Here is a 72089-nt window from a genome sequence, read left to right as displayed (position 1 = left end):
GTCGGCAGCTCGCTCTGGTGGCAGAAATGATCGTTCGATGGTCTATAGACCTCGATGTAATTTTTATTATATTTGAGGTGTTTTGTACTTCCAGTGATCATTTTCAAGATTTGTTTTATAATCAATTAGTCATACAGTACACATTTGCGGCTAGTTTGCCATGGAGACCGCGTGTGTGTGGTTGCACATCAAGCTAGTTCCCTACTGCTCAGCTATGAATAATCGACTACGAAAAAATAGCGCCAAAGAAAAAAATTGGTGTAGTATTATAGTACACATTTGCATAACGAGAAAGCTATTCTCCTACCGACTGGCAGTTAGCGACAGATATGTACGATCGCTCCCGCCAATTTTTTTTCTTCGATCTTTCTTTACAATCGCTCCCGCGCTCGCTCGCTTTTTTCCCTTCGATCTTTCTATCTGATCCTATCGCTCCTGCCCGCCTTTTTTTATTTTGTTTCCTTCAGCGCTAAAAGAATATAAGTGCTACGTGTAGGATTTGAACCTAGCACCTGTTGTTTTATACACATCATCCTTACCATTACAACAACTAGCACTGGTTGTTCTCTATCAAAAGATAACGAGGTATTTGTACCTTTTTACTACTATATGAGAAAGGAAATGAAAAAAAGTTCTTGTTCTTTTTCTTTGGATTTCTCCAATAACTCACGTACAATCATCATGATATCTAGTTTCATGAGTCTCAAGTTGATAACACCCTATTAATTTTCGTGCGGGGGTGGGGGTGAGGAGGGAGTTGATGAAACATCCATTCGGTAACTTTTTGTGTGAACAGCATGGTAACTCACACATCATAGACTTGATAACTCGCATATCACAGATCTGATAACTTATATAACTTAGTCCTGATAACTTTGGCGTAGGGGTGGGTGTTGATGAAACATCCCCCGGGAACTTTTGGTGTGAATAGCATGATAACTCATACATCGGAGACCTGATAACTTATGCAACCCGGTCTTGATAACTTTTGGCCAATAGAGGTGATGAAATATACTCCGATAACTTTTATGTGGATATATGTATGTCATTTACAACCCCGGCGTATTGAGGCTGCTTGAAGGCCTCGCTCGCCCGAAGTGATTTATAAAAATTCTTCTTTCTATCACGGTAACTCACACATTGCTGACCTGATAACTTATGTGCATAGGTCTTGCCAAATTGGGTGACCGGGTGGAGGAGGCATGATACGTCTCCAACGTATCTATAATTTTTGATTGTTCCATACTATTATATTACCCCTTTTGGATGTTTACGGGCTTTATTTTACACATTTATATCATTTTTGAGACTAACCTACTAACCGGAGGTCCAGCCCGTATTGCTATTTTTTTGCCTATTTCAGTATTTTGAAAAAAAGGAATATCAAACGGAGTCCAAACGGAATGAAACCTTCGGGGGCGTGATTTTTGGAACGAACGTGATCCAGAGGGCTTGGAGTGCAAGTCAAGAAGCAGCCGAGGCGGCCACGAGATAGGAGGGCGTGTGACCCTCCCTTGTAGGGCGCGCCCCCTGTCTCGTGGGCCCCTCAGGCGGCTACCGACGTACTTCTTCCTCCTATATGTACCTACGTACCCCGAAAACATCCGGGAGGCAGACGAAACACAATTTCCACGACCGTAACCTTTTGTATCCGCGAGATCCCATCTTGGAGCCTTCGTCGGCACTCTGCCGGAGGGGGAATCGACCACGGAGGGCTTCTACATCAACATCCTTGCCCCTCCGATGAGTTGTGAGTAGTTTACCACAGACCTACGGGTCCATAGTTATTAGCTAGATGGCTTCTTCTCTCTTTTTGGATCTCAATACAATGTTCTCCCCCTCTCTTGTGGAGATATATTTGATGTAATCTTTTTTTGCTGTGTGTTTGTCGAGATCCGATGAATTGTGGGTTTATGATCAAGTTTATCTATGAATAATATTTGAATCTTTTCTGAATTTTTTTATGTATAATTGAGTTATCTTTGCAAGTCTCTTCTAATTATCAGTTTGGTTTGGCCTACTAGATTGATCTTTCTTGCCATGGGAGAAGTGCTTAGCTTTGGGTTCAATCTTGCGGTGTCCTTACCCAGTGACAGAAAGGGTTGCAAGGCACGTATTGTATTATTGCCATCGAGGATAACAAGATGAGGTTTATATCATATTGCTTGAGTTTATCCCTCTACATCATGTCATCTTGCTTAGTGTGTTACTCTGTTCTTATGAACTTAATACTCTAGATGCAGGCAGGAGTCGGTCGATGCGTGGAGTAATAGTAGTAGATGCAGGCAGGAGTCGGTCTACTTGTTATGGACGTGATGCCTATATACATGATCATGCCTAGATAATCTCATAATTATTCGCTTTTCTATCAATTGCTCGACAGTAATTTGTTCACCCACCATAATACTTATGCTATTTTGAGAGAAGCCTCTAGTGAAACCTATGGCCCCCGGGTCTATCTCTTATCATATTTGCTTCCAATCTACTTTTATTTGCATCTTTACTTTTTGCATCTATATTATAAAATATCAAAAATATATTTATCTTATCTTACTATCTTTATTAGATCTTACTTTTGCAAGTGGCCGTGAAGGGATTGACAACCTCTTTATCGCGTTGGTTGCGATTTCTCAATTTGTTTGTGTAGGTGCGTGGGACTTTTGAGGAGCCTCCTACTGGATTGATACATTGGTTCTCAAAAACTGAGGGAAATACTTACGCTACTAGTGTTGCATCATCCTTTCCTCTTCGAGGAAAACCAACGCAAGCTCAAGACGTAGCAAGAAGGATTTCTGGCGCCGTTGTCGGGGAGGACTTCGCTCAAGTCAAGACATACCAAGTACCCATCACAAACTCATCTCCCTCGCATTTACATTATTTGCCATTTGCCTCTCGTTTTCCTCTCCCCCACTTCACCTTTGCCATTTTATTCGCCCTCTCTTTCCCAATCTCCTCCTCTCTTTCTGCTTGCCTTTTCTGTTTGCTTATGTGTTGGATTACTTGTTGCCATGGCGCAAGATAATACCAAATTATGTGATTTATCGAATACCAATAATAATGATTTCCTTAGTACTCCGATTGCTCCTCTTAATGATGTTGAGTCTTGTGAAATCAATGCTGCTTTGCTGAATCTTGTTATGAAAGATCAATTCGCCGACCTTCCTAGTGAAGATGCCGCTACTCATCTAAACAACTTTGTTGATTTGCGTGATATGCAAAAGAAAGATATAGATAACAATATTGTCAAATTGAAGTTATTTCTGTTTTCACTTAGAGATCGTGCTAAAGTTTGGTTTTCGTCTTTGCCTAAAAATAGTATTTATTCTTGGAACAAGTGCAAAGATGTTTTTATCTCTAAATATTTTCCTCCCGCTAAGATCATCACTCTTAGGAACGATATTATGAATTTTAAACAACTTGATCATGAGCATGTTGCCCAATCTTGGGAAAGAATGAAATTGATGCTTCGCAATTGCCCTACTCATGGTTTGAATTTATGGATGATCATACAAAAATTTTATGCCGGTTTGAACTTTGCTTCTAGAAATCTCTTAGATTCTTCCGCGGGAGGCACGTTTATAGAAATCACGTTAGGAGATGCTACAAAACTTCTTGATAATATTATGGCTAATTATTCTCAATGGCACACCGAAAGATCTTCTAGTAAAAAAGTGCATGCTATAAAAGAAATCAATGTTTTGAGTGGAAAGATGGATGACCTTATGAAATTGTTTGCTACTAAAAACACTCCTCTTGATCCCAATGATATGCCTTTGTCTTCCTTGATTGAGAATAATAATGAATCTAAGGATGTGAATTTTTTTGGTAGGAATAGTTTTGGAAACAATGCTTATAGAGGAAACTTTAATGCTAGACCGTTCCCTAGTAATTCCTCTAATAATTATGGAAATTCCTACAATAATTCTTATGATAATTTCAATAAGATGCCCTCTGATTTTAAGAATAATGTGAAAGATTTTATGATTTCTCAAAAGAATTTTAATGCTTTGCTTGAAGAAAAATTGCTCAAAGTTGACGATTTGGCTAGGAATGTTGATAGACTTTCGCTTGATGTTGATTCTCTTAAATTTAGATCTTCTCCTCCTAAGCATGATATCAATGAGTCTCTCAAAGTAATGAGAATTTCCATTGATGAGTGTAAGGAAAGAACCGCTAGATTGCGTGCTAAAAAAGATAGCTTTATAAAAGCATGTTCTTCTAGTTTTCATGAAAATAATGATAAGGATCTTAAAGTTATTGATGCGTATCCTATTAGATCTATGTTTTGCAATATGAATCTTGATGATTATGGGACTGATGATGAATCAACTTTGCCTAGAAGGCGTCCCAAAAATTCGGAGTCTTTAGATCTTGATGCTAAATTTGGTAAAAGTGAGATTGGAGAAGTCACAACTTTAAATAGCATTAAACCCACTATCTCGGATTTCAAGGAATTTGATTATAATAATTATTCTTTAAAAGTTTGTATTTCCTTGTTGCTATCCGTTGTTAATTCTCCTCATGCTTATAGTCAAAACAAAGCTTTACCAAACACAATATTGATGCCTTGATGCAATCTTATGATGAAAAACTTAATTTGGAAGTTTCTATACCTAGAAAACTTAATGATGAGTGTGAACCTACTATAAAGATTAGAATTAAAGATCTTGAGTGTTTTGCTTTGTGTGATTTGGGTGCTAGTGTTTTCATGATTTCGAAAACTTTATGTGATATTCTAGGCTTCCATGATCTTGATGATTGCTCGTTAAATTTGCACCTTGTGGATTCCACCATTAAAAAGCCAATGGGAAGGATCAATGATGTTCGTAGTGTTGCAGATAAAAATTTGGTGCCCATGGATTTTATCGTTCTTGATATAGATTGCAATCTTTCTTGCCCTATTATTCTTGGTAGACGTTTCTTTAGAACGATTGACGCGATTATTGATATGAAGGAAGGGAATATTTGATTCCAATTTCCATTAAAGAAAGGCATGGAGCACTTTTCAAGAAAGAAAGTCAAATTACCTTATGAATCTATTATGCGGGCTACTTATGAATCAAGTGCCAAAGATGGCACTCGTTAGATCTATCTTTGCTTTTATGCCTAGCTAGGGGCGTTAAACGATAGCGCTAGTTGGGAGGCAACCCAATTTTTCTTTATGTACTTTGTTTTTGTTCCTGTTTAGTAATAAATTTTTCTTCTATTTTCTGTTTAGATGTGTTTTTATCTTTTAGTTAGTGTTTGTGCCAAGTAGAACCTATAGGATAAATTATGATGATAGTTGATTTGATTCTGCTGAAAACAGAAACTTTACGCTCACGAGAAAAAATTCAATAAATCACAGAAACGTGCTTTTGCTTTGATTATTTTTGCTGATGATCAATAAACAAATTGTCCAGTACTTCCTATTTTGGTAGGATTTTTAGAGTTCCATAAGTTTGCGTTAGTTACAGATTGCTACAGACTGTTTTGTTTTTGACAGATTCTGTTTTTGTGTGTTGTTTGCTTATTTTGATGCATCTATGGCTAGTAAAATAGTTTATAAACCATAGAGAAGTTGGAATACAGTATTTTTAACACTAAAATAAATAAAGAATGAGTTCATTTAGTACCTTATGTGGTGGTTTTGTTTTCTTTCACTAACGGAGCTTATAAGATTTCCTGTTGAGTTTTGTGTTGTGAAGTTTTCAAGTTTTGGGTAAAGCTTTTATGGACTATGGTATAAGGAGTGGTAAGAGCCTAAGCTTGGGGATGCCTAAGGCACCCCAAGATATTCAAGGATAGCCAAAAGCCTAAGCTTGGGGATGCCCCGGGAAGGCATCCCCTCTTTCATCTTCGTTCATTGGTAACTTTACTTGGAGCTATATTTTTATTCGCCACATGATATGTGTTTTGCTTGGAGCGTCATGTATTATATTAGTCTTTACTTTTTAGTTTACCACAATCATCCTTGCTGTACACACCTTTTTGGAGAAGCCTATTTGATTAGAATTTGCTAGAATACTCTATGTGCTTCACTTATATCTTTTGAGCTTGATAGTTTTTGCTCTAGTACTTCACTTATATCTTTTAGAGCAAGGCGGTGGCTTGATTTTATAGAAATTGCTAGTCTTTCTTACTTCACTTATATTATTTCGAGAGTCTTTTAGAACAGCATGGTATTTGCTTTGGTTATAAATTTGGTCCTAGAATGATGAGCATCCAAGTTGAGTATAATAAAAACTATCATAGAAATTGAATTGGATGCTATGATCAATTTGTTGCTTGATAATTGTTTTGAGATATAAAGGTAGTAATGTTAGGGTCATGCTAGTGGATAATTATGAAATTGAGAAATATTTTTGTTGAAGTTGGCAAGTCCCGTAGCATGCACGTATGGTAAAAGTTGTGTGACAAATTTATTGCATGAGGTGCTCTTTTCATTGTCTTCCTTATGAGTGGCAGTCGGGGACGACAGATGGTCTTTTTCTACCAATCTATCCCTCTTGGGGCATGCGTAGTAGTACTTTGCTTTGAGGGCTAAGTAGACTTTTGCAATAAGTATATTTGTGAGTCCATGGATATACGCACACTCATCCTTCCACTTTGCTAACTTTTCTTATTACCGCGCAACTCTCGTCGGTATTGAACCCATTATTACCTTCCTCAAAACAGCCACCATATACCTATTATGGCATTTCCATAGCCATTCCGAGATATATTGCCATGTAACTTTCCACCGTTCCGTTTATTATGACACGTTTCATCATTGTCATATTGCTCTTTGCATGATCATGTAGTTGACATCGTATTTGTGGCAAGGCCACCTCCATAATTTTCATACATGTCACTCTTGATTCATTGCATATCCCGGTACACCGCCGGAGACATTCACATAGAGTCATATCTTGTTCTAGCTTTGAGTTGTAATTCTTGAGTTGTAAATCCATAAAAATGTGATGATCTTCATTATTAGAGCATTGTCCTAGCGAGGAAAGGATGACGAAGACTATGATTCCCCCACAAGTCGGGATGAGACTTTAGACTTTACAAAAAAAACGCCAAAAAAAGGAGAGGCCAAAGAAAAAAAAGGAGAATAAGAAAGAAAAAATAATGAGAGAAAAAGAGAAAAGGGATAATGCTACTATCTCTTTTTCCACACTTGTGCTTCAAAGTAGCACCATGATCTTCATGATAGAGTCTCATATGTTGTCACTTTCATATACTAGTGAGAATTTTTCATTATAGAACTTGGCTTGTATATTCCAATGATGGGCTTCCTCAAAATGCCCTAGGTCTTCGTAAGCAAGCAAGTTGGATGCACACCTACTTAGTTTTTTTTTGTTGAGCTTTCATATATTTATAGCTCTAGTGCATCCGTTGCATGGCAATCTCTACTCACTCACATTGATATCTATTGTTGGGCATCTCCATAGCCCGTTGATACGCCTAGTCGATGTGAGATTATCTTCTTCCTTTTTGTCCTAACAACCACCACCATTTACCACCATAGTGCTATGTCCATGGCTTGCGCTCATGTATTGTGTAAGAGTTGAAAAAGCTGAAGAGTGTTAAAAAGTATGAAACAATTGCTCGGCTCGTCATCGGGGTTGTACATGATGGGAGTATTTTGTGTAATGAAAATGAAGCATGGCCTAACTATATGATTTTGTAGGGATAAGCTTTCTTTGGCTATGATATTTTGATAGGACATGATTATTTGTTAGTATACTTTAAAATATTATTATTTTTATGTTTTATAAGCTTTTATCTTGAATCATTTGGATCTGAACATTCATGTCACATTAAAGAAAATTACATTGAGAATTATGCTAGATAGCATTCCACATCAAAAATTTCTGTTTAATCATTTACCTACTCGAGGACGAGCAGGAATTAAGCTTGGGGATGCTTGATACGTCTTCAGCGTATCTATAATTTTTGATTGTTCCATGCTATTATATTACCCCTTTTGGATGTTTACAGGCTTTATTTTACATATTTATATCATTTTTGGGACTAACCTACTAACCGGAGGCCCAACACGTATTGTTATTTTTTTTGCCTATTTCAGTATTTCGAAGAAAAGGAATATCAAACGGAGTCCAAATGGAATGAAACCTTCAGGAGCATGATTTTTGGAACGAACGTGATCCAGAGGGCTTGAAGTGCAAGTCAAAAAGTAGCCGAGGCGGCCACGAGATAGGAAGGTGCCCCCCTTGCAGGGCGCGCCCCCTGTCTCATGGGCCCCTCGGGCGGCCACCGACGTACTTCTTCCTCCTATATATACCTACGTACCCTGAAAACATCCGGGAGACAGACGAAACATAATTTCCACCACCGTAACCTTCTGTATCCGCGAGATCCCATCTTGGAGCCTTCGTCGGCACTCTGCCGGAAGGGGAATCGACCACGGAGGGCTTCTACATCAGCATTCTTGCCCCTTCGATGAGTTGTGAGTAGTTTACCACAGACCTACGGGTCCATAGTTATTAGCTAGATGGCTTCTTCTCTCTTTTTGGATCTCAATACAATGTTCTCCCCCTCTCTTGTGAAGATCTATTTGGTGTAATCTCTTTTTGCGGTGTGTTTGTCGAGATCCGATGAATTGTGGGTTTATGATCAAGTTTATGTATGAATAATATTTGAATCTTTTCTGAATTCTTTTATGTATGATTGAGTTATCTTTGCAAGTCTCTTCGAATTATCAGTTTGGTTTGGCCTACTAGATTGATCTTTCTTGCCATGGGAGAAGTGCTTAGCTTTGGGTTCAATCTTGCGGTGTCCTTATCCAGTGACAGAAAGGGTTGCAAGGCACGTATTGTGTTGTTGCCATCGAGGATAACAAGATGGGGTTTATATCATATTGCTTGAGTTTATCCCTCTACATCATGTCATCTTGTTTAATGCATTACTCTGTTTTTATGAACTTAATACTCTAGATGCAGGTAGGAGTCGGTCGATGTGTGGAGTAATAGTAGTAGATGCAGACAGGAGTCGGTCTACTTGTTATGGATGTGATGCCTATATAGATGATCTTGCCTAGATAATTTTATAATTATTCGCTTTTCTATCAATTGCTCGACAGTAATTTGTTCACTCACCGTAATACTTATGCTATTTTGAGAGAAGCCTCTTGTGAAACCTATGGCCCCCGGGTCTATCTCTTATCATATTTGCTTCCAATCTATTTTTATTTGTATCTTTACTTTTTGCATCTATATTATAAAATACCAAAAATATATTTATCTTATCTTACTATCTTTATTAGATCTCACTTTTGCAAGTGGCCATAAAGGGATTGACAACCCCTTTATCGCGTTGGTTGCGAGTTCTTAGATTATTTCTGTAGGTGCGTGGGACTTTTGAGGAGTCTCCTACTGGATTGATACCTTGGTTCTCAAAAACTAAGAAAAATACTTACGCTACTATTGCTGCATCACCCTCTCCTCTTCGAGGAAAACCAACGCAAGCTCAAGACGTAGCAAGGCACGTTGATGAAATACCCCTTGGTTATTTTTTATGCGAATAGCTTGATAACTCACACATCGCAGGCCTGATAATTTTGGGAGAAAAAGATGTTGGAAACAAATCTTGATGCTAGTAGTTTCCATATTGTAGTTTCGACCTTGTAGTTTTATAGCCTAAAAAATCATCATAAAGCTGATAATTGAACTCAAGACTTCAATATTGAGATCTTAACACACTAGTCAACTCACCCACTACTTGGCTCCAGACAAGTTCAAATAAAATACCACTTTTTTTACCATTTGAGGTGAACAAATTGTTAAAATATACCCCCGGTAGCTTTCTGTGTAAATAAGATGATAACTTACGTACAATTAACCTGATAACTTACATATAAACGCATTGATAACTTTTCACCTTGGGCGAAAAGTTTTAGAAATATGCCCTGATAACCTAGTGCAAATAGCATGGTAACTTACGCACCAGACAACCAGTAACTTACATACAACATATTTGATAACTCTTTACCCATGTGAAAAACGTTACTGAAACATGTCCCGGTAACTTTTTGTTGTCGAAACATACCCCAGTGTGAAGTTACCACTACCCCATGCTAAAGTTATCATGCTTCTCATCGTATAGTCATTAATCTTCTCATATTATAGTTATCAGGCTTATCATAGTATAGTTATCATGTTGCTCCAGTCATAGTTATCACGCTGGTCATGTCAAAGTTACCAAGCAAACAATTATTATCACCGATATGACAGAAAAAAGAAAGGTTAAAATAACCTTGTTGGTTATTGGATTCAAACTCTAATGAATAGACCTGGATTCAAGTCCCCTTTCCAGCGTGCGGGTCACGAGAGGAAGCTGGGTTACGGTCGTGCGGATCTGTCGCTAACGACCAGTCGATTGGTCGTTAGCACAGTCCTTTGCATAACTATAATCAACTATCCATACATATGCGGGGCTTTCAAACTTTACAAATTTTGACTAAGTTTATGAAGAAAACTATTTATATTTATAATACAAAATATATACGATATGAAAGTACATCTTGTGATGTATCTAAGGACATGTATTTGGTATCCTAGATGTATATATTTTCCTCTATAAATTTAGTCAAGGTTTATAAAGTTTAACTTTATACGCGCTACATTGTGAAATGGAGGGAGTGGAATATGACGAAGGATTATATGTATCTAGACAAATCTCACATTCATCATCAAGACTGCTACATATATATACACACTCATTTCAACAGCCGCGGCTCTATGATGAGATCACATCACGGTATACATATAAACGAACCCCACCATAAAGAAAATAGTAAGAATACAAATGCTAAATCATTTACGCTCCGTTTGGATGTTTACATTCAGGCCTAGTATTGGGTATTGGCATTTGTCTGGGCCTAATATCCCGAGTGCCACCGTTTGGTTGGTCTTGGCATTCAATCGTGGCATTCGGGCTCGATATTGAGCGGTCCGTCCCTAACGCAAAAAACAGCTAGCCCAATTCGGAGGCTGTGTGCTCGACATCGCTAGGCATTGGGATAGTGTGCTTATCTGTTCGCTAACGAAACCAACCCAGCTCGTACCTCCCGTCTCGACGAACGGCGGCGGCGCCCATCCTGCCCCCCTCCACACCGAGCCCCGGCGGCCGGCGTGCCTGCACCCCAAGATCCGGTGGCCGCCGCCACCCTCCTGCCTCGTCTCCACCCCAAGATCCAGCGGCCGACGCCACCTTCCCGCCCCGCCAGAGCTCTCTAGTAGCCGCGCCACGTTCCTGCCCCGCCAGAGCTCTCCAGCGACCGGCGCCGCCCTCCTACCCCGCCTCCACCATGATCTCCGGCGACCGGCGTGCCTCCACCACGAGCTTTGCCGCTCAGCGCATGTGTGTTGCTGACCGGCTCCTTCCTCTCTTCGTAGAGCTCTGTCAAGCGTCATGCCTCCTCTTTGCTCGATCTCCCGGCAAAGTCTCATACAACTCAATGCCTCACATTGACAACCCAAACAACATTTGGCATTCGACCTCAATATCAAGTCTGTGTTCCGAATATCTAAGCATCCAAACAAAAATATTGGCATTCAATCTCAATACCAATATAGTGTGATATTGATATTCAACCCAATACAATGCCAAGGCTCCCAATGCATACATCCAAACATAGCGTTAGCAAGGACCAGTAGCAGTAGCAACCACACATGCATACGTATTTAGCATCGCAAACACACTCACTTTCACGACTATTTTGTCTAGTAATCATCAGAGCCGGTCTTGCCTGCTCGAGTGGCATACCCATCGGCGCCGGACTTGCTGTAGCCACCACTGTACTCGTCGGCGCCGGCCTTCTTGTAGCCATCGTAGTCGTCATCAGTGCTGGACTTGTTGTAGCCACTGCCGTCGTAGTCATCAGTGTTGGGGGTGTTCTTGCCGCTGCTGTAGTCCTCCTCGATGCTTGATTTGTTGTACGCGGAGGAGTCCTCGGTGCTTGGTTTCTTGTAACCGCCTTCGCCATAGACGGCATCAGCACTGGAGTTCTTGTAGCCACCATCATAGTCGTCTGTGCTAGACTTGTTGTGGCCGCCACTAAAATCTTCGGTGCTGTACTTCTTGTAGTCGCCACCGGCAGTGTAGTCGTCGGCACCAGTTTTGTTGTAGCTGCCACCGCCAGTGTAGTCATCAGTGCTAGATTTGTTCAAGCCGCCAGTGAAATTGTCAGTGCTGGACTTGTTGTAGCCGCCACTGCTACTGTAGTCGTCCGTGTCGGTGTTCTTGTACCCACCATCATTGTTGTCGTTGCTGGATTTGTTGAAACCGCCGGTACCATGGCTGTATTCATCGCTGCTGCGGCCATAGTCTTCCTTGCTGGTCTTGTTGTACTCGCCTTCGTCACTGCCTGTGCCTGACCTTCCGTAGCTGCTGCGATCATACTCACCTGCCATCTCAAAATAAAGAGAAATGTATCACACAGAACACAAGTAGCTGCTTGGTTGCACTGTGGTACTAAGAAGCAATACGGTAGGAGGTATTTATAGCAGTAACTAGCTACACTAAAGCAGTTGGAAAAATAAATTATTGCGTCCAAACAAGGCTCCATCAATCGAAAATATGTGGCTAATATCATGCACACTTAATGACTGAAAGCACTTCTTCTGTTCTCTGGTGGAGATCTTTTCGCAATTTTTGTAACCAAGGGACAAGTGGAACCGCAGAGACATGTGCCCACAAAAACAAAAATTAATCCACAAAATATATCCTTCAATGATTCAAAATTTCCAATGCACGCCATATTATTTCAGTTAATGTAAACATACATAAAAAATATCACTTCCCTTGTTGAAAGGATGGGTCCTAGATCAAGTTCATTCATATACAAAACTGAAGCAGGTCTATGCACTACAACTGTCAACTGTGAAATTTTAACTGTTCTAAAGGGGAAAACAAGCCATACATAGCACACCCATATTGTGAGAAGAGAACACCGCGAAAATAAAAGCTCATTCCCAACACATGGTTTGCAGCATCAGCACTACATCTATAGAAAACTCGTATAAAATTAAGATGCAGGTATAGACCATTAGCTCAGCATCAAATAAGTGCCTACACAAATCAATCATGAATTCAGTATACACGCAGCGCATCGTCAATACCATGCGATACAGAATATTCTTCAACTAGAAAATGTTGACACGTAAGATCTTTCTTTGGGAGAGAGAGATACGATAGAGAGGAGAAATTCCTGAATTATCAGCAACACCCGCTTTAAGCAGAAAGGTGTCTGACAGGAATAGACACACCGGCTCATTAATGGAGGACAGTTTAACTTCCCACTGGTTAGATCAGTGGAAGCAATGCTGCAAGCAATGGAAGATGCCAAAGCATATTCCGACAATTATTCTGATGGGCATCCATTAAACCTGCTACCGTGCTACAGCAGAGCCATCTCAGTAATCAATTTTTCTGTGTTTGTGGCTGGGGTTGAATCTAAATTTCTGATTATTTATGCCGTTCAGTTTATCACTAAAACATATGTCTAAGCCAAACCTGTTACTTGAAACAATGAAGTTAACTAATTGGTACTGAAACATATAGAAGCTTGAGGCTCTAGAGATAAGTTACAAGTTACTGTCACCTGCTACGAAGAAATTAGTTGGCATGATAATGAGCAGGCATAAAGTATCAGAATGACCAGCCACTCATGTGCTTACACATTTCTACAGTGTGCTTAGGAGAAGGGACATCCCTGCAGGAAAGATTAAAGTAGGCTTAAAAAGTAATCAACTAACAATACAGAAGTAGGGACAAAATCACTTATCATAATGAGATTGAAAAAAATGAGAAAAGGAACATATTTGGTTTACTGGACAAACAATCCACAATTTCTGTCCATCTGCAAGGATGCAGGCGGCACAAGGCAACTTTGCAGGGTGAACTCGTTTCATCCAATTGTGTAGTTCAAACATACCAATAAACTGTCACCATGCCATTCATGTCTAGAACAATTTTCTTTTCATCTGAGGAATATATTTACAAGGAGCATCCTCCATTTAACAGTTTTGCTGCCAAAAAGACTTAAATAATTATATTATTGATAAAAGAGGCAAACATGTCGTTTTCTGTTCATTGAACCAAGACATACTTGAACTTGTCACCAAAAATAAGGTAAATTGTTTCTCACAAAAATTATTGTAGAAAATATCTTCAATTATTGCTAGATGACACGACTCTGCACTGCGCTGCCAACAACATGCAACTTGTGTGATCTATGAAATGAGAGTATCCCCTCCCTGCCCTTCCCCCAGCCACCAATAACTGACACCAACTAAAGAGTAGAAATATAATAGCTTTGTTTGCACCTTTACTTAAGGTGAAGATCTTCATGGCCCAGTTTGATGGCGATTCTTCCATGGCTGATAAACAAAAAGAATTTGCATCTAAACCAGAAAGCATGTGAATACTTTTGCATAATGGGAGAGGTTACCAATAGAATGGTCCAGGGATCAACCATAGAATGTTAGCGTGACAGAGTGCTAGAACAGACTTCGAGACAACAGTGCTACATGATTATACAGAAGCATGAATCTTAAGTGAAACCACTGCCACCGAAGCATGTCAGAGACTTTTCCAATAAATCTCATTGCCATTAACTTTGTTCATCAGAATAAACAGAATTGACAAACTGTGCTTACATCCAAAGAAAATATTCATTTAATCCTGCAACCATCTTGAAAGTAAGCTCCACAACCATCGATAATGACGATGGAGCACATCAGACATCAACTTCATTGTGCAAGATTGATACCTTCAAGCAGATCTTTAGCATGATTTGCCAAATAATGTTGTGGACCATAGCATATATTTGCAAGATATTTGCAAAAGGTGATGCAGCAAATAGCTAAGTTGAGAATACACCCCTTCTGCTCTTCAGTTAAAATTTCTAGACCATCTGTACAAGAAAGGTTGGCAGAATCTACCTCAGAAAGATGGAGAGACTGAAATATTGCTGTCCCAAGCCAACTGAAGTCTATAGGGTTTTTTATCTTTTCCAGGCAGGGTGAGCTTTGCACAAGAAATGGCCAGCACTGCAATGATAGCGATAACATGCGCTTGCCAAATTCCTCACAAGTTGATCTGAATTGATGGTACTGCATGGAATCACGTGTTCCTGAACTTGCTGAACATGAAGCAGAGCTAAACTTAGCTTGGGATACATTTTTCCGTCTCTCTCCCTTTACACATTCAACAAAATCTAACATGGACCGTCCAGCGCTTAACAAAAAATGCGCCAGTGAGGTCATAAAGGAACGTTCAGATAAGAACAGATGGTGCGTAGCTCCTGCAAGAAGAAATGAATAAGCTACTGCAGCTTTGGTCATTTTGAAAGAAACGGCACTGTTTTCTCCTTTAAAGCCATCGGTATTGAATTCTAGGGCACGAAAGCGGTAAGCGGAGGCGAGCGTCATATAAGCTCTAAGACATATATGATGAAGAGGATGCAGTATATGTCTTTTCCGTGAAAGTTCCACTTGCTGCAAATCACCCATCAAGTTTTCAGAAAGCAAACTTTCAATCATAGCACAGCAGGCTTTGGGATCATCACCCAATGAATATTCCGAGATTGCTTGTTGTAAGATATCATCAAAACCCTCAACTGCTCGAGATATAAAAGCATTCTCTGGCGAATTCAAGTTCCTGAAGTCACACTGATAAGTGTACCATGTCAGCTCGCAGAAGGTATAAGTTAAGCATAAACTGTCAGGAACCTGCAACATAAGCAACTATCTAAAAAGGGTTGCTAGTTAATGTATATGCCACTGATACTAGCTACTGGTCAATTTATAGTTTTTTGTAAGTTGTGCTGGGATGAGAGATATCTGAGGGAAGTTCAAAGATGTAAGTTGGGCCACACTGATAGAGATAACACACCAAGATTTACAAACATACAAGCCATAGGAATTTAAAGGAGTCTGAAAATATGAGTGGCTAGAAAGAACTTCATAGCAGAGTATTTGACTGAAAGGAATATGGCACAATACTAGAAGTGCATAAAGTTAGTACATGGTAAATTGCAAGCAAATGATGACAATATTTTCTCCGGGGTTCGGCTCTTACATTTAGAATAAAATCCACATATGATTCTGGTGATGCAGTACAGCGCTCACAAGAACAAATAAACTTATACTTTGACCAAAGATCTGAATGCCTTGCTTCCTGTAAAGGGAAGTTCTAACTTATGAGTGTGACAAAGTAGGGAAATAAAAGTAACTCCTACTTTATTTGATGTGCAAACAGTTAGAAAACCAAAAAAGAAACAACACACCTGAACTTCCGTAGTTCTTGAACGCATGTTATTCTAGTTCGAAATTTTGTTCCTAAATATGTCATTTTACCATTTCGGGATAACTTTACACCAGATTTTGCCTTGCATACCCTTCCCTTTGGCTATTTCAAATGCCATTTATTATTTTAGACTAGAGTAACAGACAACTTCGAAAGGTAATAACCGGCCTAATAAAGAGGGGGGTCATGCAGTCTTTGACTCTTTTCCACATGCAACTTGTTAGAAGTGCAAACTCCTAAGTCGTCATGCATTCAAGAATGGAGGGACTGTAATATCCTAAAGAATATTGACCTACTATATGGATGGCACGGAAAACATTGTCTACCACAACAACTTAACCAAGATAGTCAGTGTGCAGAAAAAAAGATCCAAGATATAACACAGCTACACCAATACATCTAAATGGAAACATATAATATGCAAATCCATCCTGAAGTAAGTGTGCATTCAGATGAAAGACATATCCGGTGCTCCCAAGGCTTGTAGGGCTAGCATGATCCCAAGCCATGGGAGCACAACCAAACTAAAAAAGGGCAGCCCGGTGCACGTAGCTCCCGCTTGCGCAGGGTCCCGGAAAGGGTCTGTTATGACCGGCATATTAGGGGCTTAGCCCAGTGGGTTGTGGCCCAAGTTATCTTATTGTTATTAGGGGCTTAGCCCAATTATCTTATCATTATTAGGATCGTTTGCTTAGGAGTCAAGTAAACCTCTCTATATAAGGAGAGATGTATCACTCTAATGAAGCAAAGAAGCAATCATTATTTGCTCGGCTTCCCTTAGGGAGCCGGGAGACCTAACCCTAGCCACCTCTTGCGCCGCCGCCGCCTCTTCCTCTCGCGCACGACGGCGCCGCCGCCGCCGGCGTCCGCGAGCTTCACCACGTCCAGCCCCCTCCTTCCCCTACAACCTACGCCCTAGACCCGGTAGGGTCCCAGCTCCTACCAATTTGGTATCAGGTAGCTTGGGTCCGATCATGTCTGCTCCACCACCTACCCCGCCGCTGCCCACCGCGCCGTTGTCCACCGCCGCCCTCTCCACAGCGCCGCTCTCCACCGCGAGCGCTTTCCACCGCGCCGATCGACTCCACCGCGGGGGCCTCCACCGGCCAGTCGCCGCCCCTCCACGCGCCGCAGGCCGCCGTCTACTCCCCGGCGGAGATCACCGGCATCCTTAATGACCTCGTCATCGCCGTCCAGGGTATCCACCTCTACCTCGCCGGGCCTTACGGGCAGCCGCCGGCTGCCCGCGACAGGTCCGGCCGCGCTGCCCTGGTACGCGGCCCCCACCGCGCCGATCGGGCCTCTACACCACCACTGGCCCGGTCAGCCGCCGCTCGCCGTCACCCCCCACTGGCCACAGTGGCCGGCCCCGGCCATCGCCGCGCCCCCGACGCCTCCCGGGTCCGGGCAGCCGCAGCTCCAGCTGCCGGGCCCATCGACGGCCGCTGCCGTGCCTCCCTGGCCACAGTGGCCGGCCCCGACCCTCGCTGCACCGACCACACCACCCGGGTCCGTGCCGCCGCAGCCGCAGCTGCCAGCCCCGCCACCGCCCAGCACGGGGCCCGGGTCACCCACGCAGACCGGCGTCCTGATCCAGCACGTGCGCTTCCCACCGTCGCCGTCCCCCATACCGGCCTGGCTGACCGGATCATCGCCGCCACCCGTCTACACGTCGGCGGGAGAACCGCCAGCGCCCACTCTTCAGTTCGGCGACCCCTCCGGCTCGGCGGGGCACTTCTCGGGCCGCGGTCATGCTGACCGGGCGCCCCACTCCTCGCTGCTTCGCACCTCCGAGCCAGTCGGCCACGGCGCTCCGACTCAGACACCGCCGCGGTTTGCCAAACTGGACTTCGCCACCTATGACGGCACGGAGGACCCCCTCAACTGGCTCAACCAGTGCGAGCAGTTCTTTCGCGGGCAACGCACCCTCGCCTCGGAGCGTACCTGGCTCGCCTCCTACCACCTCCGCGGCGCAGCACAGACCTGGTACTACGCCCTCGAGCAGGACGAGGGCAGCATGCCCCCTTGGGAGCGCTTCCGCGAAGCTCTGCCTCCTTCGTTTTGGGCCACCGATCCGCGGGAGCCGCCTGGCAGAGCTAGGCCGCCTTCCCTTCACCTCCACGGTTCAGGACTTCGCCGACCGTTTCCAGGCCCTGGCATGCCACGCGTCGGGCGTGACAGCGTAGCAGCAGGCCGACCTCTTCGTCGGTGGACTTCTGGATCACATCCGTGTGGACGTGGAGCTTCGGGGACCCCAGGATCTCCAGACGGCCATGTACTACGCCCGCGCGTTCGAGCGCCGCGCGGTGGCCATCCAGCAGGCATCACCGTCCCGGGCCGCTGGGCCGCTACCCTGGCTGGAGGTTCCCGCGCAGGGTCGGCCTGCTCAGGCTTCCGCGGCACCCCTCGCTGCGACCGCGGCGCGCCCGTTCCGCCGGCTCACCTCGGCCGAGCTACTCGAGCGTCGCCGCCAAGGGTTGTGCTTCAACTGCGACGAGCCCTACACGCCCGGCCACGTCTGCCCGCGACTCTTCTACCTGGAGGCTGCAGACTACATTCCGGAGGACGCCGTCGCCGCCGACCTGGCCGCCCCAGCTGTCGCGAAGGTGTTTGACGCTGGTTGATCACCTCGAGGAGTTCAGCAAGCGCTTCCCCACCTTACAGCTCGAGGACGAGCTGTTTGTGCAGGCGGGGAGAAGTGTTATGACCGGCATATTAGGGGCTTAGCCCAGTGGGTTGTGGCCCAAGTTATCTTATTGTTATTAGGGGCTTAGCCCAATTATCTTATCGTTATTAGGATCGTTTGCTTAGGAGTCAAGTAAACCTCTCTATATAAGGAGAGGAGATGTATCAATCTAATCAAGCAAGAAGCAATCATTATTTGCTCGGCTTCCCTTAGGGAGCCGGGAGACCTAACCCTAGCCGCCTCTTGCGCCGCCGCCGCCTCTCCCTCTCGCGCACGACGGCGCCTTGCCGCCGGCGACCGCGAGCTTCGCCACGTCCAGCCCCCTCCTTCCCCTACAACCTACGCCCTAGACCCGGTAGGGTCCCAGCTCCTACCAGGGTCCGACCACTTTGGGTCTATAGTAAGCAGCCTTTCCCTACATTTCTGCAGGAGGCTGTTTCCAGGACTCAAACCCGTGACCTCATGGGAGCACAAACTGTCTTAAAAAATTCAGAAACATCGGGTGGATTGATACAATGTGTATTTAGTATGCCATGAAATTTCAAAATGCAAATTCCACACCTCCACTAAGAAAAGCAGAAGAGAAATGCTATTCACAGGAGATGTTGCTATTCATGGCAGAATTTGTCTTTTTTCTTCTTTCTTGATAAGTTGATATGTAGATTGGGTTTGAACATGCAATTGTGTAGCATGACAGGTGTATATTGTGTTAATCGACTTAATTAGTTTTAGAATTTTGGGAGCTTTTTGGTTGTGCTCTTGTGGCTTAGGAGCACTGGACATGTTCTTCATTCAGATTTACCTTTTGCATATGGTAGGACTAAATAGTGATCAGAACATCTACCGACAGCAGCAGCTCAACAGAAAGTTAGAAGCTATAATACTGAACTGCATTACAATATCTATGTACTTCTGTTTTGGATGAAAATGGACAAAGGGTGGCCCTGTTTTTCAGCAAGAAACAGAGTTTCGCCAAGTGCATAAAGAGTTATATTAAGCATGGTTATCTAAACTTAAGGGAAATTTTGATGTAAATAATAATACTAAGGGAACCACTATAGCCCATTATTACAGTTCATGGAACAATTGAGCCTTCATGTGATTCTGCACAACCAATAATATATTAAGATAACTGACCTACTTGCATTGGAAACTCATGCAAACTAGGATTTACAAGAAAACAGTACCCTGGTCTGGAGAAGATCAATGTATGTTATGCAAACTTCATCCCCCTTGTTGATTGGCTTTATGCAACGGACAACAACTCTTGGGCCATATTTGCCAAGTGCTAAAGAGAGTCAGGGTAAAGGTTCAGAATGTTGCCTCACGTTGCAGAATAAATGAACATGAAAGAAGTACCATGAGTAGAACCCTCTTCAAATTGCAAAGTATGCCACTGCAACCAATGAAAAGCCAAATAACTTGCTCTAAATTCAGAAATATTTGATATTCAAAGTAGTTGATTGACTGTAAGAATAGTGGATGCAAAAGTTCAGAATACATCAAACAAAACAATAAATTGATTTCCTTTACCGCATCTGGAGCAACCCCTTTGCTAGCAGGGACTGCACGGTATTCTGATTTGTCTGAAACATAATCTTCATTGGGTGGAGCCAACTCAAAACGATAAGAAGCGTTCGGAAAGCAACTATGATTGAACCATGAGAAACTAGGCCCATAAACTGCAATCCCCAGATCCCACTCTTCAGTAATCTGCACCTCAACGCTGTTGATCATCACTGCCCATAATGCCATTATCTCTACTATCAGGCCATTGGAGAAAACAACAGAAGTTTGCTTCCTCATTTTTCTGGCAGACGACATCAGCATGCTTCCCTTCAGTATCCTCTCGGCAACCTCCCCGCCTTCCTCCAGAACTTCATGAATACCAATTGTTGAAAGCCCACCAATTCTGCTGGACCGGTTGATTGAATCTGATGAGACCAGACCATGCATCTCGAGAAAATAAAGAAGTCGAAGAGAAGCACGGACATCGCTTGTGCCTTCAGTGATGTAGGATGGAGATGCTTTCTTGAGGTGGTCGGCGAAGAAACAACATTCACCAGAAGACGAATGCATTTCATGATCCGAGCTTAAGCAGTCTGAGCAGCAGTACTGAACGGAGCAGCAGAGGATACAAGACATGGCACATGGAGGTTGCAATGGCAACTTCCTGAAACACGAGGAGCAATGGGAGTGGAGGAACATGTCATGCAGGGCGGTGGCATAAGGTGCGATCGCCCGTGTCAGGTCCTCCGACATACCTATAGATTCCCGGGCTCTCATCTCCATCGCCATGGGTCCTGTCCTCCTGTTGCGAGGTTCAGTTTCGCACAAAACGGAAAACATGAGTTAGACTAGATTATCCAATGCTCAGCAGAACTGAACTAAGCTTTCGCCGCACCATGATTTATCAGCTATGCTCCCTTTATGATACATCCTGTATGCTCTTTGGCTCCGGTTGGTTAGAAACTACACCAAGACTTCTTAACAAATAAACCTATTTTTTCCACTAGAGTATCATCTGCCTAACCAGTTCATTTGGGGGCAAAATAGAAGAGCAGGAGCACTGAAGATACATACTACAATTGAGTGTTCTCAAGACAACTGAAATCAGGACCTGAAAAATCTAGCGGCTGCAGAGATGCGAAGCAATGCGTAGGGCACCAAACCCTCGCTGAAAAAGACAGCTGCGAAGGTGAGGCTTACTTAGTTTGGAGCCGAGATAGCTGCCGAACAACGAAGTCGCAAGCCTGCGGGTGAGGTAGGAAAGCGCGGTGACAACCACGGACGGGACGAGAGGCGGCGGCACGGCGGCGTGTTGCCCCGGCGACGGAGAAGACGAGAGTGCGTTGTTTGTAGGTGCTGTTGTTGGGCTGATGGCTTATTGGAACTTATTTGAGGCTTTGAGCCCTTCTAAACTGGGCCGGATGTATTGAGCCCTTCTAAACTGGGCTTGATGTACTGTGAGCGATCTTAGGGCCCGTGGTGCACGCGATTCCAAGTGTGTCGTTGCTTGCTTGCCTCTCTCAAACTTTAAAAGTAAACATTTGGACGTTTAGTACGCCCCACTATGGTGATTGTTTGATTCGCATGATCTGAATCATTAGGATCTTTTTCATAGGATTCATTTCACTCGATTTTGAAGGAAAATTTCCATCCGCTTGAACTTCTTGAATGAATTGTTTTGTTTTGTATGTTCTATCAAACACATTTCATCCAAATTCTTGTAGTTTTATAGTCCTACATGTAGGGTACGAGAGCGAAATGCCAAATGAAGACCGAATTTGAAAACTTTAAAATTCAAACATTGCAGCTTCAAAAAAATCTGAAAAAAATACACATATAACTAGAGACATAATGTGCATCTGTGTAAATTTTTAGATCGAGGTCCGTTAAAATGAGAGCTACACAAAAATAATTGTGGAATTTTAGCATATGTACTATTCATCCTCAAATTCCATGATTTTTTTTGTATGGCTCACAATTCAAGGTATTTCATCTTGAAAATATGTACACGTACACATTACATCCTTGTATGCATGCGTATTTTTCCAGATTTTTTTGAAACTGAAAAGCTTGAAAAAAAATCAAAATTAAGGCCTCCATGGAGCTCGGTCTCCAAAATGCCCTACTCGTACAAGTGGACATGACACTATATTCGTAGGTTTTGAGAATCCTACAAATCAAAGTGGCCCTAGAAATTAAAAGAAGTAAACATATAACAACATAAGAAGAACTTGAAATTGTCCCTCTAGAAATGAAAAATGGATTTTTTTTTAGACAAACAAATAACCATACTTAGATTGTACTCTCTCACTAGTTCACGTATCGTGTACCCTCGAAATTTTCTACGTATCACCAACATGAACTTTTAGTATGATATATATTGAATGACTATTTCTCAGTTGACCTACAAATAGTTATTTCTCTACCAACATTCATAACGTGAATCTCAATGTTACTTCCTTGCAAAAAAATTAATTTTCTTGCAGAAATAATAATATTAAATGGTTCTTAGCGTCGACTTAGAAATTGACAGATAGAAAAACTGACAACATATTTATAAGAACTCACCAGAATTATAATATTATGAAATACATTCTGATACACGTCTACAAATATGATATTTTAAGTATCTAAAAGTTAAAGACTGCCATGTTTCAAATCATCAGTTTTGTTCTCTAATATCTTTGGTCGGTGCAGAGGAAGAACGCGGCAGGACTGTTACAGTTCACGACGACACAAGCTCAAAACATGACCGGCAGCAACATTTTGCAAACTTATCAACTTATATCAAATTGACGCCACTAAACTGAACTTGCATTTTTGCTCAAACATGTTTCCTGCGAGAAATGACACTCGATGGTTTCTAACTGCAGAGAACAATAGTGTAACCCAAGAAAATGGGGTAAAATCTAAGAGATTCTAGCAACTTAAATCACCCGTCACTGGTTAAAGTAAGGGCAAGGACAACACAGGTCAGCGTGAAAATAATTGTAGCTGCAGCAAAGGCCAGGATGGCTCTCTGTGAAAAGCCAGGCTTGTCATGGCCTGCTAGCTCAACCTCCTTCAGCAGATCCCGGATCTCATTGACGTCTGCGTCCTTTGCTGCATGAATTAGCCTGCTCTGAACCTCTTCAAGCTTAGCAAGCCTTCTAGCTCGGCTGGCATCTCTAGCAGACCAGATGAACCGTGTCATCCTCCACAAGAGGATTCCGACGTAGATTGCCGCGACGCAGTCCACGGTGTAATGATGCCGTTCTCGTATCTCCCTTTGTGCACTGTGCAGGACGAGAAACCATATTGCAACAGAAATCCAGCCTCCATAAGCTTCCTATATGCGTGTGAAACAGATTGAAAATGAGTTAAGATTCATCAATTACATGCGACTGGTTAAACAATATCCAAGAAAATGGAATATAGATGGTGGCTCCAGATAATGGAAATTCAGATTCAGTACAGCGGGCCTTTTCAGACTATGGTGCTGTAACGCAGAAAAGTAAAATGAATTACGTACCGTCCACGCCATGGCAGTAAGAACAGCGACAAGCATGTGCCCACTATACATAAGATCATTGCAACCTCCACTGGCTTTTTTCAACAGATGGTACCATGCAGGCCCCTCTCCGGGGGTTGGCCTCAAAATGTCTACTAAGAAACTCATCCGACCCCAGTCAGGACTGTACTCATCAGGGTAAGCTTGAACATCAGCTGTATTTTTTAAAGGACAATTCAGTTTTCAAATCCCAGAAAAATGCATACTTCAATTAGGTGATATAAGACAAATACACTAACCATAAGCCATATCATTGTCTATGACCGCACGAATAGCATGTGAATCAGAAGCATATGGAACGTAATATTTTTGCGCCCAGGGATGAGGGTGCCCAGGTATTTGATAACGGCCTGCAGCGCACCAAGGTCTCGCAGATGGAAGAATTGTACCAACAAAAGTTGCCGTCCGAAGCAACCGTCCGACTGCCATGGTGAACATATATCTTGTGGCTATTCCAAGACCAGGAGCCTTGATGCAATCAAACAGCACTGAGAACCCCAACATCATAAATAACATCAAATAATGGTGAAGAGTGATAACATGAGCTCTCAATAGACCAACAACACTTCCAGGAAGCTTCTCATTCAAAGCTAGAAGCACCCATTGGCCAGTGTCAGGAAGTGGAGCAGCAGATCTGTTAAAACAATAAAAAGGGTTTAGTTTACAGTTAAGAGTTAACTGTGTGAGAATTCAGGATTCATGCATGTATTTATCTGGGCAAGGAAATGAGTGCACGCAAATGATAAATAACTATAAAAAGTTAAAGTTCGTAAGTACTGCAACTCTTTTCTTGACAATGAGAGCCAAAGTATGACCGAACCATGATCTTTTTACAGAGGTCAAGTTGACAAAAGATCACAAAGGCAGTTACAATTAGCTAAAAGCCATGACCAAATAAACCTAGTGCAGTCCCATCTTGCCACCTAATGAGGCATGATATGAACTTCTCGATGTTTTGTCAATGAGCACAATGGGGGCATATTTAGGGAAGGTTAGCTCATTTGTGTAAACCAGATTGAGAGAGGAAACATCAATGCTCAGTAATCAGACAGGAATACACTGGCCCAAGCATGAAGCAATGCTTATGCCTTTCTTAGCCGCTTAACTTCTAGATGCCCCTTTGTTCAGATCATTGATACCTTGCTTAAACTGGACTCTTTGAAACACTAATCACCATAAAATCTTTTGCTTATTTTGAACAAGAAATAATGTGGACTTCTTTCTTCATTGCAAGGCTGCAAAGGAATATTTTAAAACTCCAAAAATAGCATGGAGTAACAAGAGTCAAACAAGGTATGTACCTCTAGCAATGACCAATAATCCACAGAAATATGATTGAAATAAAACTTGACAGACGGAGAGGCTACACAAGATGCATTTGCCACGCAACATTCACCAAAATTACATACAACAACAAGAAGCCATAGCAACAATTAATCAACAAGGTTCACTTAACGCACTTGTCATGCTAAATATACTGTCATCTCCATGAATCTCTACTACGCCACTGGTTTTGAGCACCATAATAAACATGATAAATACGCAACATTTTCTAGGTTTGGTCTACCTACAAAATAAATTTCTTCAAGATCCCCCAAACTGCAGTCTCTGAAATGTTTCACAGACCTCTCCAAGATAACAATTATATGTCATGACAAGTCTAATTCTCCGCCTGTCAAGCTTAGGCACTATCCACACCCAACAATCAAACCCCTACTCCAAGACGCACGCCTTTCTGATACAAACTAATCGATTGTTTGGCAGTTCAAAAAGTAATACTCCAAGATCATACCATCCTGACACAAACCGCACACTAGAAACATCTGAAAAGCATATCATTAAGCATCATAAACCAAAACAAGCACCAAAATAGCAACACAAACCAAATCTCTCCGAGATCCATGGTAATTCGCGTCCAAACAGCTGAAAAGATAAAGCATGTGCCAAGGAGGAAGCTCCCTCCTCAGTTCCCAAAGATACTAACCCGTGCCACTGGAGCCCCATCAGGACGGAGACGAAGCGGACGGAGATCATCTCGATGAGGAAGGCGCTGAGCATGAAGACGATGGAACCGAGGAAGGGAAGCACCGCCCGTAGCTCGACATCCCAGTGGCGGTAGAACGGTGCGCGCGCGGCGGCGGCGAGCGCCAGCGCCGCCCAGAGCACCGGCTGCAGCCGGTTGTGCCATGTCGGCGAGAGGTACCGCAGGTAGTCAATCCCCACGTACAACGCCGCCGCGAAGCTCAGCCCGCAAAATCCGAGGAGCCGTCGGGAGACCGCCTGCGGCGGCTTCCGCCTCGGCGCCTTCGCCCTCGCCATGGCCGTGAGAGCTTAGGTTTGGTCACCTGGTCATGGGCTGATGTCAGCGAAGGCCGTCGAGATCGGGACACTCTTGTGGGCACAGACTTGGTTGCAGTCTTGCAGAGCAGCAGACCGGTTCAGATGAGAGATGAGAAGATGTATCACACCTCCATCGGGGAAGCCCTCGGGGCACCTCTTTTTGCTAGAGAAATTTCCAAATGCCCCTCAAATCACTCCTCGGTTTCTTTTTCTTTTTTTTTTGCGAGAAAATTTTCGATTTATTCATTTTCAATCATGGCAGTACAACGAATACCAGAAATAATAGAAATTACATCCAGATCCGTAGACCACCTAGCGACAACTACCAGCACTGAAGCGAGCTGAAGGCGCGCCGCCGTCATCGCCCCTCCATCGCCGGAGTCGGGCACAACTTGTTGTAGTAGACAGTCGGGAAGTCGTCGTGCTAAGGCCCCGTAGGACCAGTGCACCAGAACAGCAACCGCCGCAGATGAAGAATAACGTAGATCAAAAAATCTAATCCGAAGACACACGAACGTAGATAAACAACGACGAGATCCGAGCAAATCCACCAAAGATAGATCCGCCAAAGACACACCTCCACACACCCACCAACGATGCTAGATGCATCGCCGGAACGGGGGCTAGGCTGGGAGACCTTTATTCCATCTTCAGGGAGGTGTCGCCGTCTCGTCTTCCTGAGCAAGACACAAACCCTAGCAAAACTGAAAGAAACGATTAGAAACGGAGCCCTCCGGCCGACCCTTACCGAGATCCACTGCGCCCCCATGGCCCTAAGGCCATCGGAGAGGAGGCGGACCTGCGGCTAACTCCTCGGTTTCTTTGTCATCAATTATTCTAAGTTTTGATTTACATACTCCATGTCAACTACTCCTCCATTCCATAATATAAAAACGTTTTTGACAGTGATATTATGAATGAAAAAATTTCACTTGCACGTCACTAAATTTGTCGCGGTTCGTGATCGTCTTTTGCAAGGCCCGAAATATGTTCATCGAAGTGGCTTAAGTGACGCACATACAGTTTGGTATTCGTATTTCACTTAGCTGTTATAAGGTTGACGTGTCCAACCACCACATGGGCAACAACTGTGTGAACAACGTGGCGTGGCATTTTGAGGAAAAAACATCATGGGCCCCACCCTGCGCATCAGCCAAGCCCGTGAGGTCGTGGGATCAAATATCCATGGCCGAGGGATGTTTTTATTTCTCTCGTCCATATGACAGATGGCCCAAGGTGTTTTTTGTGTGCAAAGAGTCACATCATATCCACACGGTTGTCGCCCATGTGGCAGTTGGACCGGTTAACCGCATTCCAGCTAAGCGAAATACAAATATCAAATCGTCTGAGTGACAGTACGCGAGCCACTTAAACCACTTCAGAGACCATATTTTGGGTACTGCAAGTGACGTGCCCAAAGTGAATTATGCAACAAGTTTTGTGGCCGCAAATGATTTTTTCTCTTGTGGACATGAGGGATAAAAAATAACCCCATTTTTGTCCGGCTAGGTGCTAAAACATTGTCGAGTTCTTCCTTCTAATGAGTTACTAGAGACAATGATTGTATCCGGATTTAGGCCACCACGAAGGTGTAATACCCTACTTCCTGCTTTGTGGTTGATGTATTGATGTGTGTGGTTGGTTACAAGATGACCTATCAGTTCTCTCTCTGTCTCTTGTTTCAAGTGGTCTACCTCTTCTGCGGATCGAAAATCAGATGATCTATGCATGGACTCGGTCCTTCCCTTATATGGTACTTGCTGGTATCACAGTGGTGTTACACTACACGGGGTACACTATCTGGAAGGCGCAACTTACGCGGCCCACGCTGGTCCGTCAGAATGTCATAGGGATAGTGGATGACAGCTGAGGGCAGTTTCTTGGAGAAAAGAGTTGCCTTACCGCCATATGTTCATCGGGCCCCAGTGGCCAAAGGCAGGGAGTTGGTGTGGATGCACCGGCCTTGGTGCATCCAAAGTTAAAAACCATTGGGCACCCCGATCATGTTGTGGAGGGCGGAATTCCAGCAGGCTTGGGGACCACGTTTCCGGTATTGCTGACAATAGCCTGATGACCCACAAGTATAGGGGATTAATCATAGTCTTTCTGACAAGTAAGAATGTCGAACCCAACGAGGAGCAGAAGGAAATGACAAGCGGTTTTTAGTAAGGTATTCTCTGCAAGTGTTGTAAGTAGTGATAATACATAGTTTTGTAGCAAGGTGATTCATAACAAGTAACAACAGTAACAAGAGTGCAGCAAAGTGGCCCAATCCTTTTTTGTAGCAAAGTACAAGCCGAAAGTACTTCTTATAATGAATAAGCGTTCTCAAGGACACATGGGAATTCTCGTCTAGTCACGTTCATCATGTTTAGTTGATTCATGTTCACTACTTTGATAATTTGATATGTGGGTGGACCAGTGCTAGGGTGTTGTTATTACTTAAACAAGCAACCCTCTTATGATTACCCCCTCACGCAAGCATCTGCAACTACAGAAGAAGAATCAAGATAAATCTAACCGTAGCATAATGAAACATATGGATCCAGATCAGCCCATTACGAAAAAAACTCATAAACTAGGGTTTAAACTTCTGTCACTCTCGCAGCCCATCATCTACTTATTACTCCCCAATGCCTTCCCCTAGGCCCAAACATGGTGAAGTGTCATGTAGTCGACGTTCACACGATACCATTAGAGGAAGAACAACATACACATCATCAAAATATTGAATGAATACCAACTTCACATGATTACTTATAACAAGACTTCTCCCATGTCCTCAAGAACAAATAAAACTACTCACAAATCATGTTCATGTTCAAGATCTGAGGAGTATTGAATATTATTAAGGATCTAAACATATGATCTTCCACCAAATAAACCAACTAGCATCTCCCATGGAAGTGTTCCCGGTGGAATCGCTCCGCCGAAGAGCAAAAGTGCTCCTGCCCAGGTTCAGCCTCGAGACGGCGGCTCTTCCTCCCGAAAGTATTCTTCTATTTTTTTCTAGGGAAATGGCTTCATATAGCAGAAGGGAGCACCGGAGGGCTGCTGTGGGCCCCATAAGACATCAGGGCATGCCCTGGGGGGGAGGGGTGTCATGTTTTCTTGTGGACAACAGGTGGGCCCCCTCCAGTAGATCTTCATTCCAGTATTTTTTATATATTCAATAAAAATCTCCATAAAGTTTGAGGTCATTTGGAGTTCCGTAGAATAGCTATCCTTGTTGTAGCTCTTTTAGGCCTAGAATTCCAGCTACTGGCAACCTCCCTCTTCATATAGATCTTGCAAATTAAGAGAGAAAAAACATTAGAATTGCATCATAAAGTGAAATAATGACCAAAACCACTATAAATAATAGTAGAAAAACATGATGCAACATGGACGTGTCATAGCCCCTGACCCTGGTAGTAGGTGATGGCTTTGAAGAGGGTGAGGCTTGATACGTGCTAATTCTTGAGCTTCCATTGGTTTTTCCCTTGAAGAGGAAAGGGTGATGCAATAAAGTAGAGATAAGTATTTCCCTCAGTTAGAGAACCAAGGTATCAATCCAGTAAGAGACAATGCACAAATCACCAATACCTGCACAAACAATCAAACAACTTGCACCCAACGCGATAAAGGGTTGTCAATCCCTTCATGGTCACTTGCAAAAGTGAGATCTAATAGAGATAGATGAAACTAAACAAAAGATAAAATAATTTTTTTTGGTATTTTTTGGTTTATCAGAAAGTAAAAGATTGCAAAATAGTAGATCAAAAACTTATATGATGGAAAATAGACCCGGGGGCCATAGGTTTCACTAGAGGCTTCTCTCAAGATAGCAAATAATACAGTGGGGGAACAAATTACTGTCAAGCAATTGATAGAAAATTGCAAAGTTATGACAATATCTAAGGCAATGATTATGAAATATAGGCATCATGTTCGTGTCAAGTAGACCAAAATGATTCTGCATCTACTACTATTACTCCACACATCAACCGACTCCTGCCTGCATGATGTAAGATGACATGATGTAGAGGAATAAACTCAAGCAATATGATGTAAAACCCATCTTTTTATCGTCGATGGCAACAATACAATACGTGCCTTGCTACCCCTACTGTCACTGGGAAAGGACACCGCAAGATTGAACCCAAAGCTAAGCACTTCTCCCATTGCAAGAAAAACCAATCTAGTTGGCCAAACTAAACCGATAGTTCAAAGAGAATTACAAAGATATCAAATCATTCATATAAGAATTCAGAGAAGATTCAAATAATATTCATAGATAAGCTGATCATAAATCCACAATTCATCAGATCTCCACAAACACACTGGAAAAGAATATTACATCGGATAGATCTCCAAGAACATCAAGGTGACACATGGTATTAAGAATCAAAGAGAGAGAGAAGCCATCTAGCTACTAGCTATGAACCCGTTGGTTTGAGGTAAACTACTCACGCTTCATCGGAAGGGCAATAGAGTTGATGTAGAAGCCCTTCCTGATCGTATCCCCCTCCGACATGATGTCGGAAAAGGCCCCTAGATGGGATCTCACGGGAATAGAAGGTTGCGGTAGTGGAAAATTGTTTTCGTGGATGCTTCTGGTGGTTTGGGGATATATGTGAATATATAGGATGAAGAAGTAGGTCGATGGAGTCATGTGGGGCCCACAAGGCAGGGGGCGCGCCCTACCCCCTTGTCGCCGCCTCCTGGCTCTTCTGACTTGAACTCCAAGTCTCCGGGTGTCTTTTGGTCCAAAAAAATTATCGCGAAAGTTTTATTCCGTTTGGAATCCATTTGGTATTCCTTCTCTGCAAAGCTCAAAAAACAAGAAAAAAAACAGAAACTGGCAGTGGGCTTATATTACCTGTTTTGGGTGTTTTATATGCATTAATATGCTATTTTATATTATTTTCTGGGACTAACCTATTAACCTAGAGCTTATATTATCTGTTTTGGATGTTTTATATGAACTAATATGCTATTTTATATTATTTTTGGGGCTAGCCTATTAACCTAGAGCCCAATGCCAGTTCATGTTTTTTCCTTATTTTTGAGTTTTACAGAAAAGGGATATCAAACGGAGTCCAAACGAGGTGAAAATTTACGGTGATTTTTTATGGACCAGAAGAGAACCCCGAAGCATCGGAGTTGGGCTAGAAGAGTCTTGAGGTGACCACAAGCCTAGGGGACGCCCCCCCTAGGGCGCGCCCCTGGCTTGTGGCCCCCTCGAGAACTCCCTTGATTTGTTTCCGACACCAAAAATTCCTATAAATATAGAAACCTTCGAAAATAAACCTAGATCAGAAGTTCCACCGCCGCAAGCCTCTGTAGCCATGAAAAAACAATCGAGAGCCCGTTTCGCATCCTATCGGAGGGGGAAACCATCACCGGTGGCCATCTTCATCATCCCGGCGGTCTCCATGATGAGGAGGGAGTAGTTCATCCTCGGGGCTGAGGGTATGTACCAGTAGCTATGTGTTTGATCTCTCTCTCATGGTCTTGATTTGGCGGGATCTTGATGTACCGCGAGCTTTTTTTTACTATAGTTGGATCATATGGTGTTTCTCCCCCTCTACCTTCTTGTGATGAATTGAGATTTACCTTTGAGGTTTCACTATTATCAGATTGAATATTATTATGGATTTGAGAACACTTGATGTATGTCTTGCGTGGGATACCCATGGTGACAATGGGGTGTTCTATTGATTCACTTGATGTATTTTTTGGCACTCAACTCGCGGATTCCCGAGGTGACATTGGGGTAATCTATGCATAGGGGTTGATGCACGTTTTCGTCCTTGTTTCTCCAATAGGAATCTTGGGGCACTCTTTGAGGTTTTTGTGTTGGATTGAATATTATGAATCTGAAGTTGTTTGATGCATATTGTATAATTGACCCACGGATACTTGTGGTGACATTGGAGTATCTAGGTGACATTAGGGTTGATTGATGTATATCATATGGTATTATTTTACTACGAACTCTAGGGCTATTTGTGACACTTATAGGAATAGCTCAATGGGTTGATGGGAAAGAATAACTTTGAGGTGGTTTCGTACCCTACAAGAAATTTCATCTTAATGTTCTCCGTGATAAGAACTTTGAAGTGACTCTCTGTCGCATGTTGAGGGATTGCCATATGACTTAATTATGTTATCATTGTTGAGAGAACTTGCACTAGTTAAAGTATGAACCCTAGGCCTTGTTTCCAAGCATTGCAATACCGTTTTTGCTCACTTTTGTTACTTGCTACCTTGCTGTTTTTATATTTTCAGATTACAAAAACCTATATCTACTATCCATATTACACTTGAATCACCATCTCTTCGCCGAACTAGTGCACCTATACAATACCATGTATTGGGTGTCTTGGGGATGCAAGAGACTCTTTGTTATTTGGTTGCATGGTTGTTTGAGAGAGACCATCTTCATCCTACGCCTCCCACAAATTGATAAACCTTAGGTCATCCACTTGAGGGAAATTTTCTACTGTCGTACAAAACTCTACGCTTGGAGGCCCAACACAGATCTAAAAGAAGAAGGTTGTGTAGTAGACATCAAGGCTGGTGGGAGGGCCTCTCTTTGATGGATTGACGCGGGCACCAACCCATTGCCATGGAAGAAGAGGCCGTCGGTGTCAAAACCGGCGGATCTTGGGTAGGGGGTCCCGAACTGTGCGTCTAAGGCTAATGGTAACAGGAGGCAGGGGACACGATGTTTACCCAGGTTCGGGCCCTCTCTCTGGAGGTAATACCCTACTTCCTGCTTGATTGACCTTGATGATATGAATATTACAAGAGTTGATCTACCACGAGATCGTAGAGGCTAACCCTAGAAGCTAGCCTATGATTATGATTGTTCTTCTGGTCCTACGGACCAAACCCTCCGGTTTATATAGACACCGGAGGGGGCTAGGGTTACACAAAGTCAGTTACAGAGAAGGGAATCTACATATCTGAATCGCCAATCTTGCCTTCCACGCAAAGGAGAGTCCCACCCGAACACGGAACAAAATCTTCTATCTTGTATCTTCATAGTCCAACAGTCCGGCTAAAGCATATAGCCCGGCTGTCCGGGGACCCCTTAATCCAGGACTCCCTCAGTAGCCCCTGAACCAGGCTTCAATGACGATGAGTCCGGCACGCAGATTGTCTTCGGCATTGCAAGGCAGGTTCCTTCTCCGAATACTCCAAATTAGATCTTTGAACACAAGAATCGTGTCCGGCTCTGCAAAATAATTTCCACATACCACCGTAGAGAGAAAAATATTCCACGAATCTAATCTGCTGACAATTTCTTCACAGCGTGACACCACGACATGGCCCAGTCATAATTCAAACCATTTTCCCAACCTACTACTACACGTTTTGCGAGGCGGTTTTATTGGCACGTCTTGTCAAAGCAGAGATCGTGTCCCCTTATCACGGGATTCTCATCAATATGGACGTGGGCAACCCAACCGTTAGGATTCCTTGGGAATAGGCAAGTTTCAAAGGCCACGCGGGGTACGCTTGATATTCATCCTCTTTATAAAGAGACCAAGGCCTGTCTTTTTTTCCACGCTTAATCCTCTCCTTCTCCCACCTCGAGTTCCAACACCCAAGGCTTAGCCCAAACACTCCAATCTTCCGACCATGTCCGAATCCAGCCTTCAAGGCCGGTGGATGGCCTCCTCCGTCACAGAGGAGGATGTCAAGAAGCTTAGGGGGGCAAGGTACTTGGATGGCCTCCTCCGTCACAGAGGAGGACGCCAAGAAGCTTAGGGGGGCAAGGTACTTGACCACGGAAATCCTCCACAAGCTTCCTGCTCAAGGGCAGGTTATCCCTACTCCAAAATCCAATGAGGGTGTTGTATTTATCTCCCACTTCCTTCAAGGGCTAGGCCTCAGTCTTCATCCCTTTGTTAGAGGGCTCATGTTCTATTACGGACTAGATTTTCACGATCTAGCTCAGGATTCCTTCATCCACATCTCGTCATTCATCGTTGTGTGTGAGGCCTTCCTCCGCATTACTCCACACTTCGGCTTATGGCTCAAGACCATCAATGTGACGCCGAAGATGATCGACGGGAAACACGCGGAGTGTGGAGGGGCTAAAATAAGCAAGTGTGCCAATGCTTTATGGCCAAAGGGTTCCTTCCCGGAAGCTTCTGACCTATGGTAGCAGGAGTGGTTTTATATTACAGCACCCCGAGGTAGAAAGTGGGTGGCTGCTCCTGCCTTTCGATCCGGTCCTCCGCCATAGCTTGCATCGTGGGCTAACAAGGGGCTAGATTGGGGATCACTCGATGATGTGCGGACACTGCAGAGCCGCATTCAAGATCTCATCAGTAAGGACATCAGTCTTGCCAAATCCAAGTAATGCTAGTTCGTTGGGTCCTGCCATGCCAACAATGACCTCTCCGTATGTGGGAGTTCAATCCGGAAGGACCGTGAACCGTTCAACACTTCTTCGGCACGACGCTCGAAGGGATGTATAAATCATTCTTCGGATCATGAATAAAGTGTTCGGATACTACAGAGGATGCATGCCTCGATTGCAACCATCCGAATACTCCGGTAAGTGCCCCACAACCGAACATGTTGCCGTTGTATTTATCGTAACATTATTCTGAAAAACTGTCCTTGGCCAGGGCTGGATAAAAAAGGTGGAGAGGATCAGGTGCTCGGCCCCTCTTCCCGAAGACTCAGCGGATTCGGTATTAACCAGGATGATGGCACGTGCACCTTATCAAGTGCCATCAGGGGAAGACAAAGAGAAGAGTGGGGAGGTCAAAAGTGGCCTTCTTACCGGAGGTACGTTGCTCACCGTATCCGGGGAGATTGGAACTCCCGTGTCGGAGGTTGAACAGGGAGGAGAATCTAGTATTCCCTCCCCCCATGGGAAGAAAAGGGCCGCCCCGAAGACTTGAAGGCAGAGGCCTCCAAGCGAGGGAAGAAATCCCTATCAGGGGGGCCTGATCGGGGGGCTAACGTTGCCGCACAGCACCCTCAAGGGGGCCAGCCGTTAGCTGAGACGTAAGTGAACAAAGGTGCTTTGTAAGCATACCCGTTCTTTTCCTGTTTTATGATAGTAGCATCTGAAACATGTGTTTTGCAGTACGACCTATATCTTTTCGCAACAATCTTCGTCCTCGGGGGATCTGCTTCTAGAGATGATGGAGAGCGAGACGCCTCCTCATACTTCCCCACCTCATAAGGCGAACGACCCCGAGGTGTCGTCCCGGAGGATATCTCCCGATCCGCAAAGGAGGACAAGGCCAGAAGGTGACTCTTCGGCCGCCCGAGGTCCGGGGTGTTCGGCTCCTAGAGAGACCGAATACAAAAGCCCTGGACTATCTGACACACAACCGGATAGGTTGACAGGTCTTCTGCGGCAAGCGCCTATTTCAGAGGAGCACCGGTACCTTAATGGGTATGGTGATTAAGAGAATCTCGTCCGTGAAAAGCGGACTAAATGAAGCCTTCATGAGCCTACTAAGAGGCTTTGAGGTACATAATGCAGCATTTTTTGTACCGTAAACGCAATGTGCACTGTGTATAGATAGTAGCCCCCGAGACTCTGGTTGCCACCCGAACGGGCTGATCAGAGGATCAAAATAGAGATAATCTCAGGTAATAATTTTTCCAATTTTATACACAGGCAGCTGCAGCCCCGGCGGCTGCCCGGGCTGCCGAATTTGCCGAACTGAAGCAAAAACATGATGTGGTGGATGAAGTCATCATGCTTGTGAATAAGCATCTTGACAAGGCGCAAGGTATGTCTTTTGGGCGGTCAGTAAGTATAAATGTGAGCACAATGCTAGAATTTTATAATATGCTTTAACTGCAGATGGTGCTGCCGCCGTGGAGACTCTTCGGGCTGAGCTTGCACGTGCCAAGGAGCAAGCCAGGATAAGCAACACGGCTACCAAAAAGGCAGCTAGTGAATTAAAAGCCGAACAAGCTGCTCATCAACGAAGTGAGGAGAAAATAGCCAACATGGCTCTTGAGCTAAAGGATGCCACTGGCCGCTATGAGATTCTCGAAAGAGAGAACCAAGCAAAAATGGCGGACCTAGAGAAGGCCTTACAAGCAGCAAAGGAAACTCGATCTGAGATCAGAGCGGCTTGGGAGGAGCTCCGACAAGCCGGCGATTTCGCGACTGGGAAGCCCTTTTTATTGCGAACTAAATTCGGCGATCCGAAGTATGCCCCTCTTGATCAAGCATGGAGTTATCCGGACGCATACTTGGACTTATCGAAGAGTGCTACTGATGCGATGCAGCTTTTCGAAGACCAAGAAGATCATGAGGCAGAAAGACTGTTCTGGTCGCAATTCAGCATGCCAAGGCGTCCGCTGCTGTTGAACGAGCAGATGGACGAATGGGCAGAGCTCCATAGGATATCCGGACTTGCCATGAAGGTTGTCGTGGATCGGCTGTGGCCTGGGGAACCAAGTCCGGATAGTTATTTTGGTTTAGTGCAACGACTTGTTCGTGTGGTGACACATATCGACGCTGTCAAGCGATCGACGTGCATAGAAGGTGCGCGGATGGCCTTTGCCCGTGTGAAAACATACTGGGCGAAGATGGAGGCCACCCATATTGCGACTAGGGGTCCACCCGAGGGCCGTGACCTGCCCGAGCACTATTTTGACGAAGTCTTAGAAGGTGCCCGCTTGATAGAGGGTCAGTTCTCGGAAAGTATCATGTTCAAATAGCATGCATGCGGATTGTACTTATGATAATAAAGGCTTTATTTATACTTTGCCCACAAAGTGTTTTAGTGCCTCCTGTGCGGCCGTTTATGTATACATGTGTATAACCTGAAAGTTTGCAGTCGTCGGCTTCAGCCCCCTCCCGTATAACACGGGGGTGTTCGGAAAAGCACTTAATCACACTTTTAATCCAACGTCTTGGTCCGTTAAGGAGGTGATAGTGCGGCGAACTAGGCAATCGGACTATAGAGCTTTAACACTTTCACTTAGCCATAGGAGTTTGACAGTGGGGCTACTATATAGCCCCTGGTATGTCCGCGTTTGTCCGAATACGGTGCGTTTACATACTTGACCGAGAAACCGGTCCTTCGTTAATGCGGAGGAATCGCGAAGATTCGACTGAGTCATTGAGTGGTTGACCAGCTCTCGCCTTATCATGATAGTCAGTTTTCGGCTTTCTCTACTGAGGTGCTCATCCGGATGAACCAGGCACAATCGCAGTAGTTCTCCCCGTGCCACCTTACCCAATAGAGCGGAATGTAAGGTAGCAAAACATGGGAGCCGGGAAAACCCAACATTTGACCAAAGACATGATTCGGAGCTAATGCATATAAGGCCAAACTCGCGACGCCGAACACCCTCGAAGGTATTCAAACTTTACAATATATACCGGGCTGAATACAGCCCCTGGTAATGCACCCTTCGTTTCAAGGTACGTGCGGCAATCTGGCGTGACGGAAGAGCGCTTGTGGTGAGAGCATAGATCTCAAAAACACACTGTCTGCTGCTTTGTAACGTCTATTAAAGTACGGCGAATCATAAGTTCGCCGGTAACGCTGGTATCCCTCTTGGTCATTTTAAATGTCAGGAGGGTATGAAACAACAAGAGATAGCAAAAAAGGTTTACAGAGGGTCTTAATCTAAAAAGAAACCTTTGAACAGGGCCCTGCTGCACGTCTGCGCCTTTATCTCCGTTGTGTCGTATCCTTGAGGGGTATAGTATGGTGGCCATCTGTAAAAAGAAAAAACCAGGTGAAAGAATCTGGTGTGGACGTAAGTAAAGTTGGTTTGTTTGAATGAACCGCTAAATGTAGTTTCCTGAGTCCGAATAGGGTCCAGCCGAACTATGGACTTCTTACGTGTGGGCAGCCCCCAGCGCCGCACAGGGGATTTGAGTGTATACTTATATATACGGGGAGACAAGTATAGTCTTCTTATGGGCTGTTCTTATGGGGGCATAGCCGCTAATTAAGCTCAGGTTTATCTGAGCTGCCACACCTAGGTGTGTACTGAACACATTTAGGCGTGTCCGCGGTCTTGAAGACCGATGAGTTGCTCCGGTTGAAAAGGCCACTTAGTGCTTCGGCTGCTAGAGCCGCCACGTATTCTTCTGTACGAAGAGAATGCTCCGTGTTTCCGCTGACCGTAATAACGCCGCGTGGACCGGGCATCTTGAGTTTGAGGTAAGCGTAATGCGGGACTGCGTTGAAACAGGCGATGGTCGTTCTTCCGAGTAGGGCATGATAACCACTTCGGAACGAGGCGATGTCGAAGATTAGCTCTTCGCTTCAAAAGTTATCGGGAGAACCAAATACGACGTCCAGTGTTAGAGAGCCCGTGCAGCGGGCCTCTATGCCTGGTATTACTCCTTTAAAGGTAGTGCTACATTGGTTGATTCTTGACGGGTCTATCCCCATCTTGCGAATAGTGTCCTGATATATCAGATTGAGACTACTACCGCCGTCCATAAGGACTCGGGTGAGATGGTATCTATTGACTATTGGGTCGAGCACTAAGGCAGCCGAACCCCCGTGACGGATACTAGTCGGATGATCCCTGCAATCAAATGTGATCGGACAGGCCGACCATGGGTTGAATTTAGGGGCGACAGGCTCTACAGCATATACATCTCGGAGTGCGTGTTTGCGCTCCCTCTTTGGGATATGAGTGATATAAATCATGTTCACCGTTTTGACCTCCGGCGGAAATTTTTTCTGTCCCACTGTGTTCGGTTGGCGAGATTCATCCTCATCTTCACTTTGCGGTCCCTTCCCCTTATGTTCGGCGTTGAGCTTGCCAGCCTGCTTGAAGACCCAACATTCTCTGTTGGTGTGGTTAGCTGGCTTATCGGGGGTGCCATGAATCTGGCAGGACCTGTCTAGAATTTTATCTAGGCTAGATGGACCTTCTCTGCTGCCTTTAAATGGCTTTTTCCGTTGACCAGGTTTAGATCCTCTGAATCTGGCGTTTACCACTGTATTGTCTGGGCTATCTTCATTGTTTTGACGTTTGTTTTTATTGCGTCGTGGTTTTCCATTGCCATCCCTGATTTCGGATGTGCCGGGATCACTGGTGCTGCTACAGGCCAACCAGCTGTCCTCGCCCGCACAAAAGCGGGTCATTAGAGTAGTTAGGGCTGCCATTGTTCTTGGCTTTTCCTGGCCGAGGTGTCTGGCCAGCCATTCATCCGATACGCTATGTTTGAAAGCCGCTAAGGCTTCAGCGTCTGAACAATCGACGATTTGGTTCTTCTTGGTGAGAAATCTATTCCAAAGCTTGCGGGCTGACTCTCCGGGTTGTTGGGTTATGTGACTTCGATCGTCTGCATCCGGAGGTCGGACATAGGTCCCTTGAAAATTTTCCCTGAAAGCATCCTCGAGCTCCTCCCAGCTTCCGATAGAATTTTCGGGGAGGCTTTTCAGCCAGTGTCGAGCTAGTCCTTTGAGCTTGAGGGGTAAGTATTTGATGGCGTGGAGATCATCTCTGCAAGCCATATGGATGTGAAGAATAAAGTCTTCTATCCAGACTGCAGGGTCTGTCATTCCGTCGTATGCCTTGATATTTACGGGTTTAAACCCTGCTGGAAATTCATGATCCAACACCTCATCTGTGAAGCACAGGGGGTGTGCAGCGCCCCTATATTTGGTTATGTCGTGGCGTGAGTCCGACGGTTGTAGTGTTTGGTGTTGGTTCCGAACTGGTGAGCGACCGGCATATTTGGGTCGATGGTCGTGATCCTGTGCGGGAGCATGTTCTCTAGATCCATAGATGGACCTTGTTCTACCAGCCCTTTTGTCCAGGTCTTCATGTAAATCGTGTTCCTGGTTCTGGGTTGCTACCTCCCTTTCTTTATGGAGAGGGGGTGCGGATTTGTGTGCGGCATTATTAGCCGCTCTGTCTCGACCACGAGGTGGTCGGTCTGGCTGGTCAGTTGTATAGTTATTCGGCGGTATGGGCGCTATAGCCTCATCGTCGAATTCGGGCAGCAATTTACGTCTGGGATTGCTCTTTGTTTGGTTATTACCGCCGTTTTTTCCTCAGTGTCGAGTACTTCATTCCATCTATAATTGAGCGTATCCTGTGCAGCTTTAAGCCGTTGCTTCTGCTTCTTCAAGCTCCTCGCAGTCGCGATAAGTCTCTGCTGGAGGCGTTCTTGTTTTACTTGTTTTTCAGGGATGATGAATGCGTCGTCATCCAGACTGTTCTCCTCTTTGGAGATAGGTTGGTAAGTGGTGTCTTCGGCATCGCTGTGATCAGATAGCGGCCCCGGACTGTGCTTGCCGTCTCCCTGTTCGTTCTGCTTCATCGCTGGGTCTGCGGGGTCTTCATTCTGTTCAGCATTGTTCGGGATATTATTTTCTCTTATGCCGGTATCGCTATTTTTACCATGGCGTGGTTTAGAGCGGCGTCGCTGACATCGGCGCTTCGGCTACTTCTCAGGAGGCTGGTCCTCAACTGGGTCCTTTTTGTCATCGCCATTGTTACCTTTAAGTGTATCCACCATGTATATGTCATATGAGGAGGTGGCTGTCCAGCGCCCTGTGGGCGGTGGTTCCTGTTCTTCTCCTGCATCATCGTCCATACAGTCGATGTCTTCAGAGTCAAAATGAAGCTTATAGGTTAAGTCATCGACAGTGGCTATCAAGTGGGTGGTGGGTGGGTAACGAAGTTCATCGTCCGCTTTCCACTCAAGACGGACATAGTTCGGCCAAGAATTTCCTTCCAAGGAGAGGGATGTCAAAGAGTTTAACACGTCGCCCAGGGGCGAGTGTTGGAAGATGTCCGCGGAGGTGAACTCTAAGATCGGTGCTCAGTTGGATTCGGTGGGTGCGGATACACACGGTTCGGAACCTATGGCCGGAGGTGAGTCCGAGGGTCCGATAACACATGCCTTGTTAGAGGTTAGATCTGTGTTCGGCTCAAGCGCCGTTGAGTATGCGGCTTCCGTGGCGGGGTCTAGCCCCCCGTCCTCGGACGATGCGTTCTGCTCTGGCTCTAGGGCCAGGACAGTCACAGGCGCTGTCTCCTAAGTATGGCTCGATGTCAGATCTAAGTCATGCTCATCGTGGCTACCGGGTGTGGCTGTCATGGGCTCGAATTCGTCGAAGATTAAATCTCCACGGATGTCGGCAGTATAGTTCAAGTTTCCAAACCTGACCTGATGGCTAGGGGCGTAGCTGTCGATCTGCTCCAGATGGCCAAGCGAGTTAGCCCGCAGTGCGAAGCCACCGAATATGAAGATCTTTCCGGAGAGAAAGGTCTCACCCTGGATCGAGTTGTTGATGATCGAAGGATCCATCAAGCCTTATGATGACGACACAGTGGAACTCTCAATGAAAGCACCAATGTCGGTGTCAAAACCGACGAATCTCGGGTAGGGGATCCCGAACTGTGCGTCTAAGGCTAATGGTAACATGAGGCGGGGGACACGATGTTTACCCAGGTTTGGGCCCTCTCTCTGGAGGTAACACCCTACTTCCTGCTTGATTGATCTTGATGATATGAATATTACAAGAGTTGATCTACCACGAGATCATAGAGGCTAACCCTAGAAGCTAGCCTATGATTATGATTGTTCTTCTGGTCCTACTGACCAAACCCTCCGGTTTATATAGACGTCGGAGGGGGCTAGGGTTACACAGAGTTGGTTACAGAGAAGGGATTCTACATATCCGAATTGCCAATCTTGCCTTCCACGCAAAGGAGAGTCCCACCCGGACATGGGACGAAGTATTCTATCTTGTATCTTCATAGTCCAACAGTCCGGCTAAAGCATATAGTCCGGCTATCCGGGGACCCCTTAATCCAGGACTCCCTGAGAGGCGTCGCCTCGATTGCCACCATGACGGTTCAATTCTTGTGCATAGAGGTATCGATACCCAATCGTGGGAATAATGGGGGTCATTCCATGCCTTGAATTGCAGAGACACCGCCCATGCCATTCATCTTAAATATCTTTGTGCTCTATAGCCTGCTTCTCTATTTGCATTCTGGACCCAAATTCTTCTACCTTACACCTCCTTCAAGCTTTTCTGCCTCTCTGTATCCTTACTCCAGTCCTCAGCCTTCCAACCCTACATCACTGCCATACATCATCGAGAGAAGAAGAAGCGCGATGATGTTGCGTCATCTAGGTGCGGCGGTCTTGCATCATCTGAGCGCATCATGAGAGTCATCCTTCCCTAGTCCCGCATCATCAACAAGAGTAGATTGATAAGATGAGAAAGGCAATGGTCCCGATGGTCTGGCAAGGGGAAAACATCATGAGACTGGTGACGGATCCCCCAAACTGTAGGGCCAACAAGACAGTGGTCTTCTTGACAGTCCTCGTGGTGGTCATGCTACCGTTGTTCTCTGCCGTCTTCCTCGTTGTCCTGGAGGATTATGGCATTCATCCTCTCCCTTTCCCCGAATTCCATATTGCTCAAGGCCCGAGGATCCCATGGCGACGAGGACCGAGAATATGTTGCCGTAGGGGTCGTCCGTGGGCCAATCAGTGGATCTTGGGGGTGAGAGATTCATGGATGTTGAGCAGACCTTGGAGATTAAGGTGTCGCCTAAGGGGCTGAAGGATCCACTACAACGCTCGGAGCCCGAGAAGGATGCGACACCCGAGGAGTGCGTGGATCCCGACCAGGCCCTAGAGTCCGAAGAGGCTGCAGTGCTGATACATCTCCAACGTATCTATAATTTATGAAGTATACATGCTATATTTTACAACAATTATATATGGTTTGACATAGTCAAAAAAATTACATATGAATTGGGTGCACTTTTATATTATTTTTATGGACTGAGTTATTAATCCAGTGGCCAGTTCCAGTTCCTATTTTTTTGCATGTTTTCTGTTTCGCAGAAAATCATATCTAGGAAGGTCCAAACATGATGAAAAATTACAGAGATTTTTAATGGAATATATGTGATTTTTGGGAGAAAGAATCAACACCATATGGTGCCCGAGGGATCCAGAAGCCAGGCCGGTGCCCCAGGGTGGCTTGTGGTCAACCCTTAGGTTGGTTGGAGCCCTTATTTCGCCGAAGGAAAGCTAATTTCCGGAGGGAAATCCCCTCAAAATTTTAGCCCAATCGGAGTTAGGGATCTCTGGCTATAAAATAAATAGTGAAAGGCCATAAAATAGAGAAGAAAACATAGAGAGAGAGAGAGAGATCCAATCTCGGGGGGTCTCTCGCCCCTCCAAGCACCATGGAGGCCAAGGACCAAAGGGGAGAATCTCTCCCATCAAGGGGGAAGGCCATGGAGGAGCAAGCCGGAGGTGAGCCTCTCTTCCCTTCTCTCTTAGTGGTGCCGGAGTGCCGCCGAGGGAACCATTGTTGTGGTGATCTTCTTCATCAATGTCGCTGTCTTCATCACCCTCCTCATCTCTCTTTAAGGGTCCACTCTCCTACAACCCGTTGTAATCCCCTACTTGAACATCGTGTTTTTGTGCTATGAATTATTATCCAACTCGCTATTGTGTTTGAGTAGATTTTTGTCGTCTCGTGGGTAATTTGTGAATTAGTATGATTGGTTTAAATTTCTTGTGGTTAGGTTGTTGCCCTGTGGTGCCCATCATATGAGTGCACGCGTGGATCACACCATAGGGTTAGTTGTATGTTGATAGGACTATGCATGTGGTTGGGGGGGGGGGAGATTGAAACCTAGCCCGACCATGGAAATTGATACATACGGGAATGAAGGGTGGCCAATTTATCTTACTGTGATGGTTGGATTTTACCTTAATGAACTTTGGTATTTGTGGATGCTTTCTAATAGTTCCAATCATAAGTGCACAGAGTTCCAAGCAAGGGACGACATGCTAGCAAAGGCCTCTCCCACATAAAAGCTTGATAACTAGTAAATTGCCTAGGGACAACTCCGCACACCCTACCACCATTATTCCACACTCCTTATTATATTGTAATATATTCTATCTTTATTTACAAAACACCTACTTTTATGTTTATGATCTTGCAACGCTATTGCTTTATGCCCACTTCATAGTTTAATTTCTTGTTTCTAGATAAAAGCAAACACATAGTGTCTGTAGGATCGTATCAGTGGCAGATAGGGCTTGGGAGAATATTGATCTTACCTTTAGCTCCTTGTGGGTCCAACAGTCAGTACTTACCACTTCCATATTTGGAAAGTGCTACGATGATTCCTTGCACTTAGGAATTATCAAGCTCTTTTTATGGCGCCGTTGACGGGGAGAAATAACATAGAGTTAATATTTTCATGTGTACTTGTTTGCTTTTATCACTAAGTAGATTTTTGTTTTAATTGTTTATGCTTTTGTTTTCTTGTTTTCTTTCCTTAGTTTTGGGTGAAATAAACAAAAAAATTACTTGCCTCTTATGCCTAGCTTAATTTCTTTAAAGAAAGCATTGCTTGGGAGACACCGCGAATGTTTTAGGGAGTCATTTTTCTTATTAATTTTTGTGTGCCTTTAAACTTCTAAAAAAAGAAGGGAACCTAAACTTTTTTCAAAAAGAGAAGTGATTGGAAACTTATGCATTGAAGAAGTGAGGGTCGACCTTGAAGACTTATGTTCATGCCCATGGAAAAAATGTAAAAAATCATGGAAGATTCTGATAAAAATATTTATCTCATTGTATATACCACTGTATCATAAAAATAATGTGCCAAGATTTGCCTTTAGGATGTTTAAGTTTCTTGTTTGATGTGTGTTGTGCAGAAAGAGAAACTTTTGTTGTAGTATTTGAATTTACATTTTTAATTGAATGTGAAAATTTTATGATTTTTTAACACGAAGCTTTCATGAAATTTTTTATTACGTCCTAATGTTTCAGAATTTTTGGATTTACATAAGTACACATTTAGAATTAATTACTACAGACTATTCTGTTCTGACAAATTATCGGTATAGTTTTGTTATCTGCTTGTTCTAGAGTTTTCGTGGCTTATATTGGGTGATATAAATTGTGGAAATGATAGCATACAATAGGTGATGTTTGAAAATAGTTATGCAACTTGTCTTGATAGTACATGATTGGCTGATTTATTTTTATGTGTACTAACCTATCTCACGAGTTCTATTAAGTTTTGTGTGAATGAAGTTTTCAAGTTTTGGCTGAGATAGCAATATGAGGGGAATAAGGAGCAGCTAGAGCCTAAGCTTGAAGATGCCCAAGGTACCCCAAGTCAATATCGAAGGAAGAATCAAGCAACTAAGCTTGGGGATGCCCAAAATGGCATCCCCTCTTTCATCTTCAAAATTATCAGTATATCTTACTAGGAGCTATTTTTTATTCTTCACATGATATGTGCAAAGTCTTGGAGCGTCATTTTTCCTTTTTATTTTGAATAAATATACACCATGCTGGTTGGGGATGATTTCTTATAGTCCTTGGTTGATTTAAAAAATGCTCCATACAGTTCACTTATATCTCTTGAGTATGGCTTTACAGAATGCTACGCTTCACTTGCATCTTTTGAGTATGGCTTTATAGAATGCTTGTTGTGCTTCAGTTATATCTTTTGAGCAAGAATATTGGTCTCTTTATATTTATGTTATTTGTAGAGTGTCGTATGACCTTCACTTATATCTATTGGAGTATGAATAAAATTATATTGAAAGTGGGTTTGAAGAGGTCAACTTTAGATATGATTGATCCCACTATTTCAGAGGGTGACACAATTCATGTGGATTACATTATTATTAAAAGTGGGTTGGAAGAGGTCAAACTTTAGTCATTAGTATTGATCCCACTATCTTGAAGAATCCCTCGTTGAATAAGTATGATTGTTTTACTCTTGTGCTTCTCTTATATCTTTAGAGTAAAATTTATGAATGGACCTAATGTCATGTTCTTCATTTACTATATGTATGTTGAGAAGTAAAAATGCATCCTCACCTTAATTTATGAATATAAGTGAGATTACAATAGTACATATATTTAATCAAGTAAGGGAGTTATATTATAATGACAATGAGAATTAGTTTTATTAAGTTGAACCTATGATGTTGTGGTGATAAGTATCTCCCAGTGAAGGACAGATGATTCTCTTAGCACATGTTTACACATGTTCGATAAATTCCAATTCAACCTTGGTGGTATTAAGGTTTGTAGGGTATCATCATGATTATATTTTCTCAATAATGTTACCATTAGAGAATGAATGATTGTGGTTTTTGTGCTCAGTAAAGTGGTTGCCTCTTAGTCTTTTGATAGCATTTTCCTATACTAAGCGGAAATATTGCTTGTGCATCCAATCCTTTAAACAAGTTTATGACATAAAGTGTCCATCGTACCTACCCATATATGGTATTTCACTGTCATTTCAAGTATATTTTTATGTACCACCTCTAAACCTTGAAATAAATTATTGTTCTGTGTGCCCGTACAACTCATGGACCAATGGGGGTAGTCATTATCTTCCATGGAAAGTGTGTTTTACTCACAACGAGAGTTTATTCACTAGTCAAATTTATGAGAGAGGCTGGTAATAGGGATGCTTAGTCCTAATAATAATAAAAGAAGGAATATATATTGAAGAAGGCCACTCCTCCGAAAAAGTTGATAGTTGGCAGGCACTCGTGGATTCGGCTGGCCATAGTTTGCGTTGGTTATGGTGGAGGAGGGTGTAAAAGCATGGGAACCGCCATTAACATGTTTAGCATGAAAGATATTGCAAACCTTTATCATAAACCATTAATAGGAAAAGTACACCACTCAAAATAAATTCATCTCTGTTTTAAAATAAATGAGCTCTGGCATATGTTAATCTCTGCTTCCCTCTGTGAAGAGCCTATCTATTTACCTCTATTGTTGAGTCAATTCCATCTTTTTATTGCGACACCACATATTGAGCATGAGGATAACTCTTAGCTTTGTATGCATTATTCTAATTGTAATTTTTGAGCATTGTATAAGCATGATGTTTACCTTCAAATAGGACTACCTGGTCATCATCTCTACTTTGTTGGTTGCTTTATGTTTGCAATATAATCTTGAAAGGTTCACGAGATACTTCATTACCACTTTATGATATGTTGAACTTGATGAAATGATGCTACATGTTATTAAAGTTATAATTTCCTATGTGATCAAAGGTTTGTTCTATTCTAGCATTCACACTTCATACATTATTTATTTTATCATTTACCTACCCTAGGACGAGCAAGAATTAAGCTTGGGGATGCGGATACGTCTTCACGTTTCTATAATTTATGAAGTGTTAACGCTATATTTACATCAATTATATATGGTTTCATTGCACTTTATATTATTTTTAGGGCCTAACTTATTAATCTAGTGTATAGTGCCAGTTCCTGTTTTTTGTATGTTTTTGTTTCACAAAAAATCCATATCTATGATGGTCCAAAAATGATGAAAAATTATGGAGATTGTCTATGGAGAATATGTGATTTTTCGGAGAAAGAATCAACACAATATGGTGCCCGAGCGCCCCACAAGCAAGGTCGGCACGCCTACCCCCCCTCCCCCCCCAAGGCATGCTAGGTGGCTTGTGGGCCGCCCTTAGGTCGGTTGGAGCACTTCTTTCGCCGCAACAAGGCTAATTTCCAGAGGAAAATCCTGTCGGTATTTCAACCCAATCGGAGTTACGGTTCTCCGGCTATAAAAGAAACGGTGAAATGCCAGAAAATATAGGTGAAAACAGAGGAGAGAGAGATCCAATATCGGAGGGGCTCTTGCCCCTCAGGGCACCATGGAGGCAAAGGACCAGAGGGGAACCCCTCTAAGGGAATCCTGGATTAAGGGGTGTCCGGATGGCCGGACTATGACCTTTGGCCGGACTCCCGGACTATGAAGATACAAGATTGAAGACTTCATCCCATGTCCGGATAGGACTTTCCTTGGCGTGGAAGGCAAGCCCGACGATATGATATGAAGATCTCCTCCCATTGTAACCGACTCTGTGTAACCCTAACCCTCTCCGGTGTCTATATAAACCGGAGAGTTTTAGTCCGTAGGACAAACAACAATCATACCATAGGCTAGCTTCTAGGGTTTAGCCTCTCTGATCTCGTGGTAGATCAACTCTTGTACTACCCATATCATCAATATTAATCAAGCAGGAGTAGGGTTTTACCTCCATCGAGAGGGCCCGAACCTGGGTAAAAACATCGTGTCCCTTGTCTCCTGTTACCATCCGCCTAGACGCACAGTTCGGGTCCCCCTACCCGAGATCAGCCGGTTTTGACACCGACATTGGTGCTTTCATTGAGAGTTCCTCTGTGTCATCACCGTCAGGAAGGATGTCGCACCCCGTCTTTAAAGATGGCGCTATTGCTAAAGGAGCTTTGGCTGTCGGCCAAACTCTCCGGCTAGGCAAGTTTTTGATGACCGCCTGTTCAGCCGCCGCGCCGACGATGACCTTTCGGGTCATCGAAAGCAATCTCCACATCAGCTCGGAACTTGCCGAGCAGTTAGATCTGATGGAGCTCTCTTCCCTAAACGAGCTCTTGGATCGCATCGCCGCCCTGGGAGTCGCTACAGATTACGGCCAGATTGGGCTTAAACCCGATCAGAGAGAGATTGACTCTCCCCAGGTCACCCACCATGTTGAAGTGGTGGAGGAACAATGCGGCGAATCTTCGCCCATCCTATGGACCAGATGCGTCCGGATTCCTGATCCCTCCAAGCCGGACATCCGCGAAGGGGAGGACGTCGCCCAAGCCCTGAACCTAAAGTCAGGCAGCAGGCCTGATTCATTGAATAACGTCCAAGAAAACAAGCTTCCGAGTTCGGAAATTTCTTGGCCCCTGAGTCTTAGATCGGGCGAGTTTCCCGATTTAAATCCACCTGTCCACCCAGATATAAGGGATCTATCCCAAATTCGGCAAGAGCCCGGGGAAACAGTACACCATTACTGGGCCAGATTCCTCCTGGTTATGAACAGGATAAAGGACTGTCGCGAGAGGGATGCAATTTCATTCTTCTGTAACAACTGCACGGACATCGGAATCCTCAAAGCCATCGCCGCGAAATTACACGCTTCGCTGACTTGACATCCATAGTACGAAAGTACTGTGCGATAGAAAGCGTTCGAAAAACCGAAACAAAATTCTGGGACAATCCGACCCTGAATACAATCCCAGTCCGAAACAAAAGGGCGCATTATCGCCAGGCACCTGGGCCAAACAGCAAAAAACAGAAACCCTCTATAGGGTATGGAACCGTACTGGAGGGATGGCTCAATGGACCCTGTAAAATTCATAGTACAGAGGAAGTCACACCAACTCATAGCCTTAGAGCATGTTGGATACTCCGGCAGGTGGCCAGAAGTGGCGAGGAGCTTCTAACTGCAGAATCCGCAGAGCACCACCCCAGAAACGCCAGTACGGTGTCAACAGTCTTCGAGACTTTCACATCAAACAATGCGAGGAAACGAACGCTCCGCAGCCTTACCGAAGTCTACCAAGTAGCGACAATAAACCCATGGAGTGACACGGCTATTACCTTTAATGCCAGTGACGAACCTAAATTCCGGACAGCCCAAGCACCAGCCGCACTGGTCCTCAGTCCGATAGTGGATGGCTTCCGGCTTACAAAGGTACTCATGGACCGTGGCAGCGGATTGAACCTCATCTATGAGGAAACCGTGCGAAAAATGGAAATAGACTGGAGCCGCATTGAGTGAAGCAACACAACCTTTAGAGGATAATCCCCAGCCGGGAAGCGTGCTGTTCAGGGAAAATCACACTGGATGTGGTGTTCGGCACGCCGGATAATTACAGATCCGAGGAGGTCACATTTCAAGTGGCCCCATTCAGCAGCGGATACCACGCTCTGTTAGGGCGAGAAGCATTCACAATTTTTCAAGCTATACCCCATTACGGGTACATGAAGCTCAAAATGCCCGGACCCAATGGAATCATCACTCTTGCTAGTGATCCGGACACAGCGCTCCGCGCCGAAAACAAGACAGCCGCACTGGCCCTCGAGGCATTATCCGAAGCCCTGGCGGCCGAGGAACTAACTGTGTTGCACTCCACGGTGGACAGGGATGACGTGATACTCGACAAAAGATCCAAGTCCACCTCCTTCAAGCCGGCAGACGAAATAGTCAAGTTCCAAGTCCATCCAATGGACACTACAAAAACGGCCTCCATCGGGGCACAACTAAGCCCTGATGTAGACGCCGCACTCAGAGAATTCCTACGAGAAAATTGGGACATTTTTGCCTGGCACCCTTTAGACATGCCAGGAATCCCACGCAGGCTGGCCGAGCACAGCCTGAACATCCTAAAAGGATTCAAGCCCATTAAGCAGACTCTTCGGCGTTTCTCCGAACCTAAGAGACAAGCCATGGGAGAGGAGCTAGCCAAACTACTGGAAGCCGGATTCATTAGAGATATAAAACATCCGGACTGGCTAGCAAACCTGGTAATGGTACCAAAGAAGGACAAATCCTGGCACCTATGCGTCAATTTCAAAGACCTAAATAAGGCCTGCCCAAAGGATTCCCTCCCCCTCCCCCGCATTGATCAAATCATCAACGCCACTGCAGGACACGATTCATTGTGTTTCCTCGATGCATACTCTGGCTACCACCAAATCAAGATGGCAGAGTCAGACCAAGCCGCAACAGCATTCATCACCCCATACGGCCCATTCTGCTTCAACACAATGCCCTTCGGGTCAAAAATGCCGGTGCAACATATCAGCGCATGATTCAGACATGTCTGGCCAACCAGATCGGCAAAACAGTTGAAGCGTATGTGGATGACGTGGTCGTCAAAACCAAACACGTCGAAACTCTAATAGACGACTTGAGGCTCACATTCGATAACCTCCGAACATATGACATTAGGCTTAACCCGGAAAAATGCGTTTTTGGCGTACCAGCCGGAAAGCTCTTGGGCTTCATTGTATCCGGTAGAGGAATTGAAGCAAACCCAACCAAGATCCGAGCTCTGTCACAATTGGATATTCCAAAAGATCTCAAGCAAATACACAAATTGACTCGATGCGTGGCGGCTCTAAGCCGCTTCATCTCCCGCTTGGGGGAAAAGGCATTACCCCTTTACCGCCTCCTCCGGCGCACCGAACACTTCAAGTGGACGGATGCCGCCACGGCCGGACTTGAAGAAATAAAAGCCATATTGGCAACAAACCCTGTCCTGGCCGCGCCGAACATCGGCGAACCAATGTTGTTATACATCGCGGCAACTCACCAAGTTGTAAGCGCAGTCCTCATTGTCGAACGAGAAACGGACGGACACAAATTCCCTGTCCAGAAACCAGTGTACTACGTGTCCACTGTCCTCACTCCATGCAAGTCCCGGTACCCGCATTACCAAAAAATAGCATACACAGTGTTCATGGCATCCCGGAAGCTACGACACTACTTTCAAGAGTGTTCGATAACAGTAGCCTCCGAAGTACCTCTTAATGATATCATAAACAACCGTGATGCAATGGGCCAGATTGCCAAATGGGCCATTGAGATCCTCCCGTTCGACATAACATATAAGCCACGGCGAGCCATCAAGTCACAAGCCTTGGCCGACTTCATCACTGAATGGACTGAAGCCGAAATCCCTAAAGAGTATGGCACATATTCCAACTGGACCATGCACTTTGACAGCTCCAAAATGCTGGCGGGTCTGGGGGCTGGCATCGTCCTGACGTCCCCAATAGGAGATACAGTCCAATATGTACTCCAAATAATGTATACGGACTCCAACAATGCAGCCGAATACGAGGCCCTTCTACATGGCCTCCGGATGGCAGCCTCCATGGGCATTCAACGCCTAGAGGTGCGTGGGGATTCGAACCTCGCGATATCCCAAATAAACGGAGACTTTGACGCCAAAGATCCGAAAATGGCAGCTTATCGCAACACCGTCCTAAATATGTCAGCTCGGTTCGAAGGGCTGGAATTACACCATATAGCCCGGGAAAGTAATCAGGCAGCAGACGTCCTGGCACGCATCGGCGCAAAGCGCGATGCAGTCCCCCCCCCCCCAACATTTTCCTGGAAAGGCTATTCAACCCATCCGTACAGTGGGAAGGGGAATCCGAAATTAACAATCCGGACCAGGCCGCATCACCTGACCCCGAACACCCTGACACAACGGAAGACTCCGTCAATGAAGTCACACCCTCAAGCCATGTAATAATGGCAGTAATTGCCCCATGGACAGAACCATTCTTAGCCTACTTAACTAGGCAGGAACTCCCCGAGGACCAAAATGAGGCACGCTGCATAGTGCTGTGATCTAAAGCCTATAAAGTCCACAAAGGAGAGCTTTATAAGAAAAGCACCACCGGAGTCCTTCAAAGGTGTATCTCCGAAGAGGAAGGGCGGAACCTTCTGGCGGAAATTCACGCCGGACTCGGCGGGCACCACGCCGCAGCCCGAGCCCTTGTCAGCAAGGCCTTCTGTACCGGATTTTATTGGTCGACGGCCCGGGCAGACGCTCAGGACTTAGTCCAGCGATGCGTCGGTTGCCAATTATTCGCTAATCAAAGCCACATGCTGCCTACCGCCCTACAAACCATACCCATCACCTAGCCTTTTGCGGTCTGGGGGCTTGACATGGTTGGACCCCTTAAAGGAGGAATCCACAAGCAAAAATATCTACTGGTCATGGTGGATAAATTCACCAAATGGATAGAGGCCAAGCCTGTTAAGACGGCCGAATCCGGACCGGTGATAGACTTCATATCCGGGGTTGTACACCATTACGGCGTCCGCCACAGCATCATTACTGACAATGGCACAAACTTTACGGCCGATGAAGTTAAACTCTGGTGCAAAAACATGGGCATTAAGCTCGATTACGCTTCAGTCTATCACCCACAAACTAACGGTCTAGTCGAGCGAGCCAACGATCTAATCATGAGCGGCATCAAACCCAGATTAGTGCGATCCCTCAAGGAATCTAACACACACTGGGTAGAGGAGCTTGACTCCGTACTCTGGGGGCTACGGACCACGCTGAATCGCACTACCGGATCCACACCATTTTTTATGGTATACGACGCAGAGGCAGTCCTGCCGTGCGACATAATTCATGACTCACCTCGCGTGCGCATGTATGAAGAAAGAGAAGCCGAGCTCGATTGGCAGGATAGCTTGGACGCATTGGAAGAGGAGTGCGATGTGGCAAAGGCCCGTTCCACATTCTATCAATAGCAGGCTCGAAGATATCAAAGCAGAGAAGTACGGGCCAAAACTTACAATGTTGGCGAACTAGTTCTACGCCTGCCGGACAAGAAAAAGGACAAACTCAAGCCCAAATGGGAGGGTCCCTTCATAATCGACCAAGTCCTGACTGGTGGAGCGTACCATCTGCGAAATGCATCAGACAACCGACTCGAGACGAACCCATGGAACGCAGCACGCCTCCGAAGATTCTACACCTAGCGCCGGACTCTGTGTTCGTCTCCTTCCTCTGTCACCTTCCCTTTTTTTTAATTTAGCTGCCTGGTATTTTTCTCCTCCTTCCTCCCTTCTTTCTCCCAAGCCTTTAGGGGCTTGCTTGCGCGATTGTTCGCACATAATTGACGCGCCACCCGCGCTCATTATACCTGGGGGCTTCTTTATCAGAAGCTTATATACACAGGCTTCATGCCCAAAACATGTGTAACACTTCCGCATGAACCTTTTATGCACCATTATATGCATCAATATGACTTAAGTTTTGGCCAAGCTGGGTTGCCTGGCTCCTGTGCTTACCCCTACGTTCCCGTTTGTTCGGCTAGGTGGTAAAGGGAGCACCTCTGCGATTGTTACTGCCGGGTCAGCCGGATGTGTACCTCAGATTGGGTGAAGCCGAAAGCTAGCGTTCTTAAGGGAATATTTGGTCGGTGAACTAAAAGATGAATTTTCACTTGTTTATTTATCTGCCCCTAGATGCTTTTCTGCTTTTCTACGCAGTCCGGACATGCACTTTAGGGCATGCCTCCCAGGGAAAGGAACCCCTAATGGAACTATTCTCCCTGGAAGATGTTTCTTACACTACTAGGAAAAGGCCTACTAATGGCGCACCTAATTTGGCCATTAATGGCGCATTAGTGGTGCGCCATTAGTGCCACGCCATTAGTATATTTTACTAATGGCGCACCACTGGTGCGTCATTAGTATCTGGTATACTAATGGCGGACCTCAGATGCGCCATTAGTATATACAACAGTGCGCCATTGAGTATGCCTCCCAGGGGGCCATGTATACCCAAGTGCTTTGGCATACTAATGGCGCACAACAACAAGATGCACCATTAGTAACTTCGGCATACTAATGACACACTGTTTAATGATGCGCCATTAGTATCCTTTGGCATACTAATGGCGCACTGTGATGTGATGCGCCATTAGTATGAATACTAGGTTTTTTTTTATTTTCTGTTTTTTGCACAGGTTACAAAATGTATAATTGGACAAAATATAGACAACACACATCAACAACAGATTCATCGAATACAATAGAAGATTAGTCTCTGAATACAATTCATCATATTAGTCTCTGAATACAATTCATCATATTAGTCTCCGAATTGAAAAGACCGAACAAAGATAAAACATTATATTACAAGTCTCGAGACCGCGAGTAGCGAGTTTGTCTTCACATTACAAGTCGATATCGATCATCTAAACTACCATCACATAGAAGAGAGCTGCGGTCATCATGATGAGCATCATCACGATGAAACACGTCTTCATCCGGTTCCTCCAACGCTCCCTCCCCTCTCCCGCTAGATAGCGGGCGTATCTAGATTCGGCCTCGGCCCTAGTGGTGTACCCTTTGTAACTGTTACCGCTGAATCGGTGAACCTGTCTCCGACACTCCTCCCAGTCGTCGTAGACTCCGGGAACCTTACCCTTGTACACGACATACGACGGCATCGCTATGCACTAGCCAAACGAAACGTTAGTACCAATTCACAAACAATACATAAGCAATATATAAGTATGCAACAGAACGATCGGAAGAGAAAAGAAAGACATTAATAGCATCGATTACATCTAAGTTGAACGACTCTCGAAACCAAAGAGACATACTACAAGTTCATTAATGTTTAATTACAACATGAGCCAATCGATGTTTTAGAACTAGACACAGCATCACTGCTTTCGACTCGACTCAAGGGACCGGAGTGTGGATGAAGCCGCCGTCTATCGTGGGAGTCATGAAAGAACGGGCGTTGTCAGCCTGCATTTGTAGCATTGTGTCGATGTCACTGTTGGATGGTTGATTTCTGAGGTAGAACTGCCCCGAGGTACAAAGGACATCTTGATGGATGATTTCCGCAAACTCTGACTGGATGCGAAAGAATTCTTGTCTGATGTCCGCGTCCTGGATTGCCGACACGCTCGCGGCCCAATCTTTGAGTTTACTCGGTAGCAGAAGTTGATGATGGTCCCGTACGATCGCCCGCATGTGATGGATGGCGTAGTAGGCACCCTTCTGACTGCCAGGCGGCTGCTTGACGCAGCAGAACATCGTATTGTGGGAGAACACGTGCTTGCCATACTTACGAATAGGCCTGGTGAAGGTGCCTCCAGATTTGGCGTAGCCGGGGAGAACATCATCAAGAACCTTCTTGACATTTGTGTAGTCTATGTTCGACTGACGGTCCTGGTCGAAATACTTGGCCATGGAATATTTGGGGCTTAGGAGGATGAGCATGCAATGTGTGTCACTGCAGAAAACACGGAATGTTAAAAGAAAAACGATCGAAATCTAAGAATTCATATGTTACGGGCCGGTTGAGGGGAGGACTTACTCGGGAAAGTAAGGCACGAGGAAGTTATCCTTATCTTGGTTTGCCAGAATGACGCCTTCGAGGTAAGAACTCGCGACTTGCCGGTCCCCAGCGCTGCCCAAGATCTTGGCACGCATGTAGAAGGGGTCGACTATCACGATGTCCGGGGTCTTGTCGCGAATGATCCGCATCTCCATACTCAGCGAAAATAGCCGAACGAAGGTGTAGTGCAGCGGATGAAGGTTCAACATAGCATGGATGTCATCAAACCGCAGGACGATCGTACGCCCGATGGAGTTATCCACAAAGCCCTTGCCCTCTGGCACCTTGGCCGCGAAAACCGGGTATGCCACATCCTTCTCTCTGAGACGCCGCTTCTCCAAAGAAAGAACACTGTCATGCAGACTCCGCATAGCACCGGTTGCAGCATTGAGCATATTTGTCGGTAGCATCGCCCTACCCGCCACATGCACCCTCCTCGAGATATCCTTAGGTGAAGGTGGCCCGTCCTGAGCACGGATCGTACTCGGTGCCGGCTGGCTCGCACCCTTGTTAGTCTTTCTTTTGCGTGCCTTCTTCTTCTCCTGTAATGGGACCGAGTTCTGCTCATAGACCGCCTTCTTGAGTGTGTTGGGGCTGATAATATTTCGCACCTCGCCTATCTGAGGCTCGGTGAAGTCGGCAGCTGGAGGCGTCTCCTGAGAGCTGAACGGCAGACGACGCCTGTTGCAACTTGGCTTCTCCGCGGTACCAGCTAGATCGCGCACGTCTTTTGTTGGGTTGGGTTCTTGAGAAGGAGGCCCCATGAAGTCGCCATCGTACCCATGTTCGGCAAAGTACTGATCGACGTTGCCAAATGTATCGTCGTCGTCGTCGTTCTGATCCTTTGCCATATGCATGTTTGGATCCAGTGGCATAGGGATGTCCGGCACCGTTGCGGCGGTCTTGCCATGGGGCCGACTTGGCGCCGGCACGACTGGCGGTGTTGTCTTTGGGGTGGTGTCCCCCGCCCCCAAACGAATCTGGCTCTTCGGCCAAAGCAGGGGCCAGCTCAGGCAGGTGCTGAGGGTCATCACATCATCATCGTCGGCCCCGACGGGTCGAATCAGAGGTAACAACTCGTCGCAGCCTGGCAACACCTGAACCAGTTCAACCCTAAACAAGTTGGGTGGCATCTGGGTACTGTGGAACAAGGGGTTGCCCGGTTGAATGATTTTGCCCTTTGCGACATCGACCAACTCGTTGTTCACGAAGTGCAGGAGAGTGCACGGAACGTCAGCGGCGCCCTGCAAAAACATGTAGGGCGTCAGGGATGCCCAGTCAAAGGCAAGGAGATGAAGTCCTCGGCCGAGAGAGGCTTAATTAGTTACTGTGATGATGGCGTCGAGCTCGGCTAATGTCGAGGCACCGCCAACAGCGGGCGTGCAGTTGACGGAGGGGCCGCTTGCTGCAGAGGTGCCGGCCGGCGTACACCCGGGTGCATTAAGCTCCCGTGCTGGCGTCGGAGACACCAATGCCGCCTCCGCCGGAGACACCAATGTCCCCACCATCGCATTCTGCGAGTTGCTGGCTGTGAAGCTAGGAATCGGGGGCGGCCCCTGTTGGCCGCCCGCAATCCACGCACTCAACCCCTCGATCAAGGTAGGCACAATGGCGGTGATCGTCGCTCCGAGTTGTTGTTGCACTTGCTCTTGGACAATCTCCGGAATCCACGCCACCTGTGCCTTGAGTTCTTGAACCTCGCGCGCCTGGCTTTCCGAGCTGGTATTTTTCTCCTTCCGCACACCAACGGTATAGTATGACCCCCATTTTGTGGACAAGCCTTTGCCGGCCACACGACCAGCTGACGTCGGCTTACTGAGCCTATCCTTGTTCTTCATTACATTCAATGCCCTATTTAGAGTGGTGTCCCAAGGGTTGCTCTTAGTCGACCCCGCGCTACTGCTTTCAGTCGCCTGCGGAAGGAATGTGAACCATTTAGAAATTTGGCTTCATTAATTAGAATGCAACCATATTGAGCTAATTACGCGGGGGTGTATTCCTTACCAGAACAAGCTCAAGCGCCCTGGTCTTCGGATCTATGGTAAGCTCCTTTGTTATCGGGTCCTCCTTGTACCGGGCCCTGACATAGTTCCTGGTCTGCTTGTTACCGCTGTATTTCTCGAAGCGGGGCGGTAGGCCTTGCTCGGCACGCTCCGCGTCCTCCTTGTCCCATATAGGCTCTGCCACTCTGTAACCGCCGGGACCGAGTTTGTGTTCCCCTAAGTTCAACTCCCGCATTTCTTTCCCCCACTAACTTGATTTGGAGTTTGCGGTGCTCGAGCAATTGATCTTGAAGTCGTTGTAGTCATCTTCGATGATCGAAGGATTTTTCTCCTTGATCTTCTCATAACTCTCACCTTTCTCGATCATTCTCTTCACATTGCTTTTCCAAGTAGACAGGGCCTTGCTCATCTTCATGAGGGCAGCATTGTTCACTTTATTCCCTTTGAGGCTTGTGTTTTCAAATTCAGCGGGGAACTTGTATCGTTCGTGCAGCTTCGTGAAGAGGAGGTTGCACAAATTCCCTCGGTCAGGATGCCTCAGGTTCTCGGTGTTGATCGAGACGGTGCTCCGGAGAATGCACCTGAGCTGAAGCGAGTACCCCTTGACCATTCGTTCGGGCGCCGTTGGATTCCCGTCGGAGTCCACTTTAGTAACTTCCTCCTTGAGGGTGCGGAGCATGGTCGGGCGCCGGTCCTTCCGTTGCCTCTTCGGTTGGCTGCCATCTGTGCGTGCACCGCCATCATCAGTGGTGGCATCCTCGGCGGCACCATCAGTGGTGGCATCAGTGGGGTCATCCTCGGTGGTACCATCAGTGGTCTCAGGATCGGTGGGGAAGGCGGTGTCCTCATACAAGTGAGGTTGTTCCTCCATCTCCTGGGACAGCTTCCAGAATGCCTTGCCGCTCGAACCCCCGGCCTCATCGTTGTTGGCCATGTTTCTCTCTAAATAGGAACAAAGTTTGGTCAAAAAGTTGGTTATTGTCAAGGAACAAGATCATGGTCTCATCATTTAGGGTTTGTCGACGCCGAGGCATCCTAAAAGCTAAGCTTTTATCATTGAGGGTTTTTCGACGCCGAGGCACCCTAAAAGCCTAAGCTTTCATCATTAGTCACAAGTACCCCGGCCCATGCATTAGTCACAAGTACCCCATATGTCCTATTTTTAGCAAAGTCATGCTAAAATTCACGGAAAATTTCAGCATGACCTTTGCTGAAAATAGGACATATGGAGTACCCGAATTTGCTGGAACGGAAGTTAATCGACATTCTAGCAAACTCAAGGGCCTCTCGGATGGACAAGGCAAAAAAGGCCTCCATCACAACATGGAAAATACATTGGCATGTGAAGAGGTGAAACAATATATGCATCTCCAAGCAGTATCATTCAACATTTTGGACAAACCACTACAAGCAATACTGGATCAGATACAAGAAGAATGTGAGAAAATGCAGACAAATACTAACAGATTGAGGTGTTTAACTTGTGGTGCTCTCTGTGCTATTAACATTTCAAGTCAAAACCTTTTCTGGTTAGTAAGTGTTTCTTGAGCATATGTATGTAGTAAGTGTTTCTGCTCTCAGTGTTTCAGAACACATATTTTAGCTACCTAGTACCAGTGCTATTACCCAACAGTTAATTAGCTTTTGCTTTTGCTTTTCAGTGCCAAATTCTAGCTAGTACCAGCAAATTAACATCTAGCAGCAATCATTTTCAAATATATATACACTGGACATTTTAATATTAACCTAAGGAAAAATGAATAGTTAGGTTAATTACCCACTGTTAGTTATTCAGTCTGATGCTTTGTCCTAGCAGTAGTAGCAGTTTTTTTCTTCTTCATTAACTGTACTAGCAGTTTTTTTTCTTCTTCATTAACTGTATTAGCTATTTACTAGCAGTACTAGCACTTGGATCATATGCTAATGCTACATTGATACATCATCATGCTGGGTAATATTAAACCCAAGCAACTTTATAATCAACCCAAGATACATCAACTACTGCACTGTCCTGCCTAATAAAAACAGTCATGCCAGCATATAGTATATAAATCTGAATTTGTGTTTACAAGAAGAGTGCCCATTGCAATGTAAACCTGAGAACACAACTCACCTCAAGTGCAGGATATAGCAGACACCTACTTCTTCAGTCAAGTGCAGTAAAAGACCATTTGCAGAACCTGTTTAGTCAGAGTTGAACATTAGAATCCATACTATGCTCTACTATGCTTGTAAAGGAACTAGCAAACAAGCTTATCGGCAGTGTCTGTCTTCCAACCCCACACAGAAAGTGAGAAAACAGTGGGCAAGCACTGCCAAAGCCCCATGGTAACATGGTGGGGGTCCTGGTGGCTGGTGGTACCAAACCAAAGCCCCAGATTTTTTTTGTTTGCTGGCAAAATACATCTGGGCATGTAATCACTAGTCAACTTAACATCTCTCAATGACTCAAATAGCCTGAAGACAGAAAGTGCAAAAGGATATTTATGGAAATATTGGGCCAAAATCAGGTCAACGGTGCCAAATAATACATAGCAGGGTTTGAAATCAGGTCAGCAGTGCCAAATTTATGTAATCACTAGTCACTGGATATTTTCTGATCCAGTAGAGAGATAGTTCGTGGAGACTCGACACTCCAAGCTTTCTTTGTAGCGTGCATGAAGTGATCATCCTGATAACTGGCGTGTCAAACATGTTATGTTGTTTTGAGCTAGAAAGCACATATATAATACATTTTGCTGACGAAATAAACTGATGCATCCTCTGTTTATGCATTTCAGCTGAAGACGTCTACACCACACCGGATGCTGCTACTAAATTAAGATGCACTAGTTGTAGTCTCTACATGCCACAGAGTGAAGCTGAGATAGACCCATGCACCCAGTTGTTCCTATGTACACTGCGAATGTCAATTGTGCATTACTCTTTGGTGGCTCAACAGTCAATACTCCTTCTGCCCCGAAATACACGACGCATAAATATAGTGAAAAAGTCAATGTTTCCTAAGTTTGACCAAGTATATAGAAGAAAATACCAACAACTATATTATCAAATTATAAAAATATCTGGAGACATGCAATTTTGTATGATGCGGATTCACTTCGTTTACTAGTACACTCTGTTTTTAGAGATGATTTACTACTATCCATTTGTTGCTTTGCTACCAGCCTGCCACTATATTTTTGCTTGTTCATGGACAAAGAGTGAGGGTTGTATATGTTTGTTCATGAACAAAGAGTGAGGCTAGCCAATCAAAAGAGGGACCACGACGACAACTGGGCTGATACGGTAGGTCCAAGTTACCCCCAAGTACAAGTGGGCCTTCTGGTGTAGTAGGAAAAAAAGGCGGGCTAATCACTTCTGGGAATTTTAATTTTCTCGTCTGCCATACCTTTGGCTTTCTGAGACGCTTCTTCAGTGATGCAAACTTGCAGAGTTAATTATAAGATGGATCCCTAAGAACATGTTGTCAATGCAGACTCAGTTTGTTTATTAATACTCCTGGCTCTATTTTTTCTTAAGGTACCTAATTGATCTAATGTTTGGGCTTGTTTGTAAACGAAGAATGAGGATGCATAGGGTGTTGTTATTCAAGTTCCGAAAATCTAAGCGGCGGTTCAAGCATTGACAAAAACGACCAAATTTGAGGTTTAGTAACGTGTGAAATCTGCCATTTGTGTACGTACTTCTTCTTGTTATGCTTTTTGACTAAACACATACCATGGCAAATCAATTGCATACCAGAGCATTGGCCACATCCATTGCAATCTGTAGCCTTGTTTGAGAATCGCACTACATTCCTGGCAGTAGAGTGCAATTCCACGGGGTTGGTGAACCGTACCTGGAGGTAGAGGAAGGGGTCGGGGACGAAGTTGCTGGGGTAGCCGGCGTCGGTGGCGGAGGCGCAGGTGAGCACCGGGTTGGCCACCGGCCACGTGGAGGGCCTCGGGCTCCGGGAGGCGGAACGAGGCGACGACCACCCAGAAGTAGGCGCCCCCGACAAGCGCGGCGGCTGCGGCCGCGGCGAGCAGGAGAGGCGTCGAGGCGGCGTCGGGCGGCGTCGAGGCGGCGTCGGGGCGTCGAGGCGGCGTCGGGGCGGCGTCGAGGCGGCGGGGCAGCAGCGTCGGGAGAGGAGAGGGGAAGGGGATCAAGGGCGAGGGCGAGGGAGAGAGAGGGGATAGGTTTGGGCCGGGGAGGAAATATGGATGGGGGCAGCACAATACTAATGGCGCACCACCCCTCGGTGCGCCATAAGTACATCCATACTAATGGCGCACCTCGCCCTGGTGCGCCATTAGTATTTTTTTTGATTTCTGCTCGAGCCAACAGGTTATCTTCCAACTGACCTGATCCACATCAAGTTCCCTCTACTAGCTCGACTGGTCAGCAGCCAGTTCTCACACCAGGAGGTCCTGGGTTCGATTCCCAGGCTCCACAATTTTCTTTTATGCATTTAAAATGCTGTTTGATACTTATTTGTGTTTAAATATGTTCAAACTTGTTTAAATCATAACAGTAATATTTTTTTTATAAGACAGTAATAATTTTTTTAAAAATATCATCAAACAGTAATGCCGTTGGAGCGGGGGAGGGTGCGGGGGGTGCGGGGGGTCGGCGGCGGCGGTTGAGTAGGGGAGGGGTGTGCGGGGGGTCGGCGGCGGCGGTTGAGTAGGGGAATCGAGGGTGCAGGGGGTCGGCGGCGGTGGCCGGTGGACCGGGGGGTGCTCGGCGGCGAGGGGGACCGGATCTGGCGAGGTGGGATAGCGATCGAGATGGAGGGGGATCGAGATTGAGTGTCCATCAAATTTAAAAATATTCATGATAGTTCAAAAAGTGTCGATGAAATACAATCGAGAAATGAAGGCTACGATTTAAATAAAATCGATCTTAGCTAGCTATCTGTTCACAATCTTCTTGCCCTTCTTTTTCGCAAATGGAGTTCTTCTGTGGAACGGACGTCCTTTAGGTAGGGTGGTCCTGCTTCTTCTTGTGGTGTATGCTGCTACTTCATCATCGTCGTCATGTTCGATCCTCGGGTCACCGTACTTGTCGAAGTCTTGCTCATTGGCTACTCCATCCATTCCGATGATCTTCCTTTTGCCTCTCCTCATGACAACACGACTGGGCTTTGACGGGTCGGTAATGAAGAAGCATTGGTCAACTTGGGAAGCCAGTACCCATGGCTCATTTTTCACGGTGACGTTTGCGCCTGCGGTCTTGGATTTGGCTTCGGGTATAACCATGGTGGTGAAATACCGGTCTTCTTTTAGGACACTCTTCGCCCATCTGACACGAAACATCGGGACCTTCTCTCCAGCGTAGCTCAGCTCCTAGATCTCCTCGATCCTTCCGTAGTATCTGTCCTTGTCATTACCGGTGTAGGATTCCATCGTTACCCCGGAGTTCTGATAACCATCGCTCTTCATGTCCTTGTCCTCGGTGTAGAATGTGTAGCCGTTGATATCGTACGCCTCATAGGTCATCAGGTTGTGCTCGGCGCCCTGTGACAAGGCGAATATGAGTTGTTCTTCCGCGGAAGAATCCTCATGTAAAGGGTACGACAGAAGCTTCTGCTTGAACCAACGCGTGAAACATGAGTTGTGCTCTTTGATTATATCTCCGTCCGTCCTCTGTTGGCCTCGGTCATTGTACGTCTTCTTAATAAAGGTTTTGTGCTCTACCACCCAAGGATCGACCACATCTATGTGTTGTAGCGCGACTAGGTTTGCTCTTTCAAAGTCGGCGAGTCGACCCTCTAAGTCGACATGCATTTCGCGGCGACCCTCACGGTGACGCCATCCAGCGAGCCTGCCGAGGTGCCTGTTGACGGGCAGACCAACGGGGTTCTCGATGCCTAGATAATTCGTGCAGTAGGAGATGCACTCTTCGGTCAGAAAGCCCCTGGCTATACTTCCCTCTGGACGTGACATGTTGCGAACGTATCCTTTGATGACACCATTCATCCTTTCGAACGGCATCATGCTGTGCAGGAACGTCGGCCCGAGTTGGATGATATCCTCCACTATATGGACCAGCAGATGCACCATAACGTCGAAGAATGCGGGCGGGAAGTACATCTCAAGCTCGCATAGTATCACCACGATCTCTTCGTGTAGCCTTCTGAGTTGCCTCACGCCAATCGACTTCCGAGAGATGACGTCGAAAAAGTTGCATAGGCCAAATAGCATTTCACGGACGTGCGCGTCCATGATCCCACGGATTGCAACTGGAAGTATCTGCGTCATCAGCACGTGACAGTCGTGAGACTTCATCCCACTGAACTTCTGCTTCGCTGGGTCTAGGTATCTGCTTATCTTCCCCGCGTAACCGTAAGGAAGTTTTACTCCTAGGAGGCAGGTGAAAAACTGCTCGATCTCCTCCTGACTTAGAGTGAAGCACGCGGGAGGGTAGTCATTTCCGTTCTTCTTCGCCTTTTTGCCTTTGCAACGACTTACTGTGTCCTGCTTCGCCTCATCATCATCATCATCATCATCATCATCATCATCATCATCATCATCATCATCATCATCATTAGCGTGAAGCTCCTGCCTGATGCCCATTGATTTCAAGTCTGCCCTTGCTTTCGGCCCATCTTTGGTCCTCTCTGGCATGTTGAGCAGGGTACCAAGCAGACTCTCGCACACGTTCTTCGTGATATGCATGACATCAAGGCTGTGAGGCACACGGTGGATCTTCCAGTACGGCAAGTCCCAGAAAACAGACCTCGTTTTCCATACCTTCAGCAGCGGCTCTGGCGCCTTTCACTTCTTTCCCGGCTCTGGCGCCTTTTGCTTCTTTCCCGGCAGTGAGCAGTCTTTCCAATTTTTTAACAGCTTGTCTATTTCCTCGCCGCTCCTCGTACACAGGCGTTTTCGAGGTTCGGTTTCACCATTGAACAGATCCTTGCGTTTCCTCCACGGGTCATCATCGCGAAGCCACCTTCGATGTCCCATGAACACGGTTTTCGAAGACCCGGGATCTCTATCTAGCTGGCGATACGTTGTGTCATCCATGCACCTTACGCATCCAGAAAATCCGTGGACTACCTGCCCCGCGAGATATCCGTAACCGAGATAGCCGTGCACCGTCGTGAGCAGTGCGGCTCTCATAGGGAAATATTCTTTCTCTGCGGCGTCCCACGTATTGGCTAGCGTTTTCCACAGCGTGTCAAGCTCCTCTTTCAGCAGCCCCAGATACAGATTGATGTCGTTCCCTGGTTGTTTCGGCCCTTCAATTAGCATACTCATGTGAATGTACTTCCTCTTCATGCACAACCAGGGGGGAAGGTTGTACATCCACACAAACACAGGCCAGGTGCTATGTGTGCTTCTCTGGCTGCCAAACGGATTGACTCCATCGGTGCTCGCGCCCAGCACCATGTTCCTTGGATCCTTCCCAAATTCTGGGTCTTCGAAGTTTAACGCTTGCCACTGGCTCGCATCCTTAGGGTGACTCAGCATCTTGTCTTTTTTATCTATCTCTGGATCATTTGCGTCATCTTCTCGCTTCTTCTCCTCCCTATCCGCGTGCCAACGCAGGAGCTTTGCTACCTTAGGGTCCGCGAAATACCGCTGCAGACGAGGAGTGATCGGAAAGTACCACACCACTTTTCGAGGAGCTTTCTTCCTCTTCTTGTATCGAGTGACGCCGCACACCGGACATATGGTAGACTCCGCGTGCTCATCCCGATAAATGATGCAATTGTTCATGCACACATGGTATTTCACGTGCGGTAAATCCAGAGGACACACGATTTTCTTCGCCTCCTCCAAACTGTTCGGGCACTTGTTCCCCTTGGGAAGACGTTCGTGCCAGAATGACATGTTCTCGTCGAAGCATGCGTCGGTCATTTTGTGTTTTACCTTCATCTCCAGAGCCATGAGCGTTACTTTCAGGCGGGTATCCTCGGGCCTGCATCCTTCATACAATGGAGTAACCGCGTCTAACTCAAGTTGATCCATCTTGGCTTTCTCTCGGGCGGCAGCTCTTGCGTTATCCGTCTGCTTGAGAAGCAGCTCTTGAATATGAGGGTCCTGCACCCAGCCCATCGATGGTCCAGTGTCTTCTGCTCCGCCGGCATCATCATCTTCATGATCATGCCCGTCGTCTGCTCCGGCATCTTCCTCATCATCATGTCCTGCATCTTCTACATGATGACTGTGTACATCATCACCGTCATGATCATCTCCTGGGGATTCTTCGTCTTCTCGCCCGCCCGAGCCGCGGTGGTTGTCTTGCTGCCCTTCCTCATTTCTTGCCCGGCCCCCATGGACGACTTCGTAGTCATCTTCATCACCTTGCCACCGATAGCCATCCATGAAACCACACAAGAGCAGGTGGTCCCGCACCTGCCCGGAATCCGGGTCCGCAATAAGGCTCTTCAGCTTGCATCTTCGACACGGACATCTTATCTCCGTCTCGTTCTTTTGAAGCATCTCGGCCTTTGCGGACCTCAAAAACCTATTTACGATGCCTTCGGTCATCGTGCGGACCATGGTCGCCTGCAGGGTAGAGCAAAACGATATTTTAGAACCAAGAAAAAATTTGGCATGACTTTCCCTAAAAATAGGACCAAAAAGAATGCTTAATGCCAAAATTCTCGCCAAAACGGAAATGAATCAACATTCCGGCAAAATATTGGCAACTATCGCATTTCAAATACTGGTACACCTCCAAACACAAACACATATGCAACACCACAAACATATGCAACACCACGAACATACATAGATCTAGCTAGGCCATAAAAAGTGCATGTGCACATTGTTGTAGGGAGAACAACATAAATATAGCTTCCCCCCTTACTTACCTATCAAAACAAGGTAATTTAACCACTTAATTTGAATGAATCTATGGTGAAATGAGGTGAAAAAGAGGAGGCACCCGAGACAAGGAGGAGGTGGAGAGAATGAAGTGGGGAGAAAGTGAGTGTGGGTAGGAGAGGCTGTCCAAAATATCTTGTTGCTGCCCACTTACTAATGGCGCACCAACTCTAAATGCGCCATTAGTAATCCAGGTTACTAATGGCGCACCTTCTGGTGGTGCGCCATTAGTAGTTTTGCAAAAAAAAAAAAACATACTAATGGCGCACTGTTCCACAGTGCGCCATTACTAGTTTAAACTAGTAATGGCGCACGGTGGAACAGTGCGCCATTAGTAGTTTTGCAAAAAAAGGAATAAAAAATATAATAAAAAAAAACAACATTAGTGGCGCACTTTCCGACAGGTGCGCCATTACTAGTTACAACTAGTAATGGAGCACTGAGTACGGATGCGCCATTAGTATGTTTGGACAGGCGCACTAGTTCAAATTTTTTTTTTGATACTAATGGCGCACCGCTTGTCTGGTGCGCCATTAGTGTCAATCCCATCTATAGCCCTTTTTCTAGTAGTGTTACTAACCATGTAATATAACATAACTAGTTGGGCACTTGTCTGCTAAAGCACTTATGACCCCTATGCCTAGTCTCCATGCATGCCCCAGTTCTTACATAACCGAGAGGGTATTCGGACACACTCCGGACTATCGGGTCCAGAGGTTGAAGCGAAAAGGTCCGCAATGACAAACGATCTACAGTCCGGTTAGAAGGCATTTTACATGTCATTTTAAATTACATAGTCAATTTGACTGGGTATATTCTTCTTCAATACCATCCAACAGGCTGTCTAATTTACAGTCCTATTGGGAATACTTGGCAGCTAGCTCTACCTGGCCATACACTAAACTGACAGGGATCTCCTTCCCGTCGGGCCCCAAAGGGCCGACCTCGGCCATGTGGTTTGGGTCAGCCTTCGTGTACCGCGTCTTCACCATGGCCCAGGCCTCCCTGGCGCCTTGACGGTAGGCCGATATCTTCCATAACCAGAAGCGCTGCCGCACTCCCTTCAGCTTCTCTGCAAGCTCTTCAAGGCCTTCAGGCAGGGAGAGGGATGGCCACAAAACCTGGACGGCGCCTTGCATCGCCTGCCGAACTCGTTCGTGCAGTTGCAATAGCTCGAGGAGAAGATCCCCCGCAAAACCGGGCATTTCCTCTGCAGGCCGACTGTCAGCATATCTGCAGACATAGCTCTGTCAATCGATTTCCTCGCCGAACTCTTTTTCGAAGATTCGTTTAAGCACTTACTAAAAATGCCGCGTCGAAGTCGCCGATTCTCCTTTACGGAATCAGACAGCTGAGCATGAACATCCTTTAGTTCCTCGCCCAGCTGGGTGTTGGCGTCTTGAAGCTTGTTCTTCTCTTGCCTCACCCTCGTCAGCACGCTCTCGCCGGCCTTTAACTGGCGCAGGAGTTGTTGCTTGTCCGGATTCAATCCGGCCCCATCTGCACTGTTATTTTCAGAATTGCACACATGCCGCACGTCACAACAGAATTATCTTTCGAAGCATATATTACCCGAGGGAGTTCCCTTGGTACTCTCTGAAGCAGCCAGTGCGGCCTCAGGTTGGGCCTTGCACTCTTCCAGCTCCTAGGACAGTTGCGTATTATTTTTTGTAAGACCCTGCATATCATATGATCCTTAAATCAGTTATCTTAACTGTTTCAAGTCTCGGGGGCTACTGACATATATAACCATCAGATTTACTCACCCGTATGTCTTTCACATACTACTCTGTGGCTCTGGCTAGAACATTTTGAGCGGCACGGAGGTATGCATCTCCCATACTAAAGGCGTCTAACGCCTCTTGGGAAAAACATGCGTCACGAAGAACAGTCCGGCGACGCCTGTGGTTCATGGCACTCTCCACCTCTGAATTGGTGGTAGATAGCCCGTCCGCATCCTCTGTCGGAGGAACGTCCGGTGCGCGCCCCGTGTTCGCCTCCGCTTCTAGACCCGGCCTTGAAGCCTGGCCGGTGGATATAGTCCGGCGGGCGCTCTTCTTCCTGAGGAGAGCATGAGCGTTAGTGTGACTTGAGGGCATAAACCCTAGGCGTTAAAATTGCACGCCATACCGTTGCGCCGGAATCTCGATCCGGTCCGCACTTCTTTTTAGCACGCCGGGCTTCAACGACCCTTGTTGGCTACCCACCGCGGGCTCGGCCCTCCGCCTCAAGGATTTCCCCTGCAAAACAAAACACTATTGGTTTACGACAATCAAAATAAGGCTTGGATGGATCCTCTTGAAAGTACTGGGACTTCGGTCTCGGGTACCTTTGAGGCTGGAAGTAGTCCGGGATAGTCGGCCGTAATGGCCACTAAGGTATTGTCCTTACTCAATTGATGAAACACCCCATCAATTAGCTCCACACATAAGTCTGGGTCCTCTTGGGAGTCCGGATCGAGGGACAGTTCCGGGTCCTCGGGTTGTGGAGGAGGGCTGTTTATCTCCTTCACAGTCTGGCGCAGCTCCTGCGTTAAAATTGCTAGACTAAGTACTCAATTATGGAATTTGAAAATAGGTAGGCAAGTGAAAATGTTCGCTCACCCAGCTTGGAGGACTGTACATGGAGAATCCACCCCGTGGGTTGACATGGAGGAATTCCTCTTCTTCTCCCTTGTATAAAGCGGATAAGATCTTCGTTAGAGTGGCAGCCGAATCCGGCCCCTTGCGACCGCACCGGGTGGCGTCATCCTCCTCGTTGAAATCCCACATGGGGTGGCCTCTGTACTGAAGTGGCTGCACCCCCCGCATAATGCATGTGGCCATGACCTCAATCATGGTCAAACCGGAATGAGCCAACAACCTTATCCGGCTCATCAGGTAAAGGACATCCCTGTCAGTTTCCCTCTGAGGGTTCCGTGGGCGCCAGCTCAGGCGTTTCTTCAACGAAGCGTTATTGAACTCAGGGAGGCCGATCTGTACAGGGTCCGGCAGGGGGACGTCGTCCATATAAAACCATTCCAAAGGCCAGTCCTCAGATGCCTTCTTTGGGGTTCCGGATAGATATCCGGTCCCGGCGATGCGCCATAGTTCGGCTCCGCCCACTTGATAAATTGACCCCTCCTGAGAGCAGGGCACAAGGCAGAACAACCTCTTCCACAACGCGAAATGGGCCTCAATGCCCAAAGACAGCTCGCAGAGGGCCACGAAACCCGCAATATGCAGTACGGAGGTAGGCGTGAGGTTGTGTAGGTGGAGGCCGTAAAACTCCAGTAGCCCCCGGAGAAACGGATGAATTGGAAATCCGAGTCCTCTTCTTAAATAAGGGACTAGGCATGCCCGCTCTCCTTGGGAGGGATTGGGGACGCTCTCCGCCTGCTCTCCACCGCTATAGGTGGCAATCCTGGCTCGAACTGGGACCATATATGCTGGGGGGAGGAGCCCCTTGGATTGAAGCACTACTAGCTTGCTATGCGGGACGGAACACCGCTCCCAATCTCCGGGCCGAGGGCTGGAGAGGCGAGAGGAGGAGCTGCCTCGACCGGCCATGGTGGAATGGATCTCTGTCGAAAGTGCTCTAATGAATGCTCACAGAGGGAAGGTGGTGTGAATTGGATCTAAATCCCCGTCTCTTTTATGGGCGGCTCATTTACGCGGCCGGGGGGGGGGGGGGGGGGTAAATCAAAATAAACCCTGGCTTTTCGCATTCGTTTGACACGTGGAAGATGGTCATTATTGGGCACAGAAGTTGAGGAGAGCAACACGCACTAGAAGCCGGACACTATTCGACAGGTACATGGAATTTGGAGAAGAACCCACCTTGCAATGCCGAAGACAAACTTGCACGCCGGACTTATCGTCATTGAAGCCTGGTTCGGGGGCTACTGAGGGAGTCCTGGATTAGGGGGTGTCCGGATGGCCGGACTATGACCTTTGGCCGGACTCCCGGACTATGAAGATACAAGATTGAAGACTTCGTCCCGTGTCCGGATAGGACTTTCCTTGGCGTGGAAGGCAAGCCCGGCGATATGATATGAAGATCTCCTCCCATTGTAAGCGACTCTGTGTAACCCTAACCCTCTCTGGTGTCTATATAAACCGGAGAGTTTTAGTCCGTAGGACGAACAACAATCATACCATAGGCTAGCTTCTAGGGTTTAGCCTCTCTGATCTCTTGGTAGATCAACTCTTGTACTACCCATATCATCAATATTAATCAAGCAGGAGTAGGGTTTTACCTACACCGAGAGGGCCCGAACCTGGGTAAAAACATCGTGTCCCTTGTCTCCTGTTACCATCCGCCTAGACGCACAGTTTGGGACCCCCTACCCGAGATTTGCCGGTTTTGACACCGACACCCTCCCCATCAAGGGGTGAGCCCATGGAGGAGCAAGCCAGAGGGGAGCCTCTCTCCCAATGGCGCCGGAGTGCCGTCAGGGGAACCATCGCCCGCTGTGATCTTCATCAACATCGCCGTCTTCATGACCTTCCTCATCTCTTTTCAGTGGTCCACTCTCCTGCAACCCAATGTAATCCCCTACTTGAACATAGTGTTGTTGTGCTATGAATTATTATCCAATGACTTGGGTCATGGCTATTGTGTTTGAGTAGATTTTTTTGTTCTATGGGTAATTGATGAATTGATATGACTGATTTAAATCGCTTATGCTTTTTTTGCTGTCCTTTCGTGCCCATCATAAGAGCGGGCGCATGGATCACACCATAGGATTAGTTGTATGTTGATAGGACTATGCATGTGGCTACGGGAGTGCCTGAAACCTAGACCGACCATGGAAATTGATACATACGAGATTGAAGGGGGGCCAATTTATCTTGATGTTATGGTTGGGTTTTACCTTAATAAACTTTGGTATTTGCAGGTGCTTGCTAATAGTTCCAACCATAAGTGCATATAGTTCCAAGCAAGGGATCACATGCTAGCAGAGGCCTCTCCCACATAAAAAACTTGCTAAACGACTCCCTCCGATCCATAATATAAGAGCATTTTGACACTAAAATGGGCTAATGTCAAAAAATGCTCTTATATTATGGGACAGAGGGAGTAGTAATTTCCCAGGGACAACTCCGCACACCCTACCACCATTATTCCACACTCTCTATTGGTATTGTATTGTAACATATTCTATCTTTATTTAGGTATGACC

General features: G+C 45.8%; 3 protein-coding genes across 6 annotated transcripts; all 3 read right to left on the bottom strand.

The window, feature by feature from the left end:
- Positions 1–11516: 11516 nt before the first annotated feature.
- LOC123045461 (RNA-binding motif protein, X-linked-like-3) lies at positions 11517–14555 on the bottom strand. Its single transcript, XM_044468518.1, has 2 exons — positions 14316–14555; positions 11517–13702 (listed from the first exon to the last, which is right to left on the bottom strand). Exon 2 carries the CDS (start codon positions 12399–12401, stop codon positions 11712–11714), a length of 690 nt encoding a protein of 229 aa, XP_044324453.1. The 5' UTR covers positions 12402–13702; positions 14316–14555; the 3' UTR covers positions 11517–11711.
- A 14-nt stretch (positions 14556–14569) lies between these two features.
- On the bottom strand, positions 14570–21848 carry LOC123045460 (protein SET DOMAIN GROUP 41). Of its 4 annotated transcripts, XM_044468516.1 has the most exons (7): positions 21695–21848; positions 21250–21296; positions 20519–21158; positions 20345–20381; positions 20173–20273; positions 16072–16170; positions 14570–15722 (listed from the first exon to the last, which is right to left on the bottom strand). In XM_044468516.1, exons 3-7 carry the CDS (start codon positions 21128–21130, stop codon positions 14742–14744), a joined length of 1830 nt encoding a protein of 609 aa, XP_044324451.1. In that variant the 5' UTR covers positions 21131–21158; positions 21250–21296; positions 21695–21848; the 3' UTR covers positions 14570–14741. The 4 variants fall into 4 exon arrangements, with proteins under 4 accessions (XP_044324451.1, XP_044324449.1, XP_044324450.1 ...); XM_044468514.1 differs by having other exon boundaries at positions 20519–21296; XM_044468515.1 differs by having other exon boundaries at positions 14570–15662; positions 20519–21296.
- Positions 21849–23286: 1438 nt separating this feature from the next.
- Positions 23287–26514, bottom strand: LOC123045459 (protein PHLOEM UNLOADING MODULATOR). The gene is made up of 4 exons (XM_044468513.1): positions 26029–26514; positions 24284–24678; positions 24006–24199; positions 23287–23822 (listed from the first exon to the last, which is right to left on the bottom strand). The coding sequence occupies exons 1-4, from the start codon at positions 26361–26363 to the stop codon at positions 23427–23429; spliced, it is 1320 nt and encodes a 439-aa protein (XP_044324448.1). The 5' UTR covers positions 26364–26514; the 3' UTR covers positions 23287–23426.
- Between the last annotated feature and the right edge of the window lie 45575 nt (positions 26515–72089).

The sequence above is a fragment of the Triticum aestivum genome, chromosome 2B (assembly GCF_018294505.1).
Source record: "Triticum aestivum cultivar Chinese Spring chromosome 2B, IWGSC CS RefSeq v2.1, whole genome shotgun sequence".
Taxonomy (NCBI): Eukaryota; Viridiplantae; Streptophyta; class Magnoliopsida; order Poales; family Poaceae; genus Triticum; species Triticum aestivum.
This window is presented reverse-complemented; position numbering and strand designations above follow the sequence as displayed.

Bases quoted from the DNA above. Each gene is read 5' to 3' on its own strand.
- LOC123045461 (XM_044468518.1), bottom strand. From the start codon at position 12,401: ATGGCAGGTGAGTATGATCGCAGCAGCTACGGAAGGTCAGGCACAGGC.
- LOC123045460 (XM_044468514.1), bottom strand. From the start codon at position 21,283: ATGGCGATGGAGATGAGAGCCCGGGAATCTATAGGTATGTCGGAGGAC. The intron at 20,382-20,518 runs GTAAAGGAAATC...CATTGGTTGCAG, and splicing joins AAGGGGTTGCTCCAGATGCG to TGGCATACTTTGCAATTTGA. The intron at 15,723-16,071 runs GTAAGAGCCGAA...CTTATGTTGCAG, and splicing joins ATGTGGATTTTATTCTAAAT to GTTCCTGACAGTTTATGCTT.
- LOC123045459 (XM_044468513.1), bottom strand. From the start codon at position 26,363: ATGGCGAGGGCGAAGGCGCCGAGGCGGAAGCCGCCGCAGGCGGTCTCC. The intron at 24,679-26,028 runs GTTAGTATCTTT...TTGTTTTAACAG, and splicing joins ATGGGGCTCCAGTGGCACGG to ATCTGCTGCTCCACTTCCTG. The intron at 23,823-24,005 runs GTACGTAATTCA...ACACGCATATAG, and splicing joins TTACTGCCATGGCGTGGACG to GAAGCTTATGGAGGCTGGAT.